The sequence below is a fragment of the Oncorhynchus nerka genome, linkage group LG14, assembly GCF_034236695.1.
Source record: "Oncorhynchus nerka isolate Pitt River linkage group LG14, Oner_Uvic_2.0, whole genome shotgun sequence".
NCBI classification, from domain to species: Eukaryota; Metazoa; Chordata; class Actinopteri; order Salmoniformes; family Salmonidae; genus Oncorhynchus; species Oncorhynchus nerka.
The window spans coordinates 40,012,105-40,074,011 of record NC_088409.1 but is presented as its reverse complement, the minus strand read 5'-3'; the positions used below and the strand labels follow the sequence as shown (position 1 = coordinate 40,074,011).

Genomic DNA, 61,907 nt, shown 5'->3' with positions numbered 1-61,907 from the left:
GATTTTTACAGTTAGGGTTAAGTTTAGGCATTAACTCTGGATTTTTACAGTTAGGGTTAAGTTTAGGCATTAACTCTGGATTTTTACAGTTAGGGTTAAGTTTAGATATTAACTGGATTTTTACAGTTAGGGTTAAGTTTAGGCATTAACTCTGGATTTTTACAGTTAGGGTTAAGTTTAGATATTAACTGGATTTTTACAGTTAGGGTTAAGTTTAGGCATTAACTCTGAATGGATAGGCTTAAAACAATAATATCAAAAACAACTTTCTATTGCTGGATTCCAACATGCAACCTTTGGAATCAGAGGCAGATGCTTGAAGCTACTTAACAGTGCTCACTGTTGCCCCTAGTGGGCGTTTTACACTTCAACTCCCAACGTTCTCAGACATGGGTGGACTTAGAATACTGACTTGTATCACGGGTGACCTGGCTGGCCACCATGGAGGATGACCATGGAGGAAGATGGGAAGTAGCCCCGGCAGCAGGCTTTTATGTTGTGTGTGTGTGTGTGTGTGTGTGTCTGTGTGTTACAAGTTAATACAAAATAAATACAAAATTGGAAAATGCTACATTTGTTAAATTAATTGTGAAAAGTAAGTCAAGTAGAAATGCAGTGTGAAACAAATGAATAATTGACTGTCCTATTTCAAATTAGACTATTCAACGTTTTCACGTAAGCAGAGTTCAGCTAAATTAAGGATGGTACTCACACATCCTACCTCTCCAACACACCTGACCTGACCTGACCTAAGAATGATCACTTTGCTTTCCTGTGAGGGCTTTGTGTGTGTTTGTGTGTGTATGTGTGTGCTCGCGCCCTGCAGATTGTCTCAAGCAGTACCCTGCCTACAAATAAACCTCTTTGGGGGAACAGACAGACAGTACAGTACAGTAGAGTACAGTACCCTCAGACCACTCATTCTCCCCTCAATGGACTTTGCTGAGATCTTCAAATCATCTATCAGAACTATCCTTCATCAACTGTTCTCATAGTTTGCAGTCTCCATACTTTTTAAACAAATTAGAGACTTTGTTAGTATCCTCTATGTTCTGAGTGACTGTGTATATATAACATTTTTAGATGGGGTCGATTAGGTCAGAGCGACTTGACTTTCACTACCCCCTCTACTCACGGGATAACCCCCTTTATTTGCCCTTAAGAAATGCATCCACCCGGAGCTGAATCAGCCATTTGACTATGTGCGAGTCAGGTTGATTGGTTAGAAGAGGGGATTCCCCCAATGCCCAAATAGACCTCCCTAAACCACCTCACCCCAGATCTGTCTCTGGGCGTCATGTACTCATTTTGGGGTTAATGCCTCTTACAGCTTTCATGTCTGCTCTAACCAGGACTGTTGTTATGACTGTCTCACCAATCGGTTTAATTTTGAACACAGGGTCGTCAACAACATTGGGATTAGACATAAATCCTTACTCTCCTCTCCCCAAAAATATGACTGACCCCCCCACTTATTATCCGGTTGCGGTGACACAGGGTTACTGGGTACAGGCAGGCAGGCACGCACACAATAACAAAACAAACAATGTAACAACTAGGCGGTTTCTCAGACACCCTGGGGCAAGACTGAGGTCATCGTAGGTCAGACTGGAAAGGTGGGAGGTTCAAAGGTCATACCTACCCATCTAACCAAAAAAGAAAAACTGAGGCTTTTGGATTTTCCCCTCTGATTCCCGTTTTCTTCAATGTTCTAGAAACACCTCCCTTCAGCTCTGTTGTTGGAATGTTCTCAGAATGTTTGTAGATTATACCGTTGACAAACAGACATTAGACCATTATCTCGAACCTTTATCTAAGAAACACTGCAAGATGTTTGCTGTGTGGGTAACACATCCTGTGTCAGGTATGAACATGATAAAGTAAGATTGGAGAAGAGTTTAACAGATGACCCCAGGTCATTCAATGACCAACATCACTGTATATACTTACTAATAATATCTCATTATGGTTTCATTATTACAGCTGTGTGTCAGATAGTACTAATGAGGCCAGACAATGACTTTTTAGGCTGCTTCTCTTCTGAATTCCAGCTATATATGCCCAGTGAACACGCTCACGTGGGAGTTTGAGGCAGAGGGAGAGACAGTGTGCGTGTGGGGGGCGGGGGGGGGGTGTCTGTGTGTGTGTCTGTGTGTGCACCTACTCGTAGTTGTGTGTGTGGTGTGGCATGAGGTCTTTATTAATGAACTGGAGAAGAGTCAGTGGTTATTTTTCTCATACGGCTTACATTGTTTCCTGGATGAGAGTGCATAGTAACATGCATGGTACTTCTGGTTGTGACATGCATACGAGTCATACAATGCATATTCGGATGGACAGACATGCACAGATTTCATTTTACAGATCCATGGTCCAGATGTATTTTACAATCCACTTCCAGACCAGTTAAAACACAGACTGCCACAGCCTTCCCTTTTTCTCCATCCCTCTTTGTCCTCCTCCCTCCTCCTCCTCCCACCTCCCTCCTCCTCCCTCCCTCCTCCTCCCTCCTCCCACCTACTCCTTTTTTCCGTTGCCGTCTGAGCAGTGCTGCTATTCCTAGTGCCGGGTTGGGCTTTGGGGAACACAAGCTGACGTGCTGCTAACCAGAGCAGAACTAAACTGTTTGTCCCCCTTTAAACCAACCCCCCCCAAAAAAAAACCAAACATAGCATGTTGCACTGGCCGCCAATCATCCAAACCATCGTCCCCCTCCTCCATACGTACTGTACATAAGCTTCAGCCTCACCCGTTCCAATCACCCCCCTCCCTCCCCCTCTCTCTGCACCCAGCAGCAACATTTTCCTCATCCTTCTCTCTCTCTCTCTCTCGCATGCTCTCTCTCTTCCTCCCTCCTCCGGCAGAAAAGCTTCAATAATTTGCAAGAGCGTTTTGTTACTATGTACATAGCCAAGGCTAACCACCCACTCACAGGCTCCAGAAACTAAGACTCCCGTCTTATACAAGAATGGTCTAATACACAGATGGAAACACACACACACACACATTAACAAACTGACTTCTCTTGTTTTCCTTGTTAACCAGACATACCCTGGACCAGTTTTCCTCTCTGCATATTTACCCGTGTCAAAATAAAGCACCGCCTGGCACGTGTCAATATTTGATCGCCTCTCGTACGTCAATTCCAGTAAACCATTGAGATCAATTTAGCAACATTGGCTCCAATGAGACTGGTGGATGTTTGGCTCATGAACCAGTCAGCCGAGGCCAATGACCAATATGAGAGTGAGAGTTGAGAGGGACTGGCGACTCATGACTCCACCATTCCTAATTCCACAGACTCCACGTTGACACATTAAGTCAGTAAATACAAGGTTCATACAAGGTAAATACGTGCTTCAACACCTGCATTGCTTGCTGTTTGGGGTTTTAGACTGGGGTTCCTGTACAGCACTTTGAGATATCAGCTGATGTACGAAGGGCTTTATAAATACATTGGATGTGATTTGATTCATGAATAAACAAGGCATGACAGTGTCATCAACAGCAGAGTGGGGCCTGTTGAAGCGTTGGCGTGGGGGGGGTTTGTGTAGAGAGAACAATGTAAGTAAGTCGCACACAACACACATACACTTTGACAGTATCAGACTGCATTTCTGTACTTTCATTATATCACATAGTCAAAGTGGGCCGTGGATATAGAGGACAATCCTAGCCACTGGAGCCTACTGTCGAGCCACTGAGAATTTCTTCTTGCATAATTTGAAGTTTGAGACAGTAGCAGACAAAATGGATGCAGGTAATGAGGGAGATGGAGCGAAACGGAATGTTTATGTATCCGTCGCCCAGGACGCAATGAGGCGTGGGAACGCAGGTAATAATAGCTTGTGTGTGTGTGTGTGGATAGAGAGAAAGAGAAAGAGAGAGAACTCTATTGTCATTGTCCCCTCATGTGTTCACAGCTAATGCGTTCTCATCAAATACCCAGCAGAAAGATGACAGAACTGCAGGAATCCATGCGGGGGCTGCCAGAGTTGCTTTGCCCATTAGGAAGCACTGAAACCTCTTGTCGACAGCACTTTTACAGCCTATGACTGGGATAATTAGCTAAGTACTGCTCAGCAATGGCTTTCACTCAATCAGTCGAGCGGAAGAACAGAATCGGAGCAATTGAAAGGAACATTTGGTAGTCCTGTGTACAACTAAAAGCACGGTAAGTGAGGCTGATTGTGTGTGTGTGTGTGTGTAATGTTACTTTATGCATGAGTCATCCATTGCCAGTGTTTACATTGCATCTGGACAACTGAATGGCATCTAAATGTGATTTCAGGGTAGTTCACACTGGCCTTTTTCAGTGTCATTTACAGGTCACAGTTGACTTCATAGGGGAGAAGGGAGAGATGGGCGACTGCAGTACAACGACTGCAGTATAACGACGGACAGGTTATTTAAAAGCTTGTTTGACCATTTCCCTCCAAAAATACAGTAAATATTGAGTAATAACTGAGAATTGTTGGGCAATACTACCGTAAGTGAATATGGTCTGATACCTGCGTTGGAGTAATTACAACAATGAGATGAGAATGCCTGTGAAGAGAGAGGGATGGTGGGTGAAGGAGATGGAGAGGTTTGCATACGTCACTCCTTTCCCCATCACCCCCTCTGGCAGTGTGAACCGCCGCCCTACTTTAACATCCTCCATCTTTAATAAATCCCTCGCTCGCATCCCCCTTAGCGCTTACAGTATGAGACATCAACCTGTCAGACAGGAGCACAACACACACACACACACAAGCATGCACACACACGTGACCAGTATGTGCACACACACGCGCAACACTTGTATTAGCGCAAAAGCTGATGTGTGGTGAAGTCTCTGGCACAAAATGGCTGCCATGCACCACCTACTCTAAGTGGATGCTATGTATTGGTAGTGGATGGAGTTAACCATACAGAATGTGAAGTGCTTGATGCATGGTGAAAGCGCTGTTTCAACGCAGTCCATGATTATTATCATTATAGCACTAAGCCACTGTTCTCTGACACTAACCAGTGTGATAGACTGCCCATGGCGCTACTTGCTCTGGGGCTCTACAGTGAAAAAATGTTGCCATGGCAACACCCTCCGACAAAGGGCAAGGACCCTCTGTGCGTCAGATAGAGATGGAACCTACCTGTTACACAGGCACAGGCGTACGCACACACACACACACACTTTTGAAACACGCTGCTAAAAATAAAAAATAAACAGATGTTGCTCACACAGGCTGGCATTATTTGCTTCATCCGTCCCTACATTTGAATTGCGCTGGTAATATGTTTTCAATGGCACAGAGCCTCTACTGCATCCACATAGAAAACTGGGAAATGACGCCTAGGTTTGTATGCATTATGGTAAGGAAATGTTTGGGAGGACACTTCTCTCCTCTTCCCAATAACCTATTCATAGACCTGTTTAGGGCCTGTCAACACAAATCACTTCATATTCATGAATCTGTTTATGGATGATACTTATGCATCTGTTTATGTTTACAGACACTAAATCAAGCACATAGAGCTGGACTGTCGGTCCAAAGGGAAGGATGAAATTGATACACTACTGACATTACTAGCAAGCAAGACAGCTGGGCTGAGGCTAAAAACAGTTTGAAACAATAGCAGCGTGTTTGTCTACTTCAATTACTAAGGGTCCTTCATCTGTTGCCTAAGCAACCAAAGAGAGGAACCGGAAAGACGGGACTACAAAGAGAGCAGAGGGGAAAAAGAAAGAGTAAAAAATCAAGGTAAAGGTCAAATGAGGAGAATGACATAAAGGGGGGGAATCCGAAGAGAGAAAGGGACTGTGAAGTAGAGCCATGCTTCAGCTGTGAAGAGTAACGCTCATCGGTGGTGGCAGAATCGGCACAGCTGTGGGAGGGCAGAGGGAGACACTGTGCCAATTATGAAACGTCTCAACTCATTCAGGGAGCAGCTCGTCTCTATCCCCGTGCCCATCAGCAGCACGCATCTCTACCACTCACTCAGCTGGGGAAGAGGAGGGAGAGTGTATGGGGGGACAAAGGGAGGAGAATCGGGAGGTTGATCCCCTTGTCTTCTTTCCTCTGTGACCACTGATATTGCCATGCTTTTATACTGAACCAAAATGTAAACGCAATACACAATCATTTCAAAGATTTGACTGAGTTACAGTTCAGATAAGGAAATAAGGCAATTGAAATAAATTCATTAGGCCATAATCTATGGATTTCACATGACTGGGAATACTGATATGAATCTGTTGGTAACAGACACTTTAATTTAAAAAAGGTAGGGGCGTGGATCAGAAAACCAGTCAGTATCTGGTGTGACCACAATTTGCCTCAGCGCAACATCTCTTTCGCATAGATCAGGTTGTTGATTGCGGCCTGTGAAATGTTGTCCCACTCCTCTTCAATGGCTGTGCGAAGTTTCTGGATATTAGCGTAACACGCTGTCGTGCACGTCAATCCAGAGCATCCCAAACATGTTCAATGGGTTACATGTCAGGTGAGTATGCAGGCCATGGAAGAACTGGGCCATTTTCAGCTTCCAGGAATTATGTACAGATCATTGCGACATGGGGCTGTGCAATATCATGCTGAAACATGAGGTGATGGTGGCTGATAAATGGCACGACCATGGGCCTCAGGATCTCAGCACGTTATCTCTGTGTTTTGAAATTGCCATCGATAAAATAAAATTGTGTTTGTTGTCCGTAGCTGCCCATACCATATCCCCACCACCACGGGACACTCTGTTCACAACGTTGACATCAGTAAACCGCTCGCCCACACAACACCATACACGTGGTCTGCAGTTGTGAGGCCGATTGGACGTACCGCCAAATTCTCTAAAACCACTTTGGAGGTGGCTTATGGTAGATAAATTAACATTCAAATGTCTGTCAACAGCTCTCATGCCAACTGCACGCTCCCTCAACCGTGGCATTGTGTTGTGTCCCCAGCACAAGGTGCACCTGTATAATGATCATGCTGTTTAATCATCTTATTGATATGCCACACCTGTCAGGTGGATAGATGATCTTGGCTAAGTAGAAATGCTCACTAACAGGTAAGTACATTTGTGCAGAACATTTGAGAATTGTGTACATATGGAACATTTCTGGATTTCAGCTCATGAAACCAACACTTTACATGTTGCATTTATAGAGGAGCTGTTCAAAACATTGAGCCTGTTTATGTGAAGAGAAGTAGATCTTACAGAGTAGGGGTAGGCAACCCTGTTCGGTTTCAGGCACCACACCTGACCAACTGAGCTGATTGATCAAATTGCCTAAATTCAACACACCTGGTCTTTCAGGTCAGTTAAATTACAAACATGAAGTGCCTGCAGCACTCCAGGACCAGGGTTGTCGAACTCTGTTCTAAAGGGTGATGCTTTGTTATTGTTTCTGTGCGATCACTGTTTCCCTACGGCTGCTCAGATGGCACAAAGTAGGACAAAAAAACACCCCTCCCCACCCAAGACATAATCGCCCCTCATCCCTCTCAATAACATCCTCCTGGTCAATCTCCATGGGCAGAGAAATGCCCCCTCCCACCAGATTACAGTGCTGGCTGCCTGGGAATAGGGCTTAAATGACATCAGGATGAATAGATGCTGTTATCATTTTTCCTCATATGCATTTGCAGCTGCTGCATAAGGCCCTAAGCAGCAAAACAACCACACAAAGACCATCTCTCCCCTGTAGCACTTTTCCCTAGACCCCTCACCAGTCAAAAGCTGATTGTTTTGCTTTGAGGTGTGGTTTTGTGTCCGACAGTGTTCAATATGAAATATGGCTTTAGTAATTTTTTGCTAGCATAAAATGATTACCCCAAAATATGTATAGAGAAAGATAGGAAAGAGAATATTCTGAACTTCCTATTTCCCAGGACAATATGACCATTTCGTCATGCTCTAGTCTAGATATTGTAGTCCCTCCCTGAAATATTACAAATCTATAAATTCAATCAAGTGTAAGCATCAAATCCAACATTTTGTTCAGAATAAAATGTACTGAAAACAGGCATCACTTAATACAAAAACAATTTATTAGACATTGTCCAGGTCCAAGTACCAACAGACCTGAAGAAACAATAAAAAAAAAAATGCTACAAACTTCCAAGAACAAAGATAACTGAAATCTACACAAAGTTTATTCTTAAAAATACATGACCATAAAACAAACAAAAAAAGATACAAGATGTAAGGGGGTTCTCATCATTTGTGATATAACAGACTGGAAAGACCTTGAATGAGGAAGTGTGTGAGAGCGCGAGAGACGCTGTGTGTATGTAATATTCTACCTGAGGGGGGGGGGGGGGGGGTAATAGTAACGCAGCAGTCACGTGGGCAGCGAATGAGAGAGGGGTACTAGAGGTAGCAGAGGGGTGCGCAGAGCAGAGAGGTAGCTAGCAGAGAGCAAGAGCAGTTCTAGAGAGGTAGCAGACAGACAAAGAGAAAGGAGGCAGAGGTAGCAGAAAGGGGTAGAGGGGTGTTGAAATGAACGAAGATGGATGAAGAGAGGTAGCGCTAGCAGCTACATTATCAGCACCAGAACAGCTAGACGCCCACTCCACCACTGAGGAGGAGCTCATGGTTTTTAACTTCAACTATATCACCATATCTAGCTCACTAAAAGGATGGATGAACATCAGTGGGATATTAGGCCTGTGTGTGAGCAGCCTCCAGTGTACTAGAGCAGGGTTCAGCTAAGTGTGTGAGTAGTACAGTGCTATGCCTGGCTGGTGGGGGCTATGAGTTATGGGCCCTCTGGACACCCCCATCGATCGGTGGTTTGACCCATGTGATAGGAGGGGCGGGGGGCAGAGCAGCCGAGCAGACAGTCAAACACCTGTCTCAGCTGTACGCACATTCTGCTCTTCTGACACACCAACAACGTACACACAAACACATGAACACACACTTTGGACTACAGTGTTTTTAGCTTCAGAAGAGCGAAGTGGAGAGGTAGATTTTCAGTGAGTGTGTGTGTGTGAATGGAGGGTTACTGGCCCCTCTGTGTGTGTCGAAGGAACCTTCATGATCCCATTCATTACAGTACACAACACACGTCCCTAAACGATCAACTAGCCCTCAAACCCAACTAGCTCCCCCTGGTGTTGTGTTGGGGGAAGACGTGAGGGAGGGGGAGGAAGAGGGGGAGTTGGTGTTGCGCTGAAGGAGAGGAAGAGACTACTGTGTCATTCTAAAAAGGTGAGAGGGAAAAGTGGGAGTTTTCCGATTTCCTCCAGGAATATCAGCTTCATATTCTTTTAAAATAGAGGACACACAATATATTCTTAAAAATGACTGGGAGGAGCCTATCTGATCTGTCCCACACCAGACTGACTGAGGAGAACACAGTGTTCTTACTAGGAGGGCCAGAGCCACAGGACCCCTTGACGCTGTGCCCTGAAAAGGAGGTGTGTGTGTATGTGTGTGTGTAAGCCAGGATGAGTTTTTGGAGCTGAGAGAACACTCAGCCAGTAGCAAGGCCATCAATGAGCTGAGGTTTTATAAGGGGTGAGTGTGTGTTGGTGTGTGTTTGTTTGGGGGCAGGGATCTTAGCTGTCAGCAACTCGTGCTGGGGCTGCCGCTTGAGGTCCCACAGATGCTGGGGGCATACCATCAGCCTGTACAGGCGAGGGGCCAGGGTCTGAGGACAGAGAACACACTGGTTTGAGAATGGGACACACCAACACACACACTTTTCTGGCTGAGTAGGATCTGGAAGGCGGTTACGGATAGTGTACTCACACATGCCGTTGGGGGCTCCAGGGTGGCGGGGACCCATCATGGGAGGCATGCTGCCAGTGGGGGGGCCGCCAGGCATCATGCGTCCTGGCATGGGTTGACCGGGCCCTCCCATTGGTCCTAAACAGAAGGAGAGGCTTGGTGAGACTCTTGGCCTATCACAGAATCAGTGTGCTGGAACATGTTTTTGAAAACAGACTAATGTTTCTGAGCTGATATTTGGTGTTATTCCCTTGGATATAGTTCCAGGACTTTTGGGGTCTTTGTGTGCTTCTTTGCTGAGAAATGGTGTGCTCCAGTGTGTGTGTCCTTACCGGTCTGTTGCGGGTGGTGGGGACCCATGGGGTGGAACCCGGGTCCGGAGTGCATGGCGGGAGGGGGTCCGTGGTGGGGGGGTCCGTGGTGCATGCCTGGCCCTGGGGGGCCATGGTGGGGTGCGGGGCCCTGGGCCACTGTGTTGGCCTGCTGCTGCTCCATCTGCTGGCGGGCCTTCATCTCAGCATACTTCAGCTGCTCCATGTGGAAGGCCTGGCGCTCCGTCAGCAGCTGCTGCCTCTGCAACTCCAACTGGATGGGGGGGGGGAGGGGGGGGGTCATCCTGTTATCATACTATTAATCAAGATTATCATTCCCCTTCACTTCTCAAAAGCCCACTGTCCAAAAGTAGAAGGATAATCATTACTCATAGTATCACTTTGAAAAGATAATCATGTCAATAAAGCTAATTTCATTGGACAGAGAGAGGATGATAAACCAAGTCAACAGTGGTATATGGAGCAGGGTGGTGATACAGAAACAGATTCATTTCATGGATTGATAAATCAAAGAATGAAGGAGAGGAATAAGAAGAGAAAGGAAATCATTTTAAAAAAAAAAGAGTATAAGCCATAAAGACAAGCTGATCACGATAGCGGACATTATGACAGAAGGGAAGAGCGGTACAGCGGGAGAGAGGAAAAGCAATGGAATGAGACTGTGGGGAGGAAGAGAGGGGGCAGTGAAACAGGACCACTCTGGAAGCAGGAAGGAGAGAGGAAAAGCAATGGAATGAGACTGTGGGGAGGAAGAGAGGGGGCAGTGAAACAGGACCACTCTGGAAGCAGGAAGGAGAGAGGAAAAGCAATGGAATGAGACTGTGGGGAGGAAGAGAGGGGGCAGTGAAACAGGACCACTCTGGAAGCAGGAAGGAGAGAGGAAAAGCGATGGAATGAGACTGTGGGGAGGAAGAGAGGGGGCAGTGAAACAGGACCACTCTGGAAGCAGGAAGGAGAGAGGAAAAGCAATGGAATGAGACTGTGGGGAGGAAGAGAGGGGCAGTGAAACAGGACCACTCTGGAAGCAGGAAGGAGAGAGGAAAAGCAATGGAATGAGACTGTGGGGAGGAAGAGAGGGGGCAGTGAAACAGGACCACTCTGGAAGCAGGAAGGAGAGAGGAAAAGCAATGGAATGAGACTGTGGGGAGGAAGAGAGGGGGCAGTGAAACAGGACCACTCTGGAAGCAGGAAGGAGAGAGGAAAAGCGATGGAATGAGACTGTGGGGAGGAAGAGAGGGGGCAGTGAAACAGGACCACTCTGGAAGCAGGAAGGAGAGAGGAAAAGCGATGGAATGAGACTGTGGGGAGGAAGAGAGGGGGCAGTGAAACAGGACAACTCTGGAAGCAGGAAGGAGAGAGGAAAAGCAATGGAATGAGACTGGGGAGGAAGAGAGGGGGCAGTGAAACAGGACCACTCTGGAAGCAGGAAGGAGAGAGGAAAAGCAATGGAATGAGACTGTGGGGAGGAACAGAGGGGGCAGTGAAACAGGACCACTCTGGAAGCAGGAAGGAGAGAGGGAGCCATGGCTGGAAATGTCGATAAAGGGATTGATTGCATGCAATAAACCACTAACACTCTCTCTGACACGGAATCAATGGGGGGAATTCCATTACCAAAACCCTACAGAGACACAGGGATGGAGAGATGTGGAAAAATAGATGGAAGGAGGTGAGGAAGTCTATTCCCTGTGTAAGTACATTTGTAAAGGAGGGAGAGTATGAAGTACTAAAGACAGTGAGGAGTGCCCTGATTTAGTGTTTGTATATATATGTGTGTGTAAGACGGAGACACAGTGCGTGTGTGTGTGTGTGTATAACCCAGTGTTTACAGCCTGTGGTAGCGGTAGGAGGGAGGCAGCCTGGGTGCTGTTCCAGAGGGTTATGTAACGACTGGCTGGCCTTTTCATGCACTATTTATCAGGCTGCTCAACTAGGCTGCGGTCCACAGCAGCTCCACGCTTTACAGAGTTTTACACTCCTGACACACACACACAGCCTGACTTTCCACTGGACTAGAGGCCCACTATCACCCCGCAGTTAGTTGACTAGCTTATTGTATTGCTCTTAAACCATGTGTATCCAAATGGGCACAGCAACGATGCCTGACCCCTCCCCGAGTGCTTTCCCTTCATATGCTTACATGCTCTTTACTCTACTATCCTCTGTGTACTCCGCAACTACCCCTCAAAATTACCACCCATTATTAATGCAAATGTTGTATATTGACACTTCACTTCCTCTGCTTATGTTGTATATTTTGGCCCACTCCCAAAACCTTCTATTTGTTCAGCCAAGTTATCCATCTGCCATTGGCTCTCCCTCACACACATCTCTGAAATGCCTGGATGGGTGACAACTGATATAGATACCGCTAAAATCCAGATGCATATCCAATCCTTTCAACACCCCCAAAGGGATCTGAAACTACAAGCACCTTCAACCCGCATGCAGTCTCCCATTGAACTACAATTCCCACAATCCACCGCGGGGCCACTACTTACAGCCTCTTTCTCTCGGTCCATGATGGTCTCCAGCTCCTCAAAGTGTCTGAGCTTGATCTCCAGCTTCTTCATCTGAGTCTCCACCAGCAGAGCCACCAGAGACTTGATCTTCCTCTCCTCCACTGCCGCCAGGTGCTACAGGAAAAGCGAGCAATACAGAGGAAAGAGATGTAACAGAAATATAAAGCGTCGCCTTACGGCCAAACTAGACTGGCCAGGTAGTATAAGCGTAGCGCAAGAGCTTTTGAGCCGTGGGCAAAACTGACACCGATCAATGAGATGCTACACCGGCAGCACAAGCATAGCATGAGTGAATGGAGCTGCCGAAGCATCTGTTAAGGCTTCGGATCTATTTCATGCATTTCGAAAAGCCGGCTCACGCTTTCGATATCTGCCTCAGTTTGCTACTTCTGGTTTCGAACGCCAAAAACAGAGCATTCCGAAAAACAGCGCTATGCTTGCGGTGTGGTTTCGGGTTTCGATACACAAAGTGCTATCCCCTTGGCCCTCTGGAAGAAGCAAACCTTGGCCTTGGTGGCAGCTGAGGCGAGGGCAGCGGCGGCTGCAGTGGCAATGTTCCCCTCCCCCCCGTCCGGCTCTAACTTCTTCCTCTCCTCTTCCTCCTCTTCCATCGCTTCCTGCTCCGCCTTCTCTTTGTCCTCCTCTGAGGTCTCCATGGCCGCCTCCTTGTCTTTGTCTGAAAACGTTGCGAAAACATTGAATAAACACTATCATTCAAGTCGATGCAGGACTTATACAACCCAAATACAAAACGTATATTCTGCTTAGATCTACTCTACCTGCTGTAGCCTTGCCCTCTCCTCCCTCACTCGCTCCCTCCTCCCGTTCAGACGGTTCGGCCGTCTCGCTCTTCACCTTCTGTCCCTCGGCCAGCTTCTCAGCAGACTCACTGGGCTTCTCCGCCTCGTCCTTAGACTCAGCCTGAGACAACAGAGACAGGTAAGACTAAAGTGTTACACAGCTGATTATATTTACAGTGCCTTCGGAAAGTATTCAGACCCCTTGACTTTTTCCACATTGTAGTACCCTACAGCCATATTCAAAAATGGATGAATAATACAATTCCTTCGCAATCTACACACAATACCCCATAATGACAAAGCGAAAACAGGTTTTTTCTAAATGTTAGCCAATGTATAAAATAAAAAAACAGAAATACCTTATTTACATAGGTATTCAGACCTTTTGCTATGAGACTTGAAATTGAGCCCAGGTGCATCGTGTTTCCATTGATCATCCTTGAGATGTTTCTACAACTTGATTCGAGTCCACCTGTGGTTTATTCAATTGATTGGACATGATTTGGAAAGGCACACACCTGTCTATATAAGGTCCCACAGTTGACAGTGCATGTCAGAGCAAAAACCAAGCCATGAGGTCAAAGGAATTGTCCGTAGAGCTCCGAGACAGGACTGTGTCGAGGCACAGATCTGGGGAAGGGTACCAAAACATTTCTGCAGCATCGAAGGTCCCAGAGAACACAGTGGCCACCATCATTCTTAAATTGAAGAAGTTTGGAACCACCAAGACTCTTCCTAGAGCTGGCCGAGCGGCCAAACTGAGAAACCGGGGGAGAAGGCCCTTGGTCAGGGAGGTGAACAAGAACCAGATGGTCACTGACAGAGCTGTAGCGTTCCAGAAGGACAACCATCTCTGCAGCACTCCACCAATCATGCCTTTATGGTAGAGTGGCCAGACAAAATCACTCCTCAGTAAAAGGCACATAACAGCCAGCTTGGAATTTGACAAAAGTCACCTAAAGGACTCATGAGAAACAAGATTCTGTGGTCTGATGAAACCAAGATTGAACTCTTTGGCTTGAATGCCAAGCATCACATCTGGAGAAAACCTGGAACCATCCCTACGGTGAAGCATGGTGGTGCCAGAATAATGCTGTGTGGATGTTTTTCAGCGGCAGGGACTGGGAGACTAGTCAAGATCGAGGCAAAGATTAACAGCACAAAGTACAGAGAGATCCTTGATGAAAACCTGCTCCAGAGTGCTCAGGACCTCAGACTGTGGTGAAGAATCGCCTTCCCAAAGGACAACGACCATAAACACACAGCCAAGACAACACAGGAGTGGCTTCGTGACAAGTTTGTGAATGTCCTTGAGTGGCCCAGCCAGAGCCCCGACTTGAACCCGATCGAACATCTCTGGAGAGACCTGAAAATAGCAGCGACACCCCCCATCCAACCTGACAGAGCTTGAGAGGATCTGCAGAGAAGAATGGGAGAGACTCCTCAAATACAGGTGTGCCAAGCTTGTAGCATAATACCCAAGAAGACCAGAGGCTTTGATCGCTGCCAAAGGTGCTTCAACAAAGTATTGAGTAAAGGGACTGAAGACTTACGTAAATGTTAAAATTAAAATAACTTTTTTTTAAAAATACTTTTGGGAAAAAATTATTTAAAAAAAAACTTGTTTTTGCTTTGTCATTATGGGGTATTGTGTGTCAACTGATAAGATTTTTTTTTTTTTCAATTTTAGAATAAGGCTGTAACGTAACAAAATGAGGGAAGAAGTCAAGAGGTCTGAATACTTTCGAATGCACCGTACATACAGGTCACACAGAACTGAGAAACACAAATGTAGGATGATATAGAGCTGAGAAATACCACACTGAAGACTATTGCCAGACAGCTCTCAATTACCCAAGGAGAAAAATATGCAAAACCGAACGAGGGTCAAAGCTAATGCCCTTCATTTCAATAAGCCTGCAGTAAAGCCATCAGGACTAGAACCGGTGTGGATAGGCGATGGCTAATGAAGGTTAATGAACATTTCAGCCTCTACAGTGGTCACTGATGCATGGCTGACTCCTGCTAATGCTATCTGTGGCGTTACATTTGCCCCGTGGCCTTCCTAAACACAGACAGATAGGGTGGATGGATGGAGAGAGAAGAATAGAGTAAGCGAAAGATGGAAGGAGAGTCGTAAATGGAGGGGCAGACTGTACGACTGCCAGCTTTAAAAAAAATTAAGTTAAAAACTGTTTGACGTCTTCGGTAAACATATGAATGTATCCTACGATGTAACTGCAACGACATGGATGTTGTTCTTCTGTTTTATTATCTCGCTGTCATACGGTGTCCAAACGTGTTCGATTTTGCCTTGCCATCTGGTTTCAAGAGGACCACAATGGAAATAAGTCCCAGACTTTGTGTGTTATCCTCCATGATTTTACTCATGTACATAAACTCGGCAAAAAAAAGAAACATATCTTTTTCAGGACTGTGTCTTTCAAAGATAATTCGGAGAAATCCAATTAACTTCACAGATCTTCATTGTAAAGTGTTTAAACACTGTTTCCCATGGTTGTTCAATGAACCATAAACAATTAATGAACATGCTTCTGTGGAACAGTTGTTAAGACAGTAACAGTTTACAGACAGTAGGCAATTAAGGTCACAGTTATGAAAACTTAGGACTGCCTGAGTTACACCAGGAACACACAATCCCTCCATCAGTGCTCAAGACTGTCCGCAATAGGCCGAGAGATGCTGGACTGAGGGCTTGTAGGCCTGTTGTAAGGCAGGTCCTCACCAGACATCACCTGCAACAACGTTGCCTATGGGCACAAACCCACCGTCGCTGGACCAGACAGGACTGGCAAAAAATGCTCTTCACTGACGAGTCGCGGCGATGGTCGGATTCGAGTTTATCGTCGAAGGAATGAGCATTACACCGAGCCCTGTACTCTGGAGCGGGATCGATTTGGAGGTGGAGGGTCCGTCATGGTCTGGGGCGATGTGTCACAACATCATTGGACTGAGCATGCGGTCATTGCAGGCAATCTCAGCGCTGTGCGTTACAGGGAAGACATCCTCCTCCCTCATGTGGTACCCTTATTGCAGGCTCATCCTAACAGTGCCACTAGCCATACTGCTCATTATGTGAGTGATTTCCTGCAAGACAGGAATGTCAGTGTTCTGCCATGGCCAGCGGAGAGCCCAGATGTCAATCCCATTGAGCACGTCTGGGACCTGTTCGATCGGAGGGTGAGGGCTAGGTCCATTCCCCCCAGAAATGTCCGGGAACTGGCAAATCTGGTGCAGTCCATGAGGAGATGCACTGCAGTACTTAATGCAGCTGGTGGCCACACCAGATACTGACTTTTACTTTTGATTTTGACCCCCCCTTTGTTCATTGACACATTATTCCCTTTCTGTTAGTCACATGTCTGTGGAAATTGTTCAGTTTATGTCTCAGTTGTTGAATCTTCTGTTCATACAAATATTTACACGTTAAGTTTGCTGAAAATAAAAGCAGTTGACTGAGAGGACGTTTTTTTGTTGTTGCTGAGTTTATATGGCTTTTTCAAGTTTTATGTGAGCTGTATTTTTTTATGGTCGAATTAATAAACTATGCTAAAGACCTCTCTCGCCCCTGGGCTTTCTCACCTTGTCAGGCTGCTGGGAGTCGGTGTCCACCTTCTCGGTCTCTGCTGGCTCTACAGTGATAGAGAGAGAAGGAGGGGCTTAGAGTAGAGGGCTAGACAAAGAACAAGACATTTCTCAGAGAAAATCATCAAACAGATTATGCATCATAAGTAGACGCTCGCCATGACTCAGACATTATTGTGGTTAGGAATGACAGTGTGTGTGTCTGCAAACGTGGAAGAGAACGAGTCGATGTGGAGTGAGAGTGCATGAATGTGTGTTTGAAAAAGCATGCACGCATGTGCATTTGGGCACATTTTTTACTATGCGATTATTGACCTGTATGAGAGATGGTAGACTGCTTTGGTGGAGGGTATTGAATGCATTTAGGCCATTTATTGGTTGTTGATGCATGTATGTGTAACATGCATTTATTCATGTGTAATTGCCGATTGAGCGATTGCTGTGTGTGTACCAGGCATTGAGGCCGTGGCACATGGCATAGTGTGTTGACCCAGTTTCAACCCCTTCCCCCACGCCCCATCTGCCATTCTAATCCACTGGACACCACGACAGCCGGGCACAGACATATAACACACTCTGAAGAAACCTCTATGTTGCCCCCCCATTGGCCATCTAGATTTCAGCTGGCACCTCAAAATGTTCTGGTGAGAATACACATCTGGGTTTACCCACGCGAGCGCACACACACACACACACACACACACACACACACAGGAGGTAGGAATAAGGTCTAGGTGACCTGCGGACAGCTGGCTACTAGCAGCCTCGCCCTAACCTGTTAGCTGTGGTCTGTGTGTGTCTTGGCTATTTGCTGCCCTCCACTGGTAACACTCAGTACTCCATCTAGATGTGGGGGTGTGTATCTGGGTGAGTATTTTGTGTGAGTGAGTATTGCATGCATGAGTATGTTTCTGTATGTTTATATGAAGGCCTGTGTGTTTACACAATTCTATATGTATTGCTATTTGATACTGTGACTTTATTGAGATGTTCCAAACATATCGCTCACCATATGTCTTCTGCAGAGGGACAAGAGAGCCATGAGAAAACAAGCTTTGACCAGTCATGGAAATAAAAGTGCTACTATCAAATTGGCTCCCTATTTAAAAAGATGGCGAATGAGCTATGAAGGAATAATATGGGAGTTTTGGTGCAGGTACAACCAACCGTGATAGTTTGAGTACGCTCAAGAGTATTTTTTTAATCTACCTTCGCTAATGTGCGACAGTGTGTGTATGTATATCTGAATGCATGTGTTCTGTTCCGAGTGTGTGTGTTACCGGTCTTCTCGGGCTCCTCGGGGGCAGTTCCTGCGATGCCGCTGCTCTCCAGGCCATAGGCGGGGTCTACCTTGCCCGTGCTGCGGGCCGCCTCCTGCACCTTCTTCACATGGGCCTCCACCAGCTCTGCTGGCACCTCCTCACGCACACGGCTAAACTCCTCTGGAGAGAGAGGGAGACACTGTGCTTAGCTACAGACTCACACCTTGTGAGAGTCCCTCCACACACACAGATATGTTCAAACACACAGCGATATTACACACACACACAACCATACCATTACGACACACTACATGCAGCGTGATATTACATACAAATGAAAACACATTTTATTTTGTTAATAAACACATTGTGATAAAACACCCTTGCAAATGACCCACGTACCCAGTCCCCGCAACACGTACCCAGTCCCCGCAACACGTACCCAGTCCCCGCAACACGTACCCAGTCCCCGCAACACGTACCCAGTCCCCGCAACACGTACCCAGTCCCCACAACACGTACCCAGGGCTGCCTTGGCAGCGGCAGAGGCCACACGGGGATCCACCACGGAGGCCAGGAAGGCCACGGTGCTCATGACAGGGTTGCCTGACTGGCTGAAGGGTACGGGCTGGTAGGCCAGGGGGCCCAGGGACGACTCAGAGTTCTCCAGGTAGGGGTCCTCAATGGGCAGACGCAGGAAGTGCAGGATACACTCGTCCTGGGTGCGCGAGCCCACGTGCTCCGACACCTTGTTCCAGTCGTCCTTGTACATCTCCAGAGCCTGGTAGGGAGGAGATAGAGGAATGAGAAGGGCTCTGATAGGCTGGTAGGTTTTAGATGACGTCTGTTGTGACTGACGTACCTCCAATAGGAGCAGAGTCTCCTGCTCGGTCCACTCCCGGCCGCCGCTGGTTCCTTTACTCTTGGGGTTCTTCTTGGAGTAGAGGTCGTTACGCAAGCCAAAGTTCTGCATGTCAGAGGGCTTGTCTTTGCCCTTCTCTGGGAAGTTGATCATCTGCTGGCCGGAGGGGATCTAGAAGGACGGAGGAGAGACAGGGGAGGAGGTTGAAAGGAATTACACTGTGGTCAGAGGATGCAGTGAACACTCTCACACAAATCACTCAACATTTGTGACCCATTAAATCATCAAAAACCAATGGCTACAGACACACAACACCTGTATGTGTATTTGGATATAATTCGCTATCGGCACTAACAGGCTTGGGTTTAAAGACCCTTCCCTTAGCCCCTACTCCCTCAGTATCCAATGACCTGAAAGGACTGGATAGGTGAAAGCAATGTGGCCAAAGCTCCATGTAGTTTTCTAACCTGTGGGGGGCGGTGGTGCATCGGCGTCAGGCCAGAGGGGGTGTCAGCCAGCACGTTGAAGTGGGGGGTGGGCGGGGGGCCCATGGGGAGGGGCCGGCTCTCAGCATCCACCTGGTAGTTCACCAGCCCCACTGCTCCAGGAACGCATGCACCCTAGTAGTTAGATACATGCAAAGAATATACTCCACAATCATTACTCAAGACAAAACAGTCCAACTAAACCTGGGTCTTATTCATTAGGCACCAAACAGAAAGAATCTGACTGGAGCAATAAGGAACAACCTAAACTAGTCATATTTTTAAAGAAACGCATATTACAAAGCGTTTTGCATACGGTGTGCCCTGACAAACAATGACCTAGCTTCTGCCCTAAGGAATCCATTTCATGTTGACCCCATGACCCTTCACCTCATGACGGCACACACGTCTCCGGTTAGGTTCCTGCGGCAGGAGGTGGAGGTCAGGTACTCCTGGGGGTTGAGCCGGTACGTGTCGATCATGAAGTTACGGTAGGCCAGGTATCTGACAGGGACAAACACATTTGACAAACAAACCACTGAATCGTCAGAACAAATAAGGACATAATGTGTTAGACAAAAATGTGTGTGTGTGTGTACAACGAAAAATTATTAGTGAAAGCGTGCGTCTGCGGTTCTTTAATGGGTTGAGTGAGTTGTGTGTGGGGCAGTGTTCTTTGCGGACTCACATTTCTGGGGACTTGGACTTGTTCTTGCCGTTGAAGAACTCTGGCAGTGCACGCCTCTCAATCTCGTGGATACTGAAAGGGATGGGGGGGATAAACGCAGACACAAACATAAAATACAGCCCAACACCCCCCACCCAAGACACTACCCACACACTAAGAAAAGTGGGCCATCCTCACCAGTTGTAGTCGAACCAGGCGGCGTAGCTGGGGATGATGATGTGGTGGGTCTGCTCGGTCACGTTGTCCTCGCTGGAGTCGATGAGGCGGTTGACCTCGGCCTTGCCCTGCTCCTCCTCCTCCTACAGGGGGAGACAGAGTCACACAGATGAGATCAGGTCAACATAGGCAAGCAAGGAGAGCAGAATTTTGGCTTTATTTGCCCTCCCGCATCACTTCTAGACCTCCGCTAAACATAGACTGATAAACCATGTGGGTCTATGTGACCGCCGATAACTTCAGAACAAAGTTGACTACAAATACAAAAGTTGCCAATATCTCTGCGATGGACACAAACAAGCGACATAAAAACCCAACTGAGTTATATTTTGCTACTCGTAGGCTACCGTCTAATTTGCTTCAATATATTTCATGGTGTGTAGCCTAACGATGTGCCAAATTGGTGACTTAGTGCATTGTCATTGGATAAGCATTATAATAAGTGGACTCAATATTTGCAGCCGTAGGTGGTAATAGGAGCTGATCCATCATCAGTATTGTGAAATAATTATAAGGAAAGATTTTAATGGAGAAATCTGATCCGAGACCAGCACTACCAGGCCTAAGTTCCATCTCTTTCGGGAAACCGGGCCCAAATCTACAAATGGGTAGATATTGCTTCTAAACACTGACACCAGGCCAGATATTTTTCCATCCCTCTTCTGGATATGCTAAGAAGTGGGGGTTAGGATCATCTGATCCTAGATCTATCAATGACGACTATGGTTGTGGATGAATAGGGAACAGTTTACAATGAAGATAGAAAAGAGACCGCATTTAGAGGCAATCATTAAAGGTTAAGAAAAAACAGGTGTTACCTTGCCTCCGGAGACCACAGAGTCATCCTCCAGATCATCTGGAAGACCGAGAGGGGACGTTATGACATCACTCTATCCATTGCTTGACTCAATACATCTCGGTGATTGACAGTTTAGTACTGAGACAGGTATATACTTAAACACTGAAATAGTTCTGCACACACACACACTTACCCAAGTCAGCCACTGCCCCTCCCTTCACTGGGGTGTTCTCGCTATCTTTCTTAGGGTTCACTGAAGACAGGGAAGAAGAAAAATAGGCTGAAGAATAGCCAGAGCGTATGGTACGGGTGAAATATACTGACAGTAGCCAAAGGCTCTCTTCTCTTGTAAGCTCTCTTTTCGAATAGCACTCCATTCAATGCACCACTGAAGAAAGCCCCCCCCCCCCCCCATCTTGGCAAGGACAGAGTGTACATGTGTAACAATTAGTTATTTTCTAACTCAGAGAGGAACAAACTGCAGTTACTACAGAGAGGAATAAACTGCAAGTCAACATGGTGACAAGCATAAGATGGATGTACTGAGAGAAAGAAACAGGACCATGAGAAAGAATGGGAGATTTACAACATGTGATTTAGAGTGACTGAGCCAATGAAGGAGGACGGAGGGGACCACGGGGAGGTAGGGGTGAGAAAGAGGACAGAGTGAAGGATCGAGAGGGAGGAGAGCAGATGTGGGAGAGGGAGACAAGAGAGATGAGTTGGACAATCAACTGACCGTTCTTGGGCAAAGTGACCTCCTCCATGCTGGGAACAGGCGAGGGGTCCTCCATGTCCTTGGTCAGGTCCTCTTCCTCCTCCTCCTCCTCGCCACGGTGGCCACGACGCTTCCAGTGAGACCCAGGATTCCTGGGGACAGGAGAAGAGGTCAAAAGGTCAGTGAAGTTTGCCCAAGACACCGATCCAGGGTCAGTTTAGTGTTTTTCTCCCCAATGGCTAAGGTTATGATTTGAGAAGGTTAAGCTTGTCCTAGATCTGTAGTTATTGGGGGACTCACCCCTTCTTGCCACCCTTCTTGCGAGACTCGGCTGGGGTGGTCGGGGGAGATGGCGAGCGCCTCCTCTTCTTCCCGGCGGCGTTGGCCTTGCGCTCCTTACGATCGGGTGTACGGGAAGACTGATCAGAACCACGAGGGATGGCCAGATGAGAGAGAGAGAGAATGAGAAGATGGAACAGTCTCACACAGAGGGGAGCGGGGGAGGAGGAGAAGAGGGAGGATGTGGTGGTGAGGAGAGGAGAGCTTGAAAGGATGGGTGACACGAGACAGACAAGAACAAGACAACAATCCACCGTGCAGAGCCCTGTGGTGCAGCAACTCACCGAGACACACACTTCCTAAGAATCCATAACACACACCTCAAGAGTTTGGCCTACCTCCTCCTCCTTTGGGAAGATCCTCTGGCGGAAGCTCACAGTCTTCTTGTTCTCGTCCACCTCATAGTCTTCCTCATTCATCCACTCGTTGAAGGCGTCTGTGTCCAGGACCCACTTGGCATGCACCTGGGAGAGGAGAGGGGGAGAGGAGTCGAAGCTAATCCACTACTCAAGGGTGGTGTTGTCTGCTAGTACTATTCAGGCTGGAGGCAGGGGTTCATTTGGCGCATATATATAAATAAAAAACATTAAAACATGACAGGATGCTCGATCCTCACCTTCCAGGGCTTCTCAGAGAAGGGTGGGTCCTCCACATCCCCTTCCACATCGCTGGTGGACACCCAGGTGTCATAACTGACCACACAGAGAAGAGGGGTTAAAGGTCAGTAACAGGTCACAGTGGGTGGACGTGTAAGAGGACAGAGTGGACCAGCAAAGCTGAACGGTGCCAGTCTCTCACCTGTCTGGGTACATGCCCCAGTGTACCAGCACCTGCTTGTCCTTACGCATGACCGGACGCAGCCACTCCTCTGCAAGACAAACACACAGCTTGCTATCAGCATATACACACACATCCTCAAGTAATGCATACCGACTGCTGTATTAATAACAGTATATTACTGTATACACACACATCACTTTCTTTGAAATGTGATGAGAGTAGAGTAAGCCTCAGTAACGTGACCATAAGGAATTAGATTCAAAGACTACAGTACAACCCCGCCTATACCAGTATATAATATATATATGCTCAAAAAAATAAAGGGAACACTAAAATAACACATCCTAGATCTGAATTAATTAAATATTCTTATTAAATACTTTTTTCTTTACATAGTTGAATGTGCTGACAACAAAATCACACAAAAATGATCAATGGAAATCAAATGTATCAACCCATGGATGTCTGGATTTGGAGTCACACTCAAAATTAAAGTGGAAAACCACACTACAGGCTGATCCAACTTTGATGTAATGTCCTTAAAACAAGTCAAAATGAAGCTCAGTAGTGTGTGTGGCCTCCACGTGCCTGTATGACCTCCCTACAACACCTGGGCATGCTCCTGATGAGATGGCGGATGGTCTCCTGAGGGATCTCCTCCCAGACCTGGACTAAAGCATCCGCCAACTCCTGGACAGTCTGTGGTGCAACGTGGCGTTGGTGGATTGAGCGAGACATGATGTCCCAGATGTGCTCAATTGGATTCAGGTCTGGGGAACGGGCGGGCCAGTCCATAGCATCAATGCCTTCCTCTTGCAGGACCTGCTGACATACTCCAGCCACATGAGGTCTAGCATTGTCTTGCATTAGGAGGAACCCAGGGCCAACCGCACCAGCATATGGTCTCACAAGGGGTCTGAGGATCTCATCTCGGTACCTAATGGCAGTCAGGCTACCTCTGGCGAGCACATGGAGGGCTGTGCGGCCCCCCAAATAAATGCCACCCCACACCATGACTGACCCACCGCCAAACCGGTCCTGCTGGAGGATGTTGCAGGCAGCAAAACGTTCTCCACGGCGTCTCTAGACTCTGTCACATGTGCTCAGCGTGAACCTGCTTTCATCTGTGAAGAGCACAGGGCGCCAGTGGCGAATTTGTCAATCTTGGCCTTCTCTGGCAAATGCCAAACGTCCTGCACGGTGTTGGGCTGTTAGCACAACCCCCACCTGTGGACGTCGGGCCCTCATACCACCCTCATGGAGTCTGTTTCTGACCGTTTGAGCAGACACATGCACATTTGTGGCCTGCTGGAGGTCATTTTGCAGGGCTCTGGCAGTGCCCCTCCTTGCACAAAGGCGGAGGTAGCGGTCCTGCTGCTGGGTTGTTGCTCTCCTATGGCCTCCTCCACGTCTCCTGATGTACTGGCCTGTCTCCATGCTCTGGACACTACGCTGACAGACAACTTCTTGCCACAGCTCGCATTGATGTGCCATCCTGGATGAGCTGCACTACCTGAGCCACTTGTGTGGGTTGTAGACTCCGTCTCATGCTACAACTAGAGTGAAAGCACCGCCAGCATTCAAAAGTGGCCAAAACATCGGCCAGGAAGCATAGGAACTGAGAAGTGGTCTGTGGTCACCACCTGCAGAACCACTCCTTTATTGGGGGTGTCTTGGTAATTGGCTATAATTTCCACCTGTTGTCTATTCCATTTGCACAACAGCATGTGAAATGTATTGTCAATCAGTGTTGCTTCCAAAGTGGACAGTTTGATTTCACAGAAGTGTGATTGACTTGGAGTTACATTGTGTTGTTTAAGTGTTCCCTTTATTTTTTTGAGCAGTGTATACATATATTTTTTAATTTGAGTAATTTAGCAGATGCACTTATCCCGAGTTCTCTGCACTGGTCCCCCGTGGGAATTGAGCCCACAACCCTGCCGTTGCAAGCGCCATGCTCTACCAACTGAGCCTCATGGGATCAAGCAACAAAGCAGATGATATATACAGTGCCTTGCGAAAGTATTCGGCCCCCTTGAACTTTGCGACCTTTTGCCACATTTCAGGCTTCAAACATAAAGATATAAAACTGTATTTTTTTGTGAAGAATCAACAACAAGTGGGACACAATCATGAAGTGGAACGACATTTATTGGATATTTCAAACTTTTTTAACAAATCAAAAACTGAAAAATTGGGCGTGCAAAATTATTCAGCCCCTTTACTTTCAGTGCAGCAAACTCTCTCCAGAAGTTCAGTGAGGATCTCTGAATGATCCAATGTTGATCTAAATGACTAATGATGATAAATACAATCCACCTGTGTGAAATCAAGTCTCCGTATAAATGCACCTGCACTGTGATAGTCTCAGAGGTCCGTTAAAAGCGCAGAGAGCATCATGAAGAACAAGGAACACACCAGGCAGGTCCGAGATACTGTTGTGAAGAAGTATAAAGCCGGATTTGGATACAAAAAGATTTCCCAAGCTTTAAACATCCCAAGGAGCACTGTGCAAGCGATAATATTGAAATGGAAGGAGTATCAGACCACTGCAAATCTACCAAGACCTGGCCGTCCCTCTAAACTTTCAACTCATACAAGGAGAAGACTGATCAGAGATGCAGCCAAGAGGCCCATGATCACTCTGGATGAACTGCAGAGATCTACAGCTGAGGTGGGAGACTCTGTCCATAGGACAACAATCAGTCGTATATTGCACAAATCTGGCCTTTATGGAAGAGTGGCAAGAAGAAAGCCATTTCTTAAAGATATCCATAAAAAGTGTCATTTAAAGTTTGCCACAAGCCACCTGGGAGACACACCAAACATGTGGAAGAAGGTGCTCTGGTCAGATGAAACCAAAATTGAACTTTTTGGCAACAATGCAAAATGTTATGTTTGGCGTAAAAGCAACACAGCTCATCACCCTGAACACACCATCCCCACCATCAAACATGGTGGTGGCAGCATCATGGTTTGGGCCTGCTTTTCTTCAGCAGGGACAGGGAAGATGGTTAAAATTGAGTCTGCAAAAGACCTGAGACTGGGACGGAGATTTGTCTTCCAACAAGACAATGATCCAAAACATAAAGCAAAATCTACAATGGAATGGTTCAAAAATAAACATATCCAGGTGTTAGAATGGCCAAGTCAAAGTCCAGACCTGAATCCAATCGAGAATCTGTGGAAAGAACTGAAAACTGCTGTTCACAAATGCTATCCATCCAACCTCACTGAGCTCGAGCTGTTTTGCAAGGAGGAATGGGAAAAAATTTCTCGATGTGCAAAACTGATAGAGACATACCCCAAGCGACTTACAGCTGTAATCGCAGCAAAAGGTGGCGCTACAAAGTATTAACTTAAGGGGGCTGAATCATTTTGCACGCCCAATTCTTCAGTTTTTGATTTGTTAAAAAAGTTTGAAATATCCAATAAATGTCGTTCCACTTCATGATTGTGTCCCACTTGTTGTTGATTCTTCACAAAAAATACAGTTTTATATATTTATGTTTGAAGCCTGAAATGTGGCAAAAGGTCGCAAAGTTCAAGGGGGCCGAATACTTTCGCAAGGCCTTTCTCAGTAGAGCACATCACTTACCATCCTCCTGCTGGGTTGGAGAGGGGTAGATATGATGGGTGGCCTTAGACTTGTCCTCACTGATGGAGCCCTAAAGGAAAGAGTTAGGAATGGCTTACGATGCCATTTGAATGTCTGGCGAGTGGTGACACAATCCTACCATTGGTTGGTGTGATTTGGGTGGGCGTGTCTTACCTGGTGTCTCTTGATGATGTCCTTCAGCTTATTGGCCTGCTTCTGCTCCATGTCATGCACCAGGAATACGGTTGGTCGAGTCAGGCAGTTATTCTGAACTAGGGTTTTCTCTACATTCAAGAACATCTCTACATTCCTGTCCATCCTGGAGGGGTTCTGCAGGTCAAACCTACGCCTGCACAGATAGGAGGGATAGAACATGTTTTTGTTACTTACAGTGTCAACTCAACAGGGCATCTTATTTCCCCTCCCTCTCTTGAAGCAACCACTACCTTCTATGTGATTCCATAGGAGAAAGAACATTTCAACTATTCATTCTACAAATCATATAAGTGCTCTTGGTCCAAGGTGGGAACGATGCATTTATTATTTATTTTTTTAATTACCCCCCCTTTTCGCTGCCGGCTGTGACAGAGCCTGGACTCGAACCCAGAATTTCTGGTGGCACAGCTAGCACTGCGATGCAGTGCTTTTAGACCATTGCGCCACCCGGGAGGCCTGAATGATGCATTTTTTAAGTATTCAATCAAGACCCTACTCACCAGCCCTGCTCGCTCTTGAACTTGTAGGTAGAGCCCAGGATGTGACACAGAGCACCCCCTGCCTTGAAGTCCAGGAAGCTCTTGGTCTGATGAGGCAATACAGAAGAAAATGTGAGGGACGTTCCCACAAGCTGGCTCAGATAGATAAAGACAGGGCAAACTACTGTGACACAAAATGTGCAGAAGTGATCGGGAAGAACTCCAACCCTCTATAGCACATTCTTCCCTTGCCCAAAAAAGGTATTGGAATCATTTAAATTTCACTGTGTGTGTGGTTCCCGTTTCCTGTCCCAACCTGGTCAGGTGTAAAGATGTGTGTGGAGGAGATACTCACAGGTAACTTGGTGAGGGCAGGGTTGTTGACCCTCCGCCCGAAAGCATCTTCCTGGAACTGAAGCAGCTGCACCACCAGCCCTGCCAGGGACTTATTGGAGGGAGAGTCTGCCTGGACATACTGAGACACCACAAGGCCACTGTGTTAGTCAGGGCGGCACACTCATGTGTGACAAAGGAGGGATTGAATATTGTGAGACCACAGAAGTGTTAGGCTACATAGTCAGACAAGCACATGGCCAATGCAGGCACACACAAGATCTCATGAGTAGATAGCACATATTATAAGACCAAAACAGCAGCCTTTCTTAGGTATATGAGGGTGATTTGACATCACCTTTTCTTTCAGTGAAGCCCCTTCACTGGTCACTGAAAAGGGTCTTCCTGGTTTCAAGAAAATCAATAAAGTAGAAAATAGTTTATAGTAGCTAGCTACTTCTTTTCAATAAAGTTGTTTTCGGAAATACATGACCGCGCGGAGATGTTTTGATGGTTTGCTGCTGTCAACAAAGGCATCCTTTGCTTAGTTATGTGTGGAACACATTGGTCTCCGAGCGCAAAGTAGTTCAGTACGAGGTAGTCGAAGTTTCCCATCAAGACGATTCAGCTAGACATAAATGTAAGACATTAATGGCCCAATGATCCGTTTGCTATTATCTGCCCAATCACAATGTTACCAACCGTTAACGTAGCTAACTAACGTTAGTTACATCAAGTCCCGTGCCTTACCGGATGACCTCAATGTTTACATCTATGATACCGTTTCAAAACATGCTAATTTAGTTATCTTACCTACCGAAGCTAGTTTTCGCAACGTTAGCTAGCCAGCTACGCTCAGATAGTCAGATGAAAACAACTGTAATTACGTTAGCTACCTTGCTACCCCAGATGGGTAGCTTACACAAACAGACAACTCTTCTGCTAATGTGTTGGCCGTGTAACAAAACAAAACGGACAGTACGCTAAGGCTGTTCAGTTAGCAGCTAACGTTAGTTAGCCTAGTAATCTCTTGACATGCAATGTTCATGTGACGTTAGTTGGGTAATGTTGTGATAGGCTTCTTTAGATGCATGAAACTATCTATATATCTAGTTCGCCACAAGTACCTAATAGGAGCGATAGCTTGAAAGATATATCTAGATAGCACATCCATTGTGCTAGAGACGCGTGCCTTGATGTTAGAAATCAAATGGAGGTTAAAACCAGCACTCGCTAACCTTTTTGTAGTGTTTCCCGATCCATTGGCGCACCGAATCGATCTGAGAGACCGTTTCTGCGCTCTCCCAGTATTTCGAGGAAGGACCTCCATCCTTTTTACGGCCCACCGCAGTACCGACGCCTATAGGGCCGGCTGCTGGTCCCCCTGAACCCGTTCCACCCGCTGCAGTTGCCGCTGTCGCCATTGCTTCTTGTCCTGTCCGCTGCTGTTTCTCTACTCAACCGCGTCACTCACCAAGCAGGTTTTCGAATTTAAAAAAATGCGCATGCGCAGATTTGTAAATAACACAAAGTTGTTGAATCTCGCGATAAAGAGGGTTCATTTGGGAAGGGTCAGTGTGAAGGTCAGGGTTGGAAAAGTCGTACACATTATATTAGGAAATCTGTCGTTATGAACACATAAGAATATAGTGGTCTCCATTTTTTTTTTTTCCTACTTTGAATATTACTTTGAAGATAAATTGGGCTAAACATTTCTTAAAGAATCCAACTTAAATTTGGAATTTCATCCGTCATTATATTTTCTCCGGTTTTGGTGGCCAAAATTTTATGTTACATTGTAACTACAACATTGATAAGATTCCTACAAAATTATCTGCTTTTCATAGACATGTATTTTTAGTGTGGTCGTTAATTATAAAAACAGTTTTTCCCCACATAGATATTTCATTTCGAACAATAAGGATATTTTGTATAGAAACAAGTCTAGATTTTTTAAGAACTGGTTTAATAATCATATCCTGCTGTGAGTCAACTTTTTATTGCAGAAGGATTGTTACTGAATTATGAGGATTTCTTTTATCTCGTTATAATATCACTGTTACACCTAGAGAGTTCGCCTTAGTCTTTGATGCTATTCCATCTGAAACTCATGTTTAGAGGTGTAACCAGACCTCATCTTCTTCTCTTAATACAGTAGACTCTCCAATAGGAAATATTTGTCTCTCCTTGCTCCCTCAGAACAACAGATCTGTACATCCTTTATTTCAAATGGATATTGTATCCGTTCCTTATGTCACAACTTACTGGAATACATTTGTCAATAATATCTGTTGGGAAAAAGTATGGTTATTACCACACAAATATCTATTTGTTAACAAGGTCAAAGAGATCTCTTTCAGAATGATTACCTGAAGAAACTCAAAAAAGACTAACATTAACTGTACTTTTTGTGCTGAACATCCAGAAATAGTTTTGCATTTATTTTGGCATTGTCTACATGTAAAGAAATTATGGAAAGATATTCGTAGTTTTATAATTATTAATATTCTTGATGACTTTTGTTTTTTATGGGAGAATGTGCTGCTCAGTTTCCTTAACTATAAAATGGATGAAGGAAAAAAAATGTACCTCATAAATGTAATAGTGCTAATAGCTAAATTTAATATTCAGAAATGTAAATTCACTATTAAAAAACACTCTTCCGTGTTTTCTATAAAGAACTTGAGCAGTACATTAAGACCATTCTACATTTTTATAATAAGAAAGCTGTTAAAACCAGGCAGGATATAACCCCACCCACTTTTCCAAAGCACAGCGTCCACACTACTAGAGGGATATCAACAGACTACCAACTTACTACCCTCAGACAAGGCTGAGTATAGCCCACGAAGATCTTCCCCACCGCCTGAGCCCAAGGGAGCGCAAAACCGGACAGGAAGATCATGTCAGTGACTCAACCTACTCAAGTCAAGTATAGCGAAAAAAGCCTGGCACGACGTGACGTCCTAGGGGCGGCATGGGAGAGCACTAGTAATCCAGTGACTCAGCCCCCGTAATAGGGTCAGAGGCAGAGAATCCCAGTGGAGAGAGGGGAGCCGGCCAGGCAGAGACGTGCGGTTCACCTTCGCATCCCTGGGCCAGAAAACACTCCATCATAGGACCTACTGAAGAGAGCAGTCTTCAGTAAAGACTAAAAGGTTGAGACCAAATCTGCGTCTCTCACATGGATAGGCAGACCATTCCATAAAAATTGAGCTCTATAGGAGAAAGCCCTGCCTCCAGCTGTTTGCTTAGAAATTCTAGGGTCAGTAAGGAGGCCTGTGTCTTGTGACAGTAGCGTACATGTAGGTATGTATGGAAGGACCAAATCGCAGAGATAGGTAGTAGCAAGTTCATGTAATGCTTTGTAGATTAGCAGTAAAACCTTGAAATCAGCCCTAGCCTCAACAGGAAGCCAGTAGCTAGCACTGGAGTATTATGATCAAATGTTTTGGTTCTAGTCACGATTCTAGCAGCCGTGTTTAGCACTAACTAAAGTTTATTTAGTCCTTTATCTGGGTAGCCAGAGAGTAGAGCATTGCAGTAGTCTAATCTAGACGTGACAAAAGCATGGATTATCTTTTCTGCATCATTTTTGGACAACAAGTTTAAGAATTTTGCAATGTTACAAAGATGGAAAAAAGCTGCCCTTGAAATATTCTTGATATGTTTGTCAAAAGAGAGATCGTGGTCCAGAGTAACTTAGAGGTCCTTCACAGTTTTTTTTAGAGGACTGTACAACCATCAAGATTAATCGTCAGATCCAACAGCAGATCTCTTTGTTTCTTTGGACCTAGAATTAGCATCTCTGTTTAGTCTTCAAGTTTTCAAGTTTTAAAAAATGCCGCCATCCACTTCCTTACGTCTGAAACACAGGCTTCCAGGATAGGCAATTTTGGGACTTTACCATGTTGAGAGAAGAACTGATATCTTTCCAACAGATAAGATCTAAACCAGGCAAGAACTTGACAGTGTAGACCAATTAAGGTTTCTAACCCTAACCTTAACCCTTTTAGCTAACCCTAACCTTAACCCTTTAACCTAACTCCTAACCTTAACCCTAACAACTTTAGCATTTTAGGAACTTTTCAACTACTTACTACTGTTTAGCTACTTTAGAATTAGGCCTAATGCAAAATTTCATAGATTTGACTGAGATTTGACTTAGTGTAAGGAAATCAGTCAATTTAAATACATTCATTAGGCCTTAATCTATGAATGTCACATTACTGGGATAACATATATGCATATGTTATTCTAGTCACAGATACCCAGTCTCAGATACCTTTAAAAAAGTTAGGGGCGTGGATCAGAAAACCAGTCAGTATCTAGTTGACCACCATTTGCTTCATGCACATATCCTTCGAGTTGATCAGGCCGTTGATTGTGGACTGTGGAATGTTGTCCCACTCCTCTTCAAAGGCTGTGTGAGGTTACTGGATATTGGTGGAAAGTGAAACACGTTGTGGTACACGACAACCCAGAGCATCCCAAACATGCTCAATGGGTGACATGTCTGGTGAGTATTCAGGCAAGATTCCAGGAATTGTGCACAGATCCTTTCGACATGGGGCCGTGCATTATGATACTGAGACATGAGGTGATGGCGATAGACGAATAGCATGACAATGGGCATCAGGATCTCGTCACGGCATCTCTGTTGCATTTAAATTGCCATCAATAAAATGCAATTGTGTTTGTTGTCCATAGCTTATGCCTCCACATACCATAACCCCACCGCCACTATGGGGCACTCTGTTCACAGATGGAACACTGTTACATTGATGCTGTTGATCCAGATCACTGGTTGCTGCGGAAAAATAGGAGGTCAAAAGGGGGGGGGGGTGAAATGGCTAGCTAGTTAGTGGGGTGCAGGCTAATAGCGTTTCAATCGGTGACGTAATTTGCTCTGAGACCTTGAAGTAGTTGTTTCACTTGCCCTGCAAGGGCAGCGGCTTTTGTGGCGCGATAGGTAACGATGCTTAGGGTGACTGTTGTCGATGTGTGCAGAGGGTCCCTGGTTCGAGCCCAGTTAGGGGCGAGGAGAGGGACAGATGGAATACAGTTAGATCATTACTCCTCCACCAAACTTTACAGTTGGAACTACGCATTCAGGCAGTTAGGTTCTCTTGGCATCCACAAAACCAAATTTGTCCCTCGGACTGCCAGATGGCGAAATGTGATTCATCACTCCAGAGTCCAATGGCGGCAAGCTATACACCACTCCAGCCATCGCTTGGCATTGCGCATGGTGATCTTAGGCTTGTGTGTGGCTGCTCGGCCATGGAAACCCATTTCATGAAGCTTCCGACCAACAGTTCTTGTGCTGACATTGTTTCCAGAGGCTGTTTGGAACTCAGTAGTGACTGTTGCAAGCGAGGACCAGTGGCAATTTTAGCATGTAAGTCTTGGTGGGGCAAAAAAAAACAAGTAGGATGCATGCCAGCAAGCCACTACACAGCTCTAAACAATACATTAATTGCACTATAACGGTGACAAACGGTGCCCACCAACTGTTAGAGCCTACATAAGGCCCTTAATCAGTTATGTTTATACAGGGCTACAACAAAAATATGTGCCATTGGGTTACTCAAGGACTGGAGTTGGAAAACTCTGCTGTAGGCCTATGTCTGCATTGGCGTTGCAGCCTCAAAAAGAGTTCACATAGCTGATATCCTGAAAAAATAGTGACAATCAAATAAAGCTAATTGGAGAGGCATATGACTAAAATAAAAGGTCATGTTCATTTGAGAATACAACACAGAAACAGACAGATTCCTTTCCCCTATTTATTGCAGGATTGTCATCTGTGATTAATCAACATCAACACTAGTTCACCTTGAATAATAGTTAACAATTAAAACAAGTTTAAAACCACACTATTTCATACAATTTCAAAGTGTACTAGGAAACTAACTAATCTGTAATGGTTACATTTAAATATGTGAAATAGTATAAGAAAGCATGTAATGTAAGTACTGTAAGTATAACAGTTTCCTTGTTGCTGTGCCTGTCCTTTGCCCTCAGTCCTCCCTTGTTAATCTGCAAATGCTTCCTGTTGTTGTATCACACATCATCCCACACATTTGATCACGTACTGTATAACTGCATAAACTGGAATCACGTTTCAGTTATTTATCTTGAACGTTATTGCACCTTATCTGTTCTGAAAAATACCATGCATTTTTTGCGTGAAAAAACAAAGCAGTAAACGTCTCACTCTCTTTGAACTGGTATCTGACTGGTGTATACAGCCGCTAGTGAAAGTCTACACACCCTACCGATCTACACAGCCTGCTCCCCATTTTCAAAGTGAAAGAAAAAATTATAGAACGTTTTCAAAATGAAGATTTATTGTGTGTGTCTTCACGCCCCAGGGTTAACACTTGGTGGGAACACCTTTGGCAGCCATTACAGTTGTGAATAATTTTGAATAAGATTCTACCAACCTCTTCAGGCAACATACTGTATATTCATTGTATTTGCCCAAGCTCAAGCTCAGGAAATTTGGTTGGGAATCATTGAACAGATTCAAAGAACAGTCTTCTAAAACTCTGTGAAGTGGAGGTTTATGTGTATCTCAACCCAACTGGTAAGAACAAGCCCCATCCCTTAAAATTCCATTTTAGTATTGTTGGAGTAAGGAATAATAAAGGTTATTATTAACTAATTCAGAGCAATCATAGATCGACTCATTAAAATGTGTAACACAATTAGGTTGTTTCTCACAACTCTTTTTGTACTATTTTGTGTCGAAAGAACGTGGCTTTATGAGGAAAGCCACCAAGTGATCAATGTGGGAATTTTTTAATGCTCAAAACACCATTAATGGATACCTTGACAGTGATTTGGCACATGCCATGACCTTAAACCCCTGGTGGCGACTGGGCCTGTTTAATAACTACAAAGTGTTCCACATGACCAACAGAAAGAACATGAATTATTACAGCAGACTCAATGGAGCTGAGATCCACATCATAGGTACCCTGGATGACTGTTAGAGGAAATTGTAGTTTAGATGATCAATTATGTATACATTAATGATTAGAACCATTTATGCTAATACTATTATGTTATGATTTGAAAAGTATGGGTTTTTAGTTGAACTGTTACTGAAAATGTAAGCAGAAATTAATTGTGTCTGTGTCTCCTGGGAAAGTTTAAGAAGGAGGGATAAGATAGTTTTTCAAACAGATAAGAATGTTTTGGTTGGATTCCATTAGTGGAGAGAAGTATATCCTTTAGACAGGTTGGAATGTAGTTTATGAGGGGAGTGAAACTATCTCCAGGACCGAATACTACGCCATTGTAAGGCTGGGAGAGGGTGTGAAACTGATGACGTCATTTTATGTTCACTTTCTTTAAAATGTAATGTTCTTTGTATTTTGGGTGAGTACTCATCAAGAATAAATGCTGAACTTGTTTTTAAGACTGGTCTCTTGCTAATTCATGCAAATGATAAACTTACAACTTATTATGAATTAGAAATGAGTGTGAATTGAATTGGTTTTGGCAACAAAACATAAAGGGATTTAGAATTCCTCTATCAATGACAACAATGACAACAACAATCCCAGGTGAACTATCGATATAACCTCAGATTGACTGTTTTACGCTACTCTGTACAAACAGACTTTTAGATTTACTACATCAAGAAACGTGTACCATTTTTATACATTATTCAATGGTTCACTGTATGTTTATAAAAACATGTCACTTACTGTTGCTGCTGTTCTAAATCCGTTTCTATGTCATCCTGCAGGTGTGCTGTTCTCTCCTCTATCCCAGCTCCCAGTGTAACGGGATGGAGGGTCGATACATCAACGTGGTCATTCCAGGAAGAAGTGAACACCTGACCCTGTGTGAGGTGGAGGGTCACCACTGGACTGACAGATCCAGAGCATTTATTCCCATAACTTAGTCTGAAGCACAGGATACAATTTTCTGGGCTCAACATACTGAGATGTTTTATATTGTAGGTAACATTCTTTCTGTAAGATATTTTGATATGAATATTACGGGCTATTGTCTTTTTAATTCTCAAAACCAAGTAATTTAGTTAAGTCACATGCGCAAGCACACGCACACGTACTCACACATGCACGCACATATACACACACACTTGGTGATGTATAAGAGTGTGGATTGCAATTGCACCAGGACCGTAGATGTAAGGAAACATTGAACTAATTGAATAATTGTCACCTACCACAAATCTAAATGAATTTAGTCATCAACTGCAGTAAAATATCTGATGTGGAATAAGTACACATGCAGTATGTTGCCTGGTTCCTGTACATGCTCTTGAGATTCTATGTGTAGTAATGTTAACAACTACTCTGTTACATGTTTAACACGTGTACATGTTTCATGTTATTCCCTTCCATATCACTATATCCTGATCATTCAATTATACTGCATAGCTCCATAAATTGGAATTACGTTTTAGCTGTTTATCTCCAAGATTACTCAGCCTTATCTATTCTGATAATAGCACGTGTTACAAATGTACATGTAGAAAACAAAGATCACAAGGTCATTAACTTGTTGACTGGTGTATAAATAACTCTGTCAGACTCAGTTTAGTCTACATAACTTTCACCTACATCAAAATCACATCAACATCAACAGTGACTTCATTATTTTGAGTGTGAAGGAAAGAGGATATGACAATCTAATACTAATTGGAATTGCTTTATATTCTATTGTATTTTCATCAAACCTGACATGAATATATTTTTTTTGTGGTATTGTATTTTATACAACTAAACAACTTACAGTTGAAGTCGGGAGTTTACATACACCTTAGCGAAATGCATTTAAACTCAGTTTTTCCCAATTCCTGACATTTCATCCTAGTAAACATTCCCTGTCTTAGGTCAGTTAGGATCACCACTTTATTTTAAGAATGTGAAATGTCAGAATAATAGAGAGAATTATTTATTTCCGCTTTTATTTCTTTCATCACATTCCCAGTGGGTCAAAAGTTTACATACACTCAATTAGTTGCTAGCATTGCCTTCAAATTGTTTAACTTGGGCCAAATGTTTTGGGTAGCCTTCCACAAGCTTCCCACAATAAGTTGGGTGAATGTTGGCCCATTCCTCCTGACAGAGCTGGTGTAACTGAGTCAGGTTTGTAGGCCTCCTTGCTCGCACATGCTTTTTTAGTTCTGCCCACAAATTGTCTATAGGATTGAGGTCAGGGCTTTGTGATTACCACTCCAATACCTTGACTTTGTTGTCCTTAAGCCATTTTGCCACAACTTTGGAAGTATGCTTGGGGTCATTGTCCATTTGGAAGACCCATTTGCGACCAAGCTTTAACTTCCTGACTGATGTCTTGAGATGTTGCTTCAATATATCCACGTAATTTTCCTCCCTCATGATGCCATCTATTTTGTGAAGTGCAACAGTCCCTCCTGCAGCAAAGCACCTCACAACATGATGCTGCCAACCCCATGCTTCACGGTTGGGATGGTATTCTTCGGCTTGCAAGCAGCCCCCTTTTTCCTCCAAACATAATGATGGTCATTATGGCCAAACAGTTATATTTTTGTTTCATCAGACCAGAGGACATTTTTCCAAAAAGTACAATCTTTGTTCCCATGTGCAGTTGCAAACTGTAATCTGGCTTTTTTTATGGCGGTTTTGGAGCAGTGGCTTCTTCCTTGCTGAGCGGCCTTTCAGGTTATGTCGATATTGGACTTGTTTAACTGTGGATATAGATGCTTTTGTACCTGTTTCCTCCAGCATCTTCAGAAGGTCCTTTGATGTTTTGTCATTGATTCACATTTTTCGCACCAAAGTACGTTCATCTCTAGGAGACAGAATGCGTCTCCTTCCTGAGTGGTATGACAGCTGCGTGGTCCCATGGTGTTGATACTTGCGAAATTGTTTGTACAGATGAACGTGGTACCTTCAGGCGTTTGAAAATTGCTCCCAAGGATGAACCAGAGTTGTGGAGCTCTACAATTTTTTTCTGAGGTCTTGACTGAGTTCTTTTGATTTTCTCATGTCAAGCAAAGAGGCACTGAGTTTGAAGGTAGGCCTTGAAATACATCCACAGGTACACCTCCAATTGACTCAAATTATGTCAATTAGCCCATCAGAAGCTTCTAAAGCCATGACATCATTTTAAGTTTAAAGGCACAGTCAACTTAGTGTATGTAAACTTCTGACCCACTGGGATTGTGATACAGTGAATTGTAAGTGAAATAGTCTGTCTAAAAATTTTGGGGAAAAATTACTTGTGTCATGCATAAAGTAGATGTCCTATCCGACTTGCCAAAACTACAGTTTGTTAACAAGAAATTTGCAGAGTGGTTGAAAAACGAGTTTTAATGACTCCAACCTAAATGCATGTAAACTTCCGACTTCGACTGTATCTGTGAGGAAAGTCTATTTGCTCTTTTGTTTTACTATACATACCTACAAAAATATAAAATAGGGAGCATGCTTATGCTGGTGTAATATGGGTCTGTTTATATGCTACTGCAATGGGAGCCATGTGTTTGAGCCCAACCTGCTCTCGGAACATTTCATATCATTCTGTACGTACATTTGAGACCTTCCATTTAGTTCACTTGGTTTGTTTTAACTTGTGGATGTCCATGAACCATTTCGTATGATATGTTACGAATTACAATTCAAAATTATTTGTTACTAATTTTCCAAACTTACGATATGTTAGAAATTTGCAAAAGGTAATATATATTATGACTTTGCAAGCTGTACTACATGTTACGAATTTCAAAACGTAGTTACAAATTTCAAAATGCACTATATGTGTCACGTTCTTTCAAAATCGAACCCAGAAGCAGACCAGGAGAGTAGAAAGAAGGTGAGTATTTATTTACAAGTGAATGTGAATGGGTAGATATATCCAGGTGGCGTAGCGGGCAGCGGTGGTGAGTTGATGGGAGTAAATAGGTGGATCCAATGGGGTAGCGGAATCCTCCGACGACCAGGCGGGAATGGGGTAAATGATCCGGGTGAGTAACTGAAGACAGAACAAACGGAGGTAAGTTTAAGGCAAGCAATACGTAAAAAACAAAACAAATTCTATCCAACTTGAGGCTGATACTATGGCACAACATACTGTTCATGGCTAACGATCCGGCAGGGAATGGATGTCAGGTCCGGGCTTATGAAGAGGAGAGATGATGATCAGGACCAGGTGTGCAGATAGCTGATGGGATACAGGTGCGGGTAATCAGAACTCCCAACTGGCTACATTGCCCGGCAACCAGACAGGGTGCGTTCCAGGACGCCGGAAAAAACACTCCAGGACAGAACACAGGCAAAAAACAGACTCAGGAAACGGGATTCGTGACAGTACCCCCCCTCCGACGAACGCCACCGGGCGGACTACCCGGAGCGCCAGGGTGGAGGCGGTAAAAGTCACGAAGCAGGTCATCGTCAAGGATCTGACGCCGAGGAATCTTGAGTCGGACAACAGGATTAATGATCTTCTCCACTACAAACGGACCAATGAACTTCGGTGACAGTTTCCGCGACTCAGTCCGTAGAGGAAGATCCCGTGTAGTTGTAGTCAACCAAACCCTATCTCCGACGGTATAAGCGGGGGCAGGAATACGGCGACGATTCGCCTGGATCTGATACCGGTCAGAAACCTTAAGGAGGGCCTTCCTGGCCCGATGCCAGGTGCGGTGGCAACGACGAATGTGGGTCTGGACAGAAGGAACCGAGAGATCCCGCTCTGAGAAGGAAACAAGGGAGGTTGGTAACCGTACAGGCACTGGAAGGGAGACATCCCAGTGGCAGATGAAGGGAGAGTATTATGAGCATACTCGACCCAGGGTAATTGAGAGGACCAAGAGGTGGGATCAGAGGAAACAAGACAGCGCAGCGTGGACTCCATCTTCTGGTTGGCTCTCTCCGCCTGACCATTAGATTGGGGGTGAAATCCAGATGCGAGACTGACTGTAGCTCCAATGGCCAAACAGAAGGATTTCCAGACAGCAGAGGTAAACTGAGGACCACGGTCAGAAACAATGTCACAGGGCAATCCGTGGATCCTGAACACCTCCCTAACCAGGATCTCGGACGTCTCAGTGGCAGAAGGCAGCTTGGAGAGGGGAACAAAATGGGCAAACTTGCTGAATCTATCCACAATGGTCAGAATAACCGTGTTACCAACAGAAGAGTGCAACCCCGTGACAAAATCCAGGGCTAGATGCGACCAAGGTCGCCAGGGAATAGGTAGGGGGTGAAGAAGCCCAGAGCTGGCCCGATTGGTACTCTTATTCTGCGCACAAACAGGACAAGCGGCAACAAACCTCCGGGTATCTTCTCCCATGGCAGGCCACCAAAATCGTCTGCGCAGTAGCACCATAGTCCGAGCAACACCAGGGTGACAAGCTATCTTGCTGGCGTGGGACCACTGAAGGACAGCAGAACGAACCGACTCAGGCACGAACAACCGACCGGGTGGACCGTTACCGGGCCTGGGCTGTGTCCGAAGATGCGCCATCACCTCCTCAATGCTCCATGTAACGGCTCCCACGACAACGATCTGGGGAAGAATCGTCTCAGTCTTGGCCCCACTCTCCTCCGTCTTGGAGAACATCCGGGACAGGGCGTCCGCCTTCCCGTTCTTCGACCCAGGTCGGAACGTCAGGGAAAAATTGAAGCGTCCAAAAAACAAAGCCCACCGGGCCTGACGGGAGTTGAGACGTTTAGCCGATTGCACGTAAGCCAGATTCTTGTGGTCAGTCCAGACCACAAACGGTTGCTCCGCTCCCTCCAACCAGTGATGCCACTCCTCCAAGGCAAGCTTCACAGCGAGAAGCTCCCGGTTACCTACATCGTAGTTTCTTTCAGCTGGAGAAAGACGACAAGAGTAGAAGGCGCAGGGATGGAGTTTACCGTCAGTGGAGCTACGCTGGGACAGGATGGCGCCCACCCCCACATCAGACGCATCCACCTCCACAACGAACTGACGGGAAGTGTCAGGTTGAGAGAGAAATCGGCTCTTCAAATCTAGAAATGCTCGGTCTGCCTCAGGAGACCAACAGAACTTTCTGGTGCAAGACGTCAGTACAGTTAAAGGGGCGGCCACCCGGCTGTAATCACGGATAAACCTCCGATAAAAATTCGCAAACCCCAGGAATCTCTGGAGCTGCAATCTCGTACCGGGCTGGACCCAATCCCAAACCGCCCGAACCTTCTATTGGTCCATCTTGATCTCTCCCCTGGAGATGATGTACCCGAGGAAGGACATCGTGTGGGCGTGAAAAATCACACTTCTCAGCCTTCACGAACAGACAGTTCTCCAATAACCGCTGCAGGACCTGCTTGACATGCTGAACGTGGCTAGAAAGCTCCTTCGAGAAGATGAGGATATCATCCAGGTAAACGAACACAAAAATACCAATCATATCTCTCAGAACGTCATTCACCATACTTTGGAACACAGCAGGAGCGTTGGTCAGTCCAAACGGCATCACCTGGTACTCGAAATGTCCCATCGGAGTATTGAACCCAGTCAACCACTCGTCCCCCTCTTTGATCCGAACCAAATGATAAGCATTACGTAAATCAAGCTTCGTAAAAACCATAGCACCCTGTAAAGAATCGAAAGCCGAGCTCATCAAGGGCAGGGGATACTTGTTCTTGACCGTAATATCATTCAAACCCTGATAATCAATACACGGTCGAAGAGAGCCATCCTTCTTGCTCACAAAAAAAAAATCCTGCTCCCAGAGGTGATGACGAGGGCCGAATGAGACCTGCAGCTAGAGACTCCTTGATGTAGGTCTCCAAGGCCTCACGTTCAGGTCGAGAGATACTGTATAACCGTCCCTTGGGAAAGGCAGCTCCAGGAAACAGATTAATCGCACAGTCATAAGGTCGGTGGGGAGGAAGGGACAGAGCCTTCTGTTTACTGAATACTTCACCCAACTCGTGATATGTTTCTGGAACCAGGGACAAATCAGGAGGAGCAGAATCACTGACCTGACTGGAAACGGCAGGAGAACAGGCAGTCCTAAGGCAGTTAGCATGACAATCAATGCTCCAACTAGTTACCTTACCCGTCACCCAATCAAACGAGGGATTGTGTTCCTTCAGCCAGGGGTAACCAAGAACCAGAGGAACATGGGGCGAGGACAGAATGAAGAAGGAGATAAACTCTGAATGATTCCCCGACAACAACATCTTAACCGGTTCAGTCCTCATAGTGATCCGTGCCAGACTACTGCCGTTCAGAGTGGTTGCTTCAATGGCTTCCGGCAATTGCTCCTTGGAAAGCCCCAGCTGTTCTACCAAGTCGGCATCAATAAAGCTGCCATCGGCACCTGAATCGATAAAAGCGTTCATCTCTAAGCTCTGATCCTTATTCAAAAGGGTCGCAGGAAAACGGGGTCTGACAGGATCTTTGAGAGGTTGAAACTGGCTCGCTAAAATTCCTCCCAAAACTAGCTAGCCGGGCAGTTTAACGGGCGCCTTGGACAAGCGGAGATATAATGTCCCGAGCTACCACAGTAGAGACAGCTGTTGGTCTCACGTCTACGTTGGCGCTCCTCCTTAGTTAGCCCGTGTCGCCCCACTTGCATTGGTTCAGGATCTGGTGGCAAGACCCCTCCACTAATCCCGTGTGGGGAATAACGATCAATACGTTCTGGTTCACTTCCTGAACCGAATGGTAACCGAGTTGCTGATTGATTGGATGGGCCCCACTGCTTCTCCCTCCTCTCTCGGACTCTATTATCTACCCGAATAGATAGTGACCAAGCTGTCTAGGTCACTAGGCTCTGGATAGGATATCAGCTCGTCCTTGAGTTGCTCCGACAACCCCTGGTAAAAAGCCGCTTGTAGTGACTCCTCATTCCAACCACTCTCCACAGACAATGTCCTGAACTCGATCATAAAGTCTGCCACACTGTGAGCTCCTTGGCGAAGAGTGAACAAACGTTTAGCTGCGTCCTTACCTCGGACTGGATGGTCAAAAAGCCTTCTCATCTCTCCAGTGAACTCCTGGTATGAAGCCATGCAGGTCTCCTGTCGTTCCCAAACGGCTGAAGCCCATTCCAGAGCTCTTCCACGCAGCAGTTCAATAACAAAGGCTATCCTAGCCTTTTCAGTGGCGTAAGAATGGGGCTGCAGTTCAAACACTAACCCACACTGCATAGGAAACGAACGGCATCTTCCCAAATCCCCTTCATATTTATCAGGCGTCGGTACCTTGGGTTCACGGAAGGAAACCGCACCAGACACGGCAGGTGAGATGGGTGAAACAGGTGGTGAATGAATCGCCGGCAAACTGAGCTGATCCTGGATTTGTGTCAAGCTAGCAGATAAGTTCTGGATTGAACCCGCTATCTCCTGTAGCGCCGTCTTGTGTTGTCCCAATGTCTTCCCCTGCTGGGTAATGGCATGGCAAACGGAGTCCAGGTCCGCTGGGTTCATCCTTGGCCGGATCGTTCTGTCACGTTCTTTCAAAATCAAACCCAGAAGCAGACCAGGACAAGGAGAGTAGGAAGAAGGTGAGTATTTATTTACAAGTGAATGTGAATGGGTAGATGTATCCAGGTGGCGTAGCGGGCAGCGGTGGTGAGTTGATGGGAGTAAATAGGTGGATCCAATGGGGTAGCGGAATCCTCCGACGACCAGGCGGGAATGGGATAAATGATCCGGGTGAGTAACTGAAGACAGAACAAACGGAGGTAAGTTTAAGGCAAGCAATACGTAAAAAACAACACAACAAATTCTATCCAACTTGAGGCTGATACTATGGCACAACATACTGTTCATGGCTAACGATCCGGCAGGGAATGGATGTCAGGTCCGGGCTTATGAAGAGGAGAGATGATGATCAGGACCAGGTGTGCAGATAGCTGATGGGATACAGGTGCGGGTAATCAGAACTCCCAACTGGCTACATTGCCCGGCAACCAGACAGGGTGCGTTCCAGGACGCCGGAAAAAACACTCCAGGACAGAACACAGGCAAAAAACAGACTCAGGAAACGGTATTCGTGACAATATGTTACAAATGTTCTTACCTTATATGATATGAATTCTAGCTAGGTTGCTAGGTGGCTAACGTTAGCTAGGTTAGGAGTTAGAGTTAAGGTTAGGGTTAAGTTTTGGAGTTAGGTTAAAGGGTTAATGTTAGGGCTAGGGGAAGGGCTAGTTGAAGGGTCACATATTTAAATGACTGTGCTACGTCTACTCTAAGAGAACAGGCTGCTGAGCAATGTTGTACCACTGAATCCAGCCAGGTCACCCGTGATACAAGTCAGTATTCAACGTTTTATTTATTGTATTTTATTTAACCTTTATTTAACTAGGCAAGTCAATTAAGAGCAAATTCGTATTTACAATGACAGCCTACCAAAAGGCAAAAGGCCCCCTGTGGGGACAGGGGCTGGGATTAAAAATAAATAAATAAAATAACAATATACGACAAAATACACATCATGACAAGAGAGACAACACTACATAAAGACAGACCTAAGACAACACCATAGCATGGCAGAAAAACATGATAACACAGCATGGTAGGAACACAACACGACAACAACATGGTAGCAACACAACATGGCAGCATTACAACATGGTAGTAGCACAAAACATGGTACAAACATTATTGGGCACAGACAACAGCACAAAGGGCAAGAAGGTAGAGACAACAATACATCACACAAAGCAGCCACAACTGTCAGTAAGAGTGTCCATGATTGAGTCTTTGAATGAAGTACAGGCACATTGCAGATTCAGACAACGTTCATCCATGTCTAAGGACATCGGGAGATAATGTGGACACCGACCACTAGGAGCAGCAGTGAGCACTGTTACCTTCAATTAGCGTTCAGTTGTGCTAGGGAAAGGTGGATAGAGATGGCAGATAGGCATAAGCATCTGCCTCTAATTAGCCAAAGGTTGCAAGTTGAAATCCAGTGAGAGAAAGCTGTTTTTGAGCTTTATGTGTGAAGACTATCCCAAACCTTAACCCTTACTTGAACCATTCTGAGTTAATGACTAACCTTAAGATTTTGGAGCTAATGCCTAAACTTTACCCTAACCTTAAAAATTCAGAGTTAATGCCTAAATTTAGCCTTAAACACTTCAAAATGTTATGTTTGCAACAACTTAAAAATGTGATGTTTGAGAAACATGGATGAACGTCTAATTTTGACGTGAGACTGTGAAAGTTAGTTGTCTGAATCTGCAATGTGCCTGAACCTCTGTATATCTTGCCACAATATCAGTACATTGGCTTGTTCTGTTTCCACTCCAGGAGGATGAGACAGGCCATGTTCTTTCTCTTGCTGGCTCTTCTAGTAACACCATCTGGTGCCATTGTTCCAAGTAAACACTTCCTTTTGTTGTTATCTCTAGATATATGATGCCCTTTAGATTGGCAGGTCTTGTTGTCATTTATAAAATTATAACCACACTTTATTCTGTCTCATATGCACCATTAAAATGCTCCCCTGCAGTCAAACAATTTGATCCTCCTGCAGAAAATCTTGCCTTGTGGGGAAAAGCTACACAGTCAGACCTTGTCGATAACCCATATAACGGTTGGAGTCATGCCTCTAATGCCATTGACGGGAACCGCGATTCACATTTTTATCATGGGTCTTGCACTCACACTGACAGTCAGACTAACCCCTGGTGGAGAGTGGACCTGCTTGATACCTACATAGTCACCTCCGTCACCATCACCAACAGAGGGGACTGCTGCCACACAAATATCAACGGTGCTGAAATTCGCATTGGGAAATCCTTACAGGATAATGGCATTCACAACACACTGTAAGATCACAAATACTTTCATTTTTTTAAAATTCAAATATTATTGCAATTGTAGATAAAACTCACTCTCACTCATTCTCTCTCACTTTCTTCTAGAGCTGGGGTGATTACCTCCATTCCAGCAGGTAGATCTCTCACTCTGAGTTGGAACAAAGGTATTGAAGGACGTTATGTGGCTGTGGTTCTACCAAAGACAAGCACTCTAGTACTCTGTGAAGTGGAGGTTTATGGGTACCTCGCCCCAACTGGTAAGGATAAGTAAGACTATCACTCTTATAGGTTATTATTATAATTACCAGTAATCAATATTCAGAGCATTAGTTTAACATCTACTTGGAAATGTAGAAAACTTTGGTAACATTTGCCTGGTGGCACCTATAGACATGCTGAAATCCCTACAACTATTTTGCCCTGCGCTATCCAGGAAAGAATGTGGCTCTACGGGGAAAAGCCACCCAATCGTCATTGCATGGGTTTGGGTTTGCTTACAATGCCATTGATGGGAACCGTGACAATGCTATGGAACATGGCTCCTGCACTCACACTTCTGGTGACCTTAACCCCTGGTGGCGATTGGACCTGCTTAATACCTACAAAGTGTTCTCCATCACCATCACCAACAGAAAGAATCTTTCTTATTCCAGCAGACTGAATGGTGCTGAGATCCGTATTGGAGACTCCTTGGACGACAACAATGGCAACAACAATCCCAGGTAAATCTCGGAAACCCAGAACTAAAATCTTGCGTAATTCTGTTAGATGCTCAATTAGGTTTTATTAAGAGGAGATTTATGGAAATATATTCTGGTGAGACTAGAAAAGGCTCCACCCCCCTAATCGGAAAGCCTCAACCTAGCCTCCCCACTTCCGAAAACTTTTAGCTTGAAATAATGTTTTGAAATCATCGCTTGAAATCCCCCCACCACCTTAACCCCACCACCATAACCAAATCCTGATACGTCCAAATAAACAGTGACAGAAAACCAAAGCACCAGAAATACCATTGGTCGTTAGTTGTCGTATCCTGGACTCTTATGAAAGACATCACAATACCTTATGTTACGTAGTCTGTTCGCGAGAGGTTAATCACTACATCAAGTAATGTGCACAGTTTACAATATCATTGAATGGCTCACTGTACGTCCACAAGGCGCTGTGTAAAATGTGTCACTTACTGTTTGTTACTGCTGTACTAAATCAGTTTCTGCTTCATCCTGCAGGTGTGCTGTGATCTCCTCTATTCCAGCGGGCTTATCCAGCACCTTCCAGTGTAACGGGATGGAGGGTCGATACATCAACGTGGTCATTCCAGGAAGGAAGGAGTACCTGACCCTGTGTGAGGTGGAGGTCTATGGGTCACCACTGGACTGACAGATCCAGAGCATTTATTCCTAAAACTGAACGTGAAGCGCAGGACACACTGTTTTGTGGGCTTAATATGCTTAGATAACTTATATGTAGGTAACGTTCTCTCTGTAAGGAAAAGCCATGTTGAAATTCATTTAACAGTTTAGCTTTTTACTTTCACATGGGAAATATAGGTATATTGAGTACATTCATTTAGATCCGTTTTATTGTAACTGTACATACTGTAACGGCTCCTAACATTGTACTGTATTGTATGTTAATGTATTTGGAGAAGATAAAGGGTAACACAACACCTACGGTTCAGAGTCATTTCTTAATGTCATCTAGAAAGCAATGATCAAATACATTTTGATAGGAATATTATGGCCTGTGTTATGTCTATTCACGTGGGTTTCATAACCACGTCAGTAGCTATAACAATTAAATAATGATGAGACGGGAGGTGGGAATCAATTCAACCATTTATCGAGAATGTGCACATCTCATACAATGAAATACCCATGATACTCTGTGCATACAATTATGGAAAGTAGGCGCTACAAAAGGTACAACCATTGTTATAAACTATGTCTTTAAGAATTCTCAAAACCAAGTTGTTGCTGCACATGCACATGCACATGCTCACGCACACATACACAAGCGCACTTGGTTATGTCACATTGTGGATTGCAATTGCAACAGGCCCACAGATGTAAGGAAAGTTGCATTTCTTGAACCTTATCTAGGCTGATTACACAACGTGTGGCACATTTTACATGTAGAAGACAATAAACATCTCGAGATGAATAACTTGGTGACTGGTGTATAAATACCTGTGTAAGATGCAGCTTAGTTTACAGAACCACATCAACATTAACAGTGGTGGAAAAACTACCCAACATTCATACAGTACTTGATTCATTAAAAGTAAAAGATGCCTTAATAGAAAATTACTCAAGTAAAAGTGAAAGTCATCAAGTAAAATAATTGAGTAAAAGTCTAAAAGTATTTCATTTTAAATATACTTAAGTACCAAAACTAAAATTAAATGTGTAAATCATTTCCCAAATTCCTGGAAACCAGACAGCACCATTTTTTGTGTGTTCTTTTTTTTACAGATAGCCAGGGGCACACTCCAACACTCTGAGATCTTTACAAATGAATTATTTGTGTTCAGTGATTCTGCCAGATCAGAGGCAGTAGAGATGACCAGGGATGTTCTCTTGATAAGTGTGTGAATTTGACAATTTTCCTGTCCTGCTAAGTGTTCAAAACGTAACAAGTACTTTTGGGTGTGGAGTAATGCATGGAGTAAAAAGTACTGCTCCACTGGATGTCATAAGGTGAATGCACCAATTTGTAAGTCGCTCTGGATAAGAGCGTCTGCTAAATGACTTAAATGTAATGTAATGTAATGTACATTATTTTCTTTAGGAATGTAGTGGAGTTAAAGTAAAAGTCCTGCACTCAAACTTCTGGTGACCTTAACCCCTGGTGGCGATTGGACCTGCTTAATACCTACAAAGTGTTCTCCATCACCAACAGAAAGAATCTTTCTTATTGCAGCAGACTGAATGGTGCTGAGATCCGTATTGGATTGTTTTCTTTATGAATGCAGTGGAGTAAAAGTAAAAGTAAAATAGTAAAGTACACATACCCCAAAAAACTACTTAAGTAGTACATTAAAGTATTTTACTTAAGTACTTTGCACCACTGAATATTAACACTGACTGTGTTAAAAATTCAGATTTGTCAATATTAATATATATATATATTTTAAAAACATTTTTTACCTTTATTTAACTAGACAAGTCAGTTAAGAACAAGTTCTTATTTACAATGATGGCCTACACTGGCCAAATTCGGTGCGCCACTCGGGATTGGTATACAGATGCATGCATTCAAAAGTCACCACTGAGTGGTGCAGCTGAGAAAATAAATTATCCACTCCACTAGTCTGTTTTTGCCTCTATTAACAGGAATCAAGGTAAGACCCAAATACAGACTGTGTGAAGTAACAATGTTTATTATAACCACTGGGGCAAGCAAACGCCAGGTCAAAGCAGACAGGGGGCGATAATCCAGAGCAGAGGCCAAGGTACCAGACGGCAGGCCGGCTCAGGGTCAGAGACAAGAAAAAGAGCGACTTGTGGAGAAACCCAGGCACTGAGACAAACCACTGGTAGGCTTGAACAAACAAGACGAACTGACAACAGACAGACAGAAAACACAGGTATGAATACACAGGGGAATAACGGGGAATATGGGCGACACCTGGTGTCTTGGAGGAGATGGAGGCCCACAAACGGTCGAAAAAATGAATAAATCTTGAGTGCAAAATTAAGATGTTTATTAGAACACTACGGTGTCCAAAAAATCATAATGCAAGAAAGTGCATAAATAAAAGGTGAAAACAAAATTGTCGGCACACACACCTGGTTTCTATTACAATTATAATTACACATGTCACATGATCAAGAAAACAAATCAGAAAATCTATAACTCAGTACCTACTACAGTAGAATGTATGCTCTACATTATATATAAATATAAGCGGAAAGAGAGATATCCTCAATTATTACTTTTACATATACCATGTGAACATTTCCTCAGAATAAATAACACAGGATTGTAAGAGTATATAATGGGTGATTTAGGGTGATTGGGTGTATCCCTAATTTACTCAAGTGTTTCCATTATTTCGGCGGTTATCTATACAAAACACCTTCATGAAACCAGTCATAACAGCTTTATAAGTGATGCAGTGTCCTTCATAACAACAGTCATAACACATTTATTCAACATAATTCGTAAGACATTTTCTGAATAAAAGACCCCTCGAATATCTCTTTATTCATCAGTTCACGGAAATTAATATTTCTACAGTAACAGTACCCAACCCCCTGACACACTATTCACGGAATATTCTGGGAGCACCGGGTAAGCCTCAGAGCATTGCCCAGGTAGCAGTGAAGGGGTTTATATGCCTTGCTCAAGGCCATAATGACAGCAAAGGCAAGTGTGTCAAAATCAACTCCTGGAGCATGTGTCTAATGATTTATGTTATTACTTTGTTAAACACCTAGTCAACCAGGTGAGTGGAGTTTCTAACTAATCAATTATTTTTAATTGATTAATAAAGGAAAGCCCCAAAACCCGCAGACACTCTGCCCTCCAGGAATTGGGTTTAACACCCCTGCTTTAGGGGTTGCAGTCAGACCTGGGTGTAAATAGTACATGTCAAATGATTGAGCTTGCCTGGCACAGTGGAACCATTGGAATAGTCCCAAAAGTGCAAACCCTGAAAGATTTCAAATGCTATTTGATCTCAGATCTGGAAAGCACCAGAGCAATTGATGTTATTGTAATGTGTTGAGTAACCTTGACCAAGACATGAGAACTTGCATTAGCTCCACAAGCTAATGCCCTGGCTTTAGCTTGTGGCATTGGCTTTAGCTCAGAGGCATTGTGCTGTGCAGGACTAATATCAACAACCATCCAGCTCACTCCCACTAGATTCTTGTAATGAAAATTTATATATTTTCAAGGTTCTTGATGTTGAATAAATGTGTTATGAAAGTTGTTATGAATGAAACTGCAACATTGACGAAAGGGTCATGAACGGTTTCATGAAGGTGTTATGAATGCATTACCCCCTTCATATAAAGTGTTACCGTTACTATACAGTGTTGCACAGATATTTCTGAACAGGAATGAATGTGGTGATGACAGGAAAGGCCACCCAGTCATCATGGTATGGGTGTTGGGTTTGCTAACAATGCCATCGATGGGAACCGAAATGGTTTTCATGGCGATGTGTTCCTGCACCCACACCAAAGCCAACTATAACCCCTGGTGGAGACTGGACCTCCTGAAGACCTACAAAGTGTTCTCCATCATCATCACTAACACAGTGGACAGTGTTCCCAACAGACTGAATTGAGCTGCGATCCGCATCGGAGACTCTCTGGCAACAACAATCCCAGGGGAACAAAAGTGTAAAGCCCTTTACACAGAGAGTTCTACACTGAACCTAAAAGAGTTATACCTGGAACCAATAAGCGTTCTAACTGACTAAATCTGCTACAGTCGGTAAAGTCTTAAATTGGTTAGTGCTAAAGTGTGTAATTCACATATGACAGGGTGAAAACCGTGTCATAGACACCTTTGCTGCAGTAACTTATCAGTATGTGCTGTGATCTCCTCTATACCTGGGGGCTTCTCCAGCACCTTCCAGTGTAACGGGATGGAGGGTCGACACGTCAACGTGGTCATTCCAGGAAGAAGTGAACACCTGACCCTGTGTGAGGTGGAGGGTCACCACTGGACTGACAGATCCAGAGCATTTATTACCAATCATGTAATCTGGAGGACAGGATACACTGTTTTCTGGACTTGAAATATCGTGTATATTGTAGGTAACATTCTCTATGTGTATGAAAAATCCATGTTTAAATTAATTGACAGGCAAGTTTTTTATTTCACTCTGTGAATATTGTTATATTGAGTACATTCATTTAGCTGTGTTTTCTTAGAACTGTACATACTGCAATTGCCCATATCCTTGTGCTATTGTATGTTAATGTACTTGGAGAAGATAAAAGTGAAACACAACACCTACGTTTTAGAAGCATTTCTTTATGCGTTCTAGAAAACAATGGTATTTCAATAGAAATATTATGGCATATGTGTTATGGGTTTCATAACCACGTCTGTGTAATAATTCAATGATGAGATGGGAGACAGGAATCAGATCAACCATTTATCTAGAACATGCACATCTCATAAAAAACATACACACACACACACACACACACACACACGTGGCTATGTAATAATGTGCTTTGCAATTGCACCAGGCCCGCAGATGTAAGGAAACATTTAAGTATTTTATTTTGTTTTGTCATTTTTTTCAGAGGGGGAGGTCATGACGTTGCCCTCTTTGGGTACAGCAAGCCCCATCCCCCTCTCCCTGTCTCCTACACCTAGGCTGCTGTGCTCAGAGAGAGGTTGTACATTCTTGGAGGAGATTATCTCCTCATGGCCACAGTATAGAGACAGAGTGAATTTTCATAGAGAACAAAGGAATTTCTTCCACCTCACAGAACTTGAGGTCCCGAACAACATTTATGTCCAGGAGAAGGTATAAAAGATCGGTGAAGAATCCAGCTACGAACTGGTCCGGTTGGTACAATTTGGTGAAACTCACGGGAGACAATACGGCCACATTACCATAACGCTGTTTATATAATAGCCTCAGATATGAGGTTTACATCTAATTGTTGTATAAGATGAATGAGGATGATAGTGTTTGTAAAATTGTGTAATGTGATTTTGGACTGTTTAATGAAGGAAAGTCCAATTCCCTAAAAAGTTTCACTAAGTCCTTGGCATGCCCCCAGGGGTACAGACAGGACCTGGCGTCATGAAACACACTTTCCGATGTTCCGAAAAAAAAACTCACTTTGAGAATTTCTCAACAGACCATGTCTCAATCAATTACGAGAGGACAAAGGTTGCAGACCAGACTGCTAAATCTTTTAACCATCCCACATGGTTAAACTCTTAGACTATCGATACCGACAGAATAAGAACAAGTCTTTGATATTAATTACTAGTCTGCAGCTAGGAATTTGGTATCATTGAACGCAAAGACCGACCAAACATCTATCCATAGCGACATAAATGAATGTCACTCTGAACTGTACATTCTAACCACGACAGAGAGGGCGGACAAACTCTCCAACAGAAACAAACTTTTCAACAGAGACCCCGACGACACACTGAGCGTAAATACTGTATATATTGATTGCAATTGTTCCCGAATGAGTGAGCCTTCATGTGCAAAGGATTAGCATTTCAATTGTTATAATTATCAACTGTGTGTTGTCTTATCTCAGTCGACCCCCACTTCCCTTTTGTACACCAAGCCGCGATGCCGGTTTAGCCCACTAGGGCACATTCCCCTATCATTTCTTGTAACCATATTTACTTTGTTTGTTTGTGTGTGCACTTCTGTGATTGTTTAGTTAGTTAATAAATAAATGATTTAAGACAATTGATATATGGATGACTCATAGTGAAGACTGGGTTCGTGCAGATAACCAACAATTTACGACGTTTGGAATGAGACTAACGTGAGGTAAAATAAATAATTCATTAATTCAGAAGACTATTGATCAGATATGAAAATATCTGAAAAGTTATATTAGGAAAATTATAACTTTGTAACTTTGTATTTTCCTTTGTGCCCCGATTTCCTAGTTAATTACAGTTACATGATTAATCAGTTTAATCGCGTAATACTAATTACAGAGAATCTTTGATAAAAACGAAAAGTCTTCATTTAATGATAAAGACACAACAGGGGGTTACAGGCACAAAGCAACGAAAGTATCAAAAGTCTAAGTAAATATATATAATTGGTTTGTATGTGTGGGGTTTTGGCTGCGATTACTCTTTACAGTCTAGTGTATTTTTCCAGGCCTCAATTGCTACAAGGTCTCACATCAGAATTAGATGTTCATCCATGTTTCTTAAACATAACATTTTGTTCCAAACATCACATTTCGAAGTGTTTAAGGTTAAGTTTAGGCATTAACTCCAAATTCCTAAGGTTAGGCATTCACTCCGAATGGTTAAGGTAAAGGTTTAGCATAGGCTTAAAACAAAACAAATATATTTAAAAAAAACTTCCTATCACTGGATATGAACATGCAACCTTTGGAATCAGATGTGTATGCCCATTCACCATCCCCATCCACAATGCTCTAGCAAAACTGAAATCTACTTGAAGATAACGCTCACTTTTGCCCCTAATGGTTGGTTCCCACATCTTCCGATGTCGAATGCTGACTTGTATCACTGGTGACCTGGCTGCTCAATTGTTCCTTGACTGACACCATTCATTCTCACTGTATATAATTATAATGTTATAACTTGTAATAGTAACTGAATCCACAGGTTAAATGGGAGAGAGTGACCTGGTCGTCATCTTAGAGTCAAAAAAAAATTCAGCAGTGCTGGCTGCCAGCAGTAACCTTCTCTGATTGATTGAGACATTCAAGGGGTTAAGTAACATAATAGATGCAAAAAAATTATAATTAATTTGCAAAAAGAAAGCCACACATTTCAATGCATTCCACCGGAATATGATATGATATATAGACATTTTAAGTTGGACACCTACAACAAATCTAATTGAATTTAGTCATCATGTAACGAAGATGCAGCGAGTCAGGAAGCAGGGGGTGAGTTTAATAAGAACAAACATAGCGTTGATACAGGAACAAGAGTCGAGCCTAAACACAACACAGAAACAATACTGACTAATGGGTGACAACAACGGAGTGCTAGATAAAGGGGGATTAATCAGGGAAGTGATGAAGTTCAGGTGTGCCTAATGATGAAGCGCAGGTGTTCGTAATGATGGGTTGCCAGGACCGGTGGTTCGTAGACCGGCGACTTCGAGCGCTGGAGAGAGGGAGGGAGCAGGAGTAGACGTGAAACATCAACTGCAGTAGAATATCTGAAGTGGAATAAAATGAAGAGTTTATTTCTAAAACACTATATTTTTCACATTTGTGCTTTTTCATTGGAAAGTATTTCTTATGGGTACCTTCATGTGTGTGTAAAATATATCTGTTCTCAGACATTTTATTCATAGATTTTAGATGTGTATTAAAATGTATTGTTTTGCAAAACGCTACATGTCCATTATTTAACTGGAATGGAATGCTTGTATACTGTATATTTGACTGTGATATGTGGTTGTCTTACCTAGCTATCTTAAGATCAAATCACTAACTGTAAGTCACTGGATAAGAGCATCTGCTAAACGACTAATGTCTAATGTAAATGTCTTACATACAGATCTCATATTACTGTACTGATTCATAACAAAAAAATGAGTTATTTGTTTTGTTACATTTGACTGTATAAAACCTAGCAGTACTACCAATTTCTCTGAGTGAGGCGTTTTGCAAAAAAAAAAACATGATTATTTGTCTCTCTGAAATCCTGTGTTGCTCAGTTGGTAGAGAATGGTGCTAGCAGGGTCATGGGTTCAATTCCCACAAGGAACCAGTATGAAAAGAAGTATGAAAATGTAAGGACTTACGCTCTGGATGACAGCGTCTGCTAAATAACTCAAATGTAAATGAAACCATCAAGTAATATATTTCAAACAAATACTTGTCTATTGAACAACCCCATGCATTGATTAGATAGTGAAAAAACAATTATCTCTTTGAGAATTTCTGGAAACAATAGAACACTATGAAAAATCTGGGAAATCAGGCCTGGTATTCATAGCTGACTTTGAAAAGGCTTTTAATAAAGTACGACTGGAATTTATACATAAATGCCTGGAATATTTACATTTTAGAAAATCTCTTATACAATGGGTTAATGTTATGTATAGTAACCCAAGGTGTAAAATAGTCAAAAATGGCTATTTCTCAGAAAGTTTTAAACTGTCACAAGGAGAAAAACAAGGTTGTCCACTATCCGCATATCTATTCATTATGGCCATTGAAATGTTAGCTATTGAAACCAGATCCAACAATAATATCAAGGGGCTAAAAATCCAGGGCTCAAAAACAAAGGTGTCATTGTATGCTGATAATACATGTTTTATTTTACATCCACAATTTGGATCCCTCCATAGTCTCATAGTGAATCTAGATAATTTTTCTAACCTCTCTGGATTAGAACCAAAATATGACACATGTAGTACATTATGTATTGGGTCACAAAAAAACTTTTACATTACTGTGTAGTTTACCAACACAATGATCCGATGGTGAAGTGAACATACTCAGTATTACCTCAGGTTTTCACCCCGAGAGTAACGGGCAGGTGGAGAGAGTGAACCAGGATGTGGGTAGGTTTCTGCGGTCTTATTGCCAAGACCGGCTGGGGGAGTGGGCAGCGTTTATACCCTGGGCAGAGATGGCCCAGAACTCGCTCCGCCACTCCTCCACTAACCTCTCCCCTTTCCAGTGCGTACTGTGGTAGAAATAAATAAAACCCCACATTTACTCAAAACAAACAACAAAGTCCCCTTGAACATAAAGTCCTCCAAAACCTGTTAGCAGCTCTCCCACATGGTGTCCTGGAGCCTACAGGGGCATTCTTGAACTTTCCCCATCCCCTGCTTCCTCTTCACCTGGTCAAAGGGGTACTCAACTGCTATTTGAGAAAGTCCAGTGACACAAATTTCCAAGGTGGCAAAGGTCCAGAAAGATATCATCCTTTACTGGCGCTGTGGTACAGCATAGTAACAAACATAGTCGTAATAGAGAATAAAGTAGACGGCACAGTTTGATTGATGGTCCTATGTCCGGATGACGTGTGCATGCCCATATTTGGGCATCCGGTCAGGACATCCTGGCGGGAATTTATCACATGCTCTAAGGAGTGCCCATATTTGGGCATCCTGTCAGAACATCCTGGCGGGAACTTATCACGTGCTTATGCCCATATATGGGCATCATGTTCCTGTTCTCACGCGTTAGAGGGTGTGCTAATTTATGCATATATTGCATCTATTCCTTTGAAGTTGTCATGATGATCGATGTCTAGGGATCTCTTTGAACTTGGGGGAGGTGTTTGAACATTTCAAAGAGTATGCCCCCCCTGTTGTATTGACCTTAGGGCTGTATGAAACAGGAATGTCCGGGGTGCTTTTAAGCGCCGTGCCATGAGGCACTGTGCCGGGCTGCTGTCCATGCCTTCTGTCGGGGTACTGCGCCACTGCAGAATTGCTTTTCAGGCATCTTTGCCCTCTCGCAGAGCCTTTTTGCAGAGGTTCTTTGCGATTTTTACTGCGGACTCCGCCTTCCCATTAGCTTTTGGGCGTCGTGGTGATGAAGTGACGTGCTCGAATTCCCATCCTGCAGCAAATTTTCGGAACTCAACTCCGGAGAATTGGGGTCCATTGTCTGAAATTACCCTATCTGGCTGGCCATACCGGGCAAACTGAGCCTTGCAGCATTTGATCGTTGTCTCTGCTGAGAGGTCGGGGAGGAGGTCAATCTCCCAAAAGTCTGAGTAATGATCGACTACCAGCAAAAAGTCTTTGTCACTGTGCTGGAAGAGATCTAGACTTACTATCTGCCAGGGGCGCATCGGTAGCTCGTGGGACATCATCGTCTCTCTCTGTTGCTCAATGGCATATTCATTGCAGATTGTGCATTTACTGACATAGTCTTTGATTTCACTCTGCATTCCAGGCCAATACAGTGTGTCACGTGCTTGTCTGTAACAGGCCTCACCTCCTATGTGACTTGAGTGCACGCGTGCCAACATCTCAGGGCGCAGAGACCGGGCAATAACGACTCTCTGACTCTTGAATATTACTCTGTTTTGAACACTGAGCTCCTCTTTGACTGGCCAATATTCTCTGACGGCTAAAGCAGTTTCTTCCCTGCAGTCGGGCCAGTCCATCAGAATCACAGACCTCAATGCCTGGAGTTGCCCGTCCCTGTCTGTGTGCTGTCTGATTTGTATAAGGCGCTGGTCCGTAACATTGAGGTAGTCAGCCTGGTTGATGTGTTCAACATCCACTTGCTCTGTAAGCTGCAAACTGCGTGTTGTTCATGCATGGAGCGTGTGTGAGTGCCTGATGCAGTAGCCCTGCTGAGCGTGTCACTCACATACATCTCTGGCCCTGGCTTATACACCACCTTGAGGTTGTAGTTTTGTAGGGCCAGTAGCATGCTCTGCAGTCGTTTCGGAGCATTCAGGAGAGGCTTGCTGAATATAGCAATAAGGGGCTTGTGATCTGTCTCTGCGGTAATATTGTCACGCCCGTACAGGTAGTGGTGGAAGCGTTGGCATGCAAACACAATGCTGAGGCACTCCTTCTCTATCTGGGCATAGTTCTGCTCTGTTGGGGTGAGTGCCCTAGAGGCGAATGCCACAGGCTGGCCCTCCTGCATGAGGCAACAGCCAAGTCCATACTGGCTTGAGTCACTCTGAATTGTGACAGTTTTTGACACATTGTAGTATCGCAGTACAGGTGTCTGGGTGACCAGTTGTTGAGCCTCCTCAGTGGCTCACACACTTCAGAGAGCCACGGTAGGAATTTGGCCAGGTAGGTGACGAATCCGACGAAGCGCTGCACTCCCTTCACGTCAGATGGGTGGGGCATTTCCAAGACAGCCCTCCGGTGGAGGACAAGATGTGCCCATGAAAGCGGACCTCTGGCACTTTAAACTGAAGCTTTTTTATGCTTAGCCTTAGCTTGACCTGTCTGCATCTGACCATCAGGGCCAGCAGCTTGGCATCATGGTCACATTCTGCCTCCTCATCACTGTCCCCACAGCCCACTACGAGGATGTCATCTGCTATGGGTTCCACGCCACTGAGTCCCATCAACAGCTCATGCTGTTTCCGCTGATACACCTCTGGAGCCACGGAGACACCAAACGGAAGCTTCAACCACCTCTTCCTGCCCCAGGGTGTCCAAAAGGTGGTCATGTAGCTGCTGGGCTCGTCGAGCTTGCACTGCAGGAAGGCATCTCTGGCATCCACGAGCGTGAAGACTCTGGCCTTTGGGAGCTGATAGAGGAAATTATGGTTGAAATGACTAATTATGTATACATTCCAATCAGAACTGACTAGTCCAAATGCTGTAATGTACTGTACATGTGAATTTTCTCTCTTGCTCCCATTCCCAATTGTATATAATGTAGTCAGGAGTTTAGTAACAATGAAGGTCTGTTCCTTAGTTCATTCAGTTGTACAAATCTCCAGGTGGTGGGAACGGCCCATCTCCAGATTGTCTAGAATGTTGATTTATACTGACTGGCCTTGACTTCGTGCTGATAACGCGAAGGCTCAAGAGCTAGAGGGCCCCTCTACTTGTAAATAGAACAGCTGAAAGACGCTAAAGTCATTTTCAGTTTATAACCTGTGGAAATATGTGTATGCATTTGGTACTCTCTTGAAATAAACGCTGTTACCTTTGGCTTTTAAGACTGGTCTCAATCTACTTCATGCATAATTAATGAATTTACAATTCATTAATGAATTAGAATGAGTGAGAATCTGGTTTTGGCTATAAAACACATAGGAATTTAGAATTCCTCTATCAATTTCGTCCTTCGAGTCGGATCTAAATACCCCTCCGTTATCTGGAAGTAGTACGCTGAAAATCGTGCACGGACAAGTTTTTGACTCGTTTTACTAAAGACCTGACCTCTGAATTGAGGTTAAAATTCAGGCCTGCGTATTATCACGGACACAGGGAAGGTGACTAGATTCAAACGAACAATGTTTTCCCAGCCGGCAGCAGGTAAAGTAGGCTTTATTCTCGATTCTGGGGGGATTTGAGCTCTTTGATTGATGTTCTGAAATTTTCAGAAGTCATCAATAATGGGGGCCTTGCTATTCCCACAGGGTATGTATGACCATCATACACTGGGTTTTGTATAACCGATATACACTAAAGCAGGTTCGAAAATAACCTGTGGTAATGTGCACTACCGTAAATAAACTAAAACTTAATCATGAGAGGCACACCCGCCCGAGATTAAGACGGGATATTAAATAGGTACTGGGGGATAGGACGGTGAGCTTGTACAAATACTGGGCGTAGGGAGACGCAAGAATGCGCAAGATAACTGGATTGGTCATTTGAATAGTGGCAGTATTGATCACCGTTCCGATTCAACTAATACTACGGAAATATCCAAATAAGGAGGAGAGGGAATTAAAAATCTAAAGAAATGAGATAAAAGCCATATCTATAGACAGGATAGTTCCATGCGAGAGGGGAGTCTAACAATTAGTGGCGTGAGATAACGATTATTAGCGTTCTTTAAAAGCCCTCTGACACAACCGGAAAATACGATTTTAACTAGGGCTTTACAAACCCTGGGCTTATAGTTGTAAGGTTAGACCTAATATTTGATTCAAAAGTCAAAGCTATTGGTAAGATTTCCATAAAAGAGCTAAACTTAATCATGAGAGATTAAGACAGAAAAGGAAGGATTGTTTAGCCGAATAAGGAGGAGAGGGAAACTTAAATCTAAAGAAATGAGATAAAAGCCATATCTATAGACAGGATAGTTCCATGCGAGAGGGGATTCTAACAATTAGTGGCGTGAGATAACGATTATTAGCGTTCTTTACTGACACAACCGGAAAATACGATTTTAACTAGGGCTTTACAAACCCTGGGCTTATAGTTGTAAGGTTAGACCTAATATTTGATTCAAAAGTCAAAGCTATTGGTAAGATTTCCATAAAAGAGCTAAACTTAATCATGAGAAACGCACCCGCCCGAGATTAAGACAGGATATTAAATAAGGTACTGAGAAATAGAACGGTAATCTTGTAAAAATATTGATCATCGTTCCTATTGAACTAATACTACTGAAATATCCAAATAAAGATACACATAGCCAGACAGAAAAACTAAGTAATTAAGTAACGGTAAATTGCTAATTCGTAGAAAGCCACACATAAAGAATAGAAAAATGAATAAGGTGAGTCAAAAGAAAAGTACCAGATTGTTTAATTGTAATCCCGGCCGAGGCGTTTAACTAAAATTGATTTTAGATCGTAATTGACCTATTTGCATGTTTTGCCTGAAAAATACGGTCGCCAGTGTTTGCAAAAGATATAACTGAACGGATATTATGTGTTCTAGATAGAATTGAAAAAAGAAGTCATTAAAAATAATGGCGAGACAATTTCGATGTAAAACGCTATTTCGCCCAAAATGATCTGGTGGAATAATGTATTGAGATGGGAGTCGTATTTAAATAAATGTATCATAGAAGAGAGAGTTACCTAAAGTTAAATGGAGGGGATAACGGAGAGATACGATACAATTTCGGGGTATCCGGACGTTATAGCATGGTACGTTTAAATGTTAGGGTATAGTAAGTTGAGAAGTTTGGTTGGGTTTACTCTGATAATTAGAATTTAAAACTGAACTCAATCTGAATAGGGAATATATATTTTACAAAGGCAGGCAGATTTGTGGCTTTAGCCAGCAACGGAATTGCTAGACACTCAATGGGGCTATATAGTGCAACGCTTTGGACTATAAATTAGGTAAGAATAGTTTAATCGTAAAAAGTTGTGATTGTTTTTCCGAGCATTGATTTTTGGTTAAGAAAACGCCGGTGCATTTGAACAAAAGGTAACGTATTCTAAAAATGATCTGTTTTCCGTTCTCATTGCGGGGAACAAATAAAATGTCTTATCTTAAAGGGACAGTGCACGTCAATCACAGTGGTTTGAGTGTATGACAGGGAAAAAATATTGTGGGACGGCAATTCGAAGATAGAAAAATAAGTTACATGATACCTCAAGAGATTTAAAACAAACGATGTGAAGGGATCATCGGAATTATTGGGTGTCGTTGTAGGAGTAAAAGTTTGGGTTAAGGGGATTTCCCTGTTCCCAGAGACAAGGTAGTTTAAAGGTGTACACTCACTAATGCGAGTATGGGTTTTTAATTAGACAAGTGAATAACGTATGGGGAATAGAGTTGTAATTAAAATACTATGTCAAAGACGAGACAGTTACTAAGAGCAAAATGGATTCTAAATGATAACAAAGAGACAATTACGATTTATGCCCATCGAAAGGTTTTTTATGAAATTAGCGAATTTAGAGATGTTGGTTGGGGTGGTAAATTATAACTCAGGGATTGAACAGATGTGATAAATTAGGTTTGGTTAATCGAACAAGAATTATTTACAATTCGTTTGAAGTCGCTACGAATTGGCAGGTTAAGCGCTTGATGATGACGTCACTAGCGAGGCACTTTTGTCACCAGGGACTGGGGATAACGGAACAAATCGTATGGCTGTTAGTGTGTGTATCGAGGTTTCGAGTAACTTTTCAGAAGTTGATATAAATTGCAAAATACATTTTTAACAGTTATTTGAGAGTTGCCAGGATGTCAGGAAAGATGCTAAAAACGATCAGCTGATACCTAGGTAGGCATCAAGGTTTGTGGCGTTGGTTTGGGTTGAACCATGTTAGAGAGGGAGACT

At 44.1% G+C, this 61,907-nt stretch overlaps 3 protein-coding genes across 3 annotated transcripts; 2 read left to right on the top strand and 1 right to left on the bottom strand.

Moving 5' to 3' along the window:
- Positions 1 to 8,011: 8,011 nt before the first annotated feature.
- LOC115141043 (SWI/SNF complex subunit SMARCC1-like) lies at positions 8,012 to 29,228 on the bottom strand. The gene is given in 27 exon segments (XM_029679621.2): positions 8,012 to 9,640; positions 9,742 to 9,858; positions 10,053 to 10,305; positions 12,554 to 12,688; positions 13,078 to 13,250; positions 13,354 to 13,495; positions 16,978 to 17,027; positions 18,261 to 18,422; positions 18,765 to 19,023; positions 19,105 to 19,275; positions 19,572 to 19,696; positions 19,699 to 19,724; positions 19,980 to 20,093; positions 20,278 to 20,349; positions 20,455 to 20,576; positions 21,312 to 21,349; positions 21,486 to 21,545; positions 22,032 to 22,162; positions 22,311 to 22,429; positions 22,688 to 22,813; positions 22,966 to 23,041; positions 23,148 to 23,217; positions 26,728 to 26,797; positions 26,902 to 27,076; positions 27,444 to 27,529; positions 27,778 to 27,897; positions 28,994 to 29,228. Coding segments are annotated over 27 exon segments (3,270 nt in total). The 5' UTR covers positions 29,180 to 29,228; the 3' UTR covers positions 8,012 to 9,548.
- Positions 29,229 to 44,263: 15,035 nt separating this feature from the next.
- LOC115142234 (uncharacterized) lies at positions 44,264 to 46,911 on the top strand. Its single transcript, XM_065027199.1, has 5 exons — positions 44,264 to 44,279; positions 45,246 to 45,540; positions 45,637 to 45,788; positions 45,965 to 46,253; positions 46,761 to 46,911. Exons 1-5 carry the CDS (start codon positions 44,264 to 44,266, stop codon positions 46,909 to 46,911), a joined length of 903 nt encoding a protein of 300 aa, XP_064883271.1.
- A 3,775-nt stretch (positions 46,912 to 50,686) lies between these two features.
- On the top strand, positions 50,687 to 56,472 carry LOC115142232 (fucolectin-6-like). Its single transcript, XM_065027198.1, has 3 exons — positions 50,687 to 50,807; positions 51,075 to 51,203; positions 56,450 to 56,472. Exons 1-3 carry the CDS (start codon positions 50,687 to 50,689, stop codon positions 56,470 to 56,472), a joined length of 273 nt encoding a protein of 90 aa, XP_064883270.1.
- Positions 56,473 to 61,907: the final 5,435 nt, after the last annotated feature.

Bases quoted from the DNA above. Each gene is read 5' to 3' on its own strand.
- LOC115142234 (XM_065027199.1), top strand. The intron at 45,541-45,636 runs GTAAGATCACAA...ACTTTCTTCTAG, and splicing joins AATGGCATTCACAACACACT to AGCTGGGGTGATTACCTCCA. The intron at 45,789-45,964 runs GTAAGGATAAGT...TGCGCTATCCAG, and splicing joins TGGGTACCTCGCCCCAACTG to GAAAGAATGTGGCTCTACGG.
- LOC115142232 (XM_065027198.1), top strand. From the start codon at position 50,687: ATGGTTTTCATGGCGATGTGTTCCTGCACCCACACCAAAGCCAACTAT. The intron at 50,808-51,074 runs GTGTTCCCAACA...GTAACTTATCAG, and splicing joins CATCACTAACACAGTGGACA to TATGTGCTGTGATCTCCTCT. The intron at 51,204-56,449 runs GTCACCACTGGA...ATTCCTTTGAAG, and splicing joins GACCCTGTGTGAGGTGGAGG to TTGTCATGATGATCGATGTC.